This window comes from Talpa occidentalis, unplaced genomic scaffold (genome assembly GCF_014898055.3).
Source record: "Talpa occidentalis isolate TD23 unplaced genomic scaffold, MPIMG_talOcc4v2.1 talOcc4.18, whole genome shotgun sequence".
NCBI classification, from domain to species: Eukaryota; Metazoa; Chordata; class Mammalia; order Eulipotyphla; family Talpidae; genus Talpa; species Talpa occidentalis.
The window spans coordinates 13,837,682-13,909,770 of NW_023601851.1; the positions used below are offsets into that span (position 1 = coordinate 13,837,682).

General features: G+C 45.2%; 1 protein-coding gene and 1 long non-coding RNA gene across 3 annotated transcripts; one reads left to right on the top strand and one right to left on the bottom strand.

The window, feature by feature from the left end:
* Positions 1-25,824: 25,824 nt before the first annotated feature.
* On the top strand, positions 25,825-27,693 carry LOC129146205 (5'-AMP-activated protein kinase catalytic subunit alpha-1-like). The gene is made up of 3 exons (XM_054697770.1): positions 25,825-25,860; positions 26,104-26,220; positions 27,082-27,693. Exons 1-3 carry the CDS (start codon positions 25,825-25,827, stop codon positions 27,664-27,666), a joined length of 738 nt encoding a protein of 245 aa, XP_054553745.1. The 3' UTR covers positions 27,667-27,693.
* Positions 27,694-28,183: 490 nt separating this feature from the next.
* On the bottom strand, positions 28,184-44,228 carry LOC119250718 (uncharacterized). 2 transcript variants are annotated; one of them, XR_005126403.2, is made up of 4 exons: positions 44,025-44,228; positions 36,461-36,646; positions 29,006-29,278; positions 28,184-28,679 (listed from the first exon to the last, which is right to left on the bottom strand). It is a non-coding gene; the product is annotated as an uncharacterized LOC119250718 (long non-coding RNA). The 2 variants fall into 2 exon arrangements; XR_005126402.2 differs by having other exon boundaries at positions 29,006-29,292.
* Positions 44,229-72,089: the final 27,861 nt, after the last annotated feature.

Here is a 72,089-nt window from a genome sequence, read left to right on the forward strand (position 1 = left end):
CTATCTAACAAAGATTTATTGATATATAATGTTTTGGGAAAGAATCAAGGTGGAGGCCCTGTTGCAAGGGTGAAAGAATTCACCAGAGACAGATGAGAACAGACAGGTGAATTTATTGAAATACACTACTAAATGAAGCAGAGGGTGAAACAGGAGGGGTGTACTGTTCAGAGTTTGGTCCCAAGTCTCTATTTATACTCTAGACACCATTGACTGGTTAGGGTGACTAGTCTTGGTTGTGTCCTGACTGATGATCTGAATCAGCAAAGAGGGTCATCAGTTCTGGGCTTCACCAGCTTAAGGTCCATGTTTCCATGGCAGTTCCATCCACTCCCTTTGTCATTCCAGCCTCCCATACTTGCCTGCTGGGTAAGGAGTGGGGGCTTGGTTTTCAAATTCTTAATGATACTTTGACAGGCCAGAGGTGCAGGGGTGAAAAATTTCACCAGAGGCAGACTGGAGAACAGAAAAGGCACATTTGTTCAAATACACTGCTAAGAGAAGCAGCTGGGGAGACAGGAAAGATCTGCAAGTGAAGACAGATTTGGGGCTCCCTTTTATAACTGGTTTTGTCAGCTTTGCTTTGGGGAGTAAGTTTTGGGCTGGTTAGTGCAGGGGTGTCTGATCCTGGGGGGTTAATCTTTGACCCAGAATGTGTCCTGGTCTTGCCTCCACATTCCTGGTCAAAGGGATCCATCTTACGTTTTGGGACCCAGAGCAGCCTTATCAGTTCTCTCTTTGTTCAAGCCTCCCAAACCTTCCTGCTGGGCAATGGGTGGGGTTTAATTTTAACCTTATTTAAGGCTACCCCACCAGATACCATTTGGTTTCTGTTTTCCTACCACAGTGGATACTTTCCTATATGTGATTTACATTCCCTCTTCCTGGTCTTCACCTGTATGCATCCATTAAATTCGGAAGTATCTTGTGACAGAAACAATTCAAAGCATGCACTTTATGACTTAACACTCTTATATCAAAAAGTGTCAAATAAATTACCAAAAAGAGAAGCCCAAATCCCCAAAGGCTAAACACGAAAGCAATTCTACACTTTCTTAAGAGAGAATTTCTGACAATTAAATTGTAAGTTATGGTGAAATCAAAAGCAGCAAAAGGGGTGAATAGGGTTGCTTTATGTTTTATTGCTAATTCCCTGTCAAAGCCATATGCTTACTTACCAAATATTAAAACATGTGCCCATCAAATTGTTAGGGGGAAAGGAAGTCCTGAGCTAATTCCATACAGGCTTTGTGTACTCCACCCCCACGCCAGACCAAAGCCATCAGGACAGTGGGAAAGACAAATCGCATCACCACCAAAAGAGGGTTGCTGGGACCTGAGGGTGGAGTTAATCAGCCAGATTTGCTATAAAACCAGACACATGGGTCTTGGGGGCCCCTTCTTGGCTTCACGGCTCTTGGCTCTCGGCCAGATCTCAGAGTATCATTGGGTTTCCAGGTCGGCAGAACTTGTGAACCCACTGAGGACTTGAGATGTTTATTTAAGAAAAACACAAAAACTTGATTGTTACTGACTTCTTTTCCAGTTATTGTTGCAGGATGTCCAAAGATTCACTTTTCTGGATTTTTTTTTTTAAGATTTCTTTATTTATTTATACAAGCACTGGGTACAGTCAGAAGCGCGGGAGGGTGAGAGAATTCACCAGAGCCAGAGTGGGGAAAAGAACAGGCAGTCTGAAAAAATACACTGCTGAGCGGAGCAGCGGGTGTGGCAGGAGAGGTCTGTTGTGCCATTTGGGACACTTGCCAGTGGCCAGGCATTGAACCGGTGCTGTAGAGGCTGCGGGCAGCCCCACAGTCCAGCGCTCAACCGCTGTGCCACCAGGGGAGGCCTGGATTCACTTTTCTGATGAAACCCGAAGATGACTAACATGCTCAAACCAATCTTCCTTTCAAAGTTTCGGAGATGTGAAATAACATCTAGAATCACGCATATGCTGGCAGCCATTTTTTTTTTTTTTTTTTTTTTTTACACAGAAAGGCTTTCAATCTTGATTTTGGTATTGTCGTTTAACTTTTTGCATTTTTTTTAACTTCAAAGTTTATTTTCTGCTTGTTTTTGTTACTTTGGCATATGAGTGAAACTGCAGTTGTATAAGATACCCCACACATGATAAATCGTTACTGAAGAGCTCTTTGTGTCTGTATGTTGTATGTCTGTATGTCCTTTCCTTGTGTCCTTGTCTTGGCCTCTAGTGGTTGACAAATTGGTATGCATAGTGCCTATAGACATTGAAAAAAATGTCTCCAGTTATGAGGAAATGCTAAAGGTTATGGTTTGATTGTCAACATTGTAATACTTAACTAAGCCGGTGCCTTCATAGAGACTGAATATTGTTATTTCTGCTGTTTTCTGATATTTATGGCAAAGCTTCCCAGAAATCTAAATTCAAGTACAAATTTGGTAGCCTGTCATTTGGCCGATGCAAGGAAATTTTGTGGAACCTCAGAAGAGCTCCTGAGACACTCCACATTTCCTCCCTTTCCTCTTGGGAATGGTATTAGATGAATTTGTCCTATTTGGCTTACCTAGTAGAGAAAACTAGAAGGGAAGCATTGTCACTTGGGAAAACGGGTAACATCTTGACCTGATTATGTATGTAAATTGTTAATGGTGATTGTCGCCTTGTAATATTGTATAATTCAGTTGTTTATCGACAGAAATGTTTTCTGGAGAAAATAGGGATAAAAGGCCTCAATGGATTCCTATTGATGGAATTGTTGAGAGTAAAAATTGCCTACAAAGGACTGAATAGATCTGGAGATTCACCTGAGTTTTACTAAGTTTTGACATAATACTGGTGATTTTTATTTATTTATTTTTTTTTTTGCCTTTCATTCTGAATCCACAAAAATTTTCTTGTTTTGACTGACCAGGACGTGCAGCGATGTTGAATTTTTTTCTTTTTTCAGCAGAGCTAACTTGTGTTCACATTTTCTTTTCCCTTCATACCAACACAGCATAAAAATAGTGGTAGTAATTTTTTTTTTTACTACTTATCTCAGAGACTGTTTTTGCATAACTTCTGTAGGGATTTTGTCTGCTTAAACTAAAAAAAAAAAATGGACATGAGTTTCATTGTGTGGCTTTGAGTGGTGTTCTTCCAGGAAGTTGAAGCAGAGCTGAACCAAAAAGAGGAGAACCTGTTGCTTTGTTCGTAGTGTTCCAGAGACCTCCAAAGAAGGTGAGGAAGGTTGCCTCCATTGGCGGGACTGGACAACCTGACAAATGAAAAAGTCCTGGTACCCTCAAGAAGAGGAAAGCCCAGGTGGAGTCTGATGAACCCAACTTTGTTCCTGAAGCCTACATGGACCAAATGTCAAGAGTTCACTCTGATCCTATACGGACTATTCCAAAAGCCAGCTAAAATTGCTGTTTAGTTATTTTGCCCTACGATTTTATGCAAAAATAGGTAATATGGCTTACAAGTAGATTTAGTTTGCAAACTTTTGCTATGCCGTCAAAAGAATTTGGGCTCAAGGTTGAGAGAACAAACTTTTGCTATGCCGTCAAAAGAATTTGGGCTCAAGGTTGAGAGAACATGGTTTTTACATAAATTGAACCAATTTTAAGATTTTTTTCTTGTGATTTTGAAGTATTTGCTGTCTTGTTTTGGCTAATGCCTCCAGATTTTTTTGTTTTTGTTTTTTTTTTTTGTTTTTTTTTTGGCTTGCACTGATGAACTCTTTTTCCAGGAATGGAGGACATTTGCTTTCCACAATGAACAATACCTGGAAAGACTGGTTTTCTTTCACACTGGAAACCTGAAAAATTTTCATCTGAGACTGTATCCCAGCATCCATATATTTGATCCTCATCACCATGGAAATGGTGGCACAAAGTTATAGGGGGGAATTGCTAGGTAGAAAAGATGTCCTGAGCTAATTCCATACAGGCTTTGTGGACTCCACCCCCACTCCAGTCAAAGCCATGAAGACACTGGGAACTACAAATCCCACCATCACCCAAGGGAGGGTTGATGGGACCTGAGGGTGGAGTTAAGCATCCAGGTTTGGTATAAAACCAGACACATGGGCCGTGACGGTGGGTGGTCAGGTACCTTGTCTTCATGGCTCTTGGCTCAGGGTCAGGTCTCAGTGTGCCATTGGGATTCAGGTCAGCAAACACAGGTAGGACACATTTAAGACTTTATCTCCCTCTTTTCTCCCGAGTTGTACATTTCCTCATTTCCCCTTCCCTTGTAAATAAACATTTTATTAACCTTTGTGTGTGCCTGCAGTGGAGTATTAATAAGTCCCTTTTAAGCATGTGGGTGAGGACCCACAGTCAGGTAACCCGTTTTATTTCGGGGCTGCCCTGTAACACTTTCACTTCTCAGATTACAGGGCATTGATCTGAGAAAATGGGGGGCATCACACCCTGAAGGGCCTGTTTCCCCATCTCATCTCCAGCTGGCCTCGTTATAATCAGTCACACACAGACAGTCACAGCAAACAACCATCAGAACAGCCCGTCACAGCTGGTGCTCCTGGTATCCATTATGTTCAGCGTCCAGTACTGGTTATCAGCCCCCAGCCTCACCCAGACACTACACTGCCACTGTCAGTTTGCATGAATTCATCAGGAACAGAAATTTTTATGCAGAGTTTTAATCTTGCTTTGCCAGACCTTCATACAGGAACCCTCAGACTGAGAGCTCCTAACAGCCAGAAACCCCAAATATTATGGGAGACTCAAGAGGAATTTTCCCAATGATACAGGTACTGCAGGCCAATTCTGGTGGTGAGAACTTGGCGTGGTCCTGAGCCTGACTCCTGGCTGTTAGACTCTATCGGGACTACACCTGAGGGGGTAGGGGGGAAACATGAATGTGACTGTCACTTTCTGTCTGACTTGATCCTATCACACTGTACTCCTGTGATGCAGTGTTCTTACTTTAAAGTAGATGAATTATTTTTGAGTCAGTGTATTTCTACTTCAAAATTTAATGTTAAGACCATTGTTGTGGTGGTGTTCATTTTCAGGTTCCCTGAGTTTTCCAAATTGTATCTTGATTCCTCTACCTGATTTTCTACTTGACATTCTTTTAGATAACACTTAAGTTCACTCTTTTTCTACTTCACAAACCATGTTAACTTTTTATATGATGTAAAACTTTATATAAAGTAAAACACTGAAATATTTACGAATTTTTATTCTCCAGAAGCTTCTGTGCTATAAAACCTGAGGCCTCATGACTGTTTACCCACTCTGAGAACATGAGCTGGGGGGATGCTCCTCGCTCAAGCATTTTCTCTAGAGCAGGTCACTGTGTCTCCAAATGCTCCTGAGGGATCATAACATACTCCATCCAGAAAATACTTCTTTGAAAAAAAATGTATGTTAATGACCAGACTGATTCCATACAGATTTCAAAATAAAATCTGTGTCGGAAAATCTCTCAAGTTAATAATCTTTCCAATGAAAGACCTTGATCTTCTGTTTCTCCTCCTGGGACTTCATCACTCTCTGCTCACATCCTGTGCATACTTTCTGTCTTTCCTTTGAAGAAAACTCAACTCTATTGAGAAGAGGATCTGACTTCAGGAGTGGGGAAACATGGGGCCATGTTAATTAACAATTGCCACTTAAAGGAAACGCTCATTGTCACATCTCTGTTTTCTTATTTCAGGCTGTATCTCTGTCCCTCTGTGTGTGCACGTCTCCCCTCACACTCCGTGGAACACCCACATGAATACCCACTTGTTTCCACTCCTTATCCCTCTCCTATCCCCAGTTTCAACTGGTAACAGTGAATTTATTCACTAGTGCAAATAGGTTTTGCTGTATTTTGTAATGTCAGTTTTCTGTATTTTCTTTTTTTAAAAGATTGATTTATGCATACAAGAACTGGGGCACAGGCCAGAGTTGTGGGGGGTGAGATAATTTATCAGAGACAGAGTGGAGAACAGAACAGGTACACTGAGTGAAATACACAGATGAGGGGAACAGCAGACGAGGCAGGAGAGGTCTGCTGTTCCACGTGGGATAGCTCCCTGGCTAGGGATCGAACTTGTGCTGCAGTGGCTGTGGCTAGCTTCATAGGTTGCATCTTAACCCCTTGGGCTACCAGGGAGGCCTGGTTTTCTGTATTTTGTATCCCACAGATGAGTGAGACCATCTGCTATCTGTCTTTCACTATCTGTTTTTTTTTTTTTTTTCACTTAACAAGATAACTTTAAGGTCTACTCACCTTGTCCCAAACATATGATTTGATTCTTTTAATCGCTGTGTACAATTCCACTGACTATGGACCCACAATTACTTTATTCACTCCTCTGTTGAAAGCCCTTGGTCTGGTTCTGCAATGGTGCACAGTGCTGTTGTGACACCAGTGCACATGAGTATCTCTGTATTGTAGAGTTTTCACATTGTGGGATAAAAACTTAGCAAAGGGATTGCTAGTTCCTATGGGATTCCCATTTTTATTTACTTAGGACATCTCCAAACCATATTCCTAGAGGCTTTACCTACTTACATTCCCACCAACAGAGGTGAGAGTTCCTTTCTCCCCACATCCACACAACATCAGTTGTGTTCAGTCTTTTTGATTGGCCCATTCTCATAGGGGTGTGTGACAAGTCATTGCAGTTTTAGTTTGTGTTTTTGTTCCCCAGATAATTTGAGCTACTGAACAATATTATTTGGATTAAAGATTTGGATGTGACAAAGCCATAAATACTTGAGGAACTGTGCCACCCTATTGCACATCCACCCCACAGATGAACTTGGGGACACATCTCCAAGGCCCCAAGGACAAGAGAAATGAGCATGCAGGAACAAATGCGCCCCACCACACTAGAGAGCTCATAAACCACTATAAAAACAGGCCCCTGCACTGGGAGAAAATATGCACATAGCATGCATCTAACATGGGGCTGTTTTCCATTCATACAAGGTATGTCACAACCCAACAACAAAAAACAGACACCCCAATCAAGAAGTGAGTAAGAAACCAACATAGACATTTCCAAGGAGGACAACCAGTTTCCCGGCAGAGTCGTCGGCAGATGTTATTGGGCTTCTAAACCATGCCTGCTCCTGAACTTTGCCTACATGTCATGACACTGGCTGACATCGAATGTGTTTTGTTAAATACTGAGAGGTTAGCACATCTTCAATGGAATAGTTGTAGTCTAGTTCATAATTTTATAATTACATAATATAAACTAATAATGATGGATTAGTTCTGTCATACTGTTTCCTTGTGATTTTTGAGTGATACAAATTATGGTGTTTTAATTCATCACATCTAATATATATTTTACACCATTTTCATTTTATCTTCACAGATTGTACATGTACACCTGAGTCTGTTCCCTGATACAGCATGAAAGCTCTGTAAATATCTACTGAAGTCTCTAAAATTATCTTTGCATGTGTGAGAGATGACAACGAACCTACCTGGTTTTGGATGTTTGAAAAACAATTGGCACAGTTGGCAGGATATGACTCCGAGAGCAGACATACCAAGTGGCATCTACAAATGGAGTGAAAGACAACATCAGAGTTGATGGAGACAGGTGGTGGCCAAAGTCCAAGAAGATCTAAAGATGCTGAAGGAGTGCAGAATGTGGACAAGGTCTGGGAGATGGAGAACAAGCCCTGGGAAACATCTCGACCTTGTGGGGAGGAGAAGAAAACCCTGCAAGGCCCAGCCCACCATACCCCTGAAGCAGAAGACTTGTCAGGAAAAAAAAGGGGACCCCATCCATCACCTGGAGCTTGCCCAGTGACAAAGATGACACTGACTGACTTGCAGAAACAATCCTGCCAGAAGGCAGAGAACTTTGGGACCTGGGGGTGGACAGAATCATTTGCCCACCACAAGAGATGAAGAGCAAAGGATGGGCCTGTCATCATTGGTGGCTTAAAGCAAACTTATCTGCTGCCCGGCACCCCCAGGGCCACAGGGTGGCTGTGCCAGGCACTAGGGAGAGGTGAAAAAATCCTGAAGGGGTGGATTGGAAGGTATATGAGGTAAAGGTCAGGCTTGTTACCCCCTCCTGCCATTAACCTCTGTGGCTGGCACCCAAAGTCTTGTACATGTACATGTACATGTGAGTGTGGACACCTGGGCCCAGAGAATTTTGGGTATGTGTGTATGTAAACCAAGGGATGAGGTGGTATAAGGGCAGCGTCACTCTGAATTCCAAAGCATTTCACACAGTGAAGGCAACCCACAAAAGGCCTCTTACCATGTATTTGAAGACACAATGGTCATGACATCAAACCCCAGGAATCTCAAACCATGAAGAATTATCCACAAGAACCACTCCAACTGCAATGGCCCCTCTCCTTGTGAAGACAAAGGACACACTCACCAGCAGTAGTGATGCAGGTTCAAAGGAGACTTGTAAATGCTGAGAACGGACCATTAAAAAATAAACCAAAGCACACACATGGTAAATTTGTGATGACATGAACCATTTCTACTTCAGAAGATTGTTTTCTTCCCATCTATGGTTCAGTTCTTTTGAATTTCTTTTTGTCTTCCTTCCCGCTTTCCTTTCTCCTTTAGTTCCATCCTACTTTATTTCCCTTCTTCCTTCCCCAACCTCTTCACAACCGCCTCTGCTGGTTTCCCCATGAGGGAGCACAGGGGATGATGGTGACTTTGCATTTCCCTGTGGACATGGCTCTGATAACAGGGCCACACCTGGGTCCCCATGGCCACTCACTGGAGGCTGATGGAGCCTGAGGAGGGGGAACCACAGTCCTGCTTGTGGAGTCTCTTGTGACCCCCTGGCTGTGCTAATGACTCAGGAGGCTCATTACTGGGGACACCATTAAGAAGTCCACGGGGACAATGGACACCTGTTCCTCTCAGGGTGAGGTCCCTGAGGAAGGGGATCTGGGGATGGTGTCCGGGCCTGTGGGGCAGTAGGAAAAGGAGATAGTGAACCCTGCGGCCTGTCTGCTGGAGTCTGTGAGCCAGAGGCCTGGACCCCAGACACCAGAGGCCAGCACAGCAGAGGGCTGCGGGTGACCGAGACATCAAGTCAGGTTTGCTTTTCCTCCTGCCTCTGTGAGGGCAAGAATTTTGTGGGAAGCAAACTTCCGGGACAGCGGACACATCACGCCAGACTGAGGTGTCTGTCAAATAATTTTAAAAAGAAAGTTTTTTTTAAATCTTAAATTTTTAATTTACTGACATTTCATTTAACCCATACATCAAAGTGTTGGCATTTCAACATGAAATATTTATGTTATTGTGTGTGTTTCCAATGGTGACTTTGTTTCTTTATTGAGGTAATACTGTTTTACAACACAGTATCACTTCAAAATGCATATTGTTTTTCAGGAGAACAGTAGCTAGAATATTCATCTTATTAATGGAAACTAATAAATTATAAAGGTGGATATAGTTCAGTTTCAGAATGCCATGTTGTTTTGGGATAATCTTAATTGAAGGTGTTCCACAAATTATTATATTTCATGCATTTATTATTTTATAATATTCTGACCCAGGGTATATAGGGCAATTATTGTTTCATAACTAATTTTTTAACATTTAGCACTCTGAGTTGAAAGTATATAATGTTAGACCTCCCTGGTGGTGCAGCGGTTGAGCGCTGGGTTGCGAAGCTGCCCGCGACCTCTGCGGTGCCGGTTCAATCCCCGGCTGCTCCCCGGCCACCAGAGGAAGGGTCCCACATGGCGTACAGACCTCTCCTGCCGCCCGCTGCTCCCCTCAGCAGTGTACTTCGATCCTTCTGCCCGCTCTGCTCCCTGCTCTGGCTCTGGTGAATTCTCTCACCCTCCCGCGCTTCTGACTGTACCCAGTGCATGTATAAACAAAACAAACAAACAAATAAATAAATAAATAACATGCCTCTAAAAAAAAAAAAAGAAAGTATATAATGTTACATGAAATCACATTTAATAGAAGTATTTAGAGGGCAGTGGGGAAAATCTGAAAGGAAATTTAAAATACTGCTAATTGTTTAAAAAGGGAAGGTACACATCCTCATCCCTAAAATATTATGACAATGAGGGGAGTCAGACAGAAATTCATGACTTTTTCTTGTTATCTGTTTTATTTTTTATTTTTTTTATTTCACACTAACATTTTACAATACATATTCTTTTTTATTTTTAAACAATATTTGCTTTCCCCCACCCCCTCAGGTTGAGTCCCCATAGAATTTCCTTTCCCAAGGCACCGTGCACCATCACCTCAGACACCTGTGCTCCTCCCTCCCTCTCTCTGATCCCTCTCCCTCCTCCTCCCCTGCAGGATGTCTCTGATTTATAATTGTCTGATTTTGATTTGTTGTGTTTTTTTTTAAGAATTATTTATTTATTTATACAAGCACTGGGTACAGTCAGAAGCGCAGGAGGGTGAGAAAATTCACCAGAGCCAGAGCAGAGAGCAGAGCAGGCAGAAGGACCAAGGTATACTGCTCAGGGGAGCAGCAGGTGGCAGGAGAGGCCTGCGTCATGTGGGACCCTCGCTGGCAGCTGGGGATCCAACAGGTGCTGCAGAGGCTGTGGGCAGCTTCACAGCCCAGCGCTCAACCTCCGCACCAACGGGGAGGCCCACTTTGTTGTGTTTTGTACTGTTGTGTTTTGTACTTTGTTGTGTTTTGTACTGTACTGTTATTATTTTTTACACTGATGTCTTACTGTGTTGGATTACAATTATTTTCATATGTTGAACCATACTTGTGGCACTGCACTGAATCCCACTTCATCGTGGTGTACTCTCCCTTTGATGCATTGCTGGATTCTGTTGGCAGGATTCTGTTGAGGAATTTTGCATCAGTGTTCATTAGGGAGACTGGCCTGTAATATTCTTTTTTTTTTTTTTTTTTTTGTGCTGTCTTTCTTTCGTTTTGGTATTAGTACAATGTCGGCTTCATTGAACATATTTAGTAGTATTCCTTCTTTTTCAATTTTTTGAAATAGTTTGTGTAGTATAGGCACTAATTCACTGCTGAACGTTTGGTAGAATTCATTTGTGAAGTGTTCAACAAGGAGGACACAAGGACCGCTCACTCCCACACAGGAAGAGTTCCAAATCATCAAATGTTTGAACTACCAATTAGAGATGAGTTGCACAGACACACTCAAACTCTCTGCCAGCCCAAGGACATTTTTTCTGGCAAATCCACAGGTTTTGCGAATAGTTTGGCATGGCACCACTGCAAGACAACATTGTGTGATCTTCCCTCTCCACCCCTACCCACTTTTGGGCATTGCAATTTTACTTTGATTTTTAGTTTTGACTTCTGTGGAACTTCTGTAACTTTTTTTTCCTTTTTTCCCCATTTTGTCCCTTTTTCATTTGCAGGTCAAAGCAGCCAGAGAACAAACCCTCCAACTATTGCAAAATGTACTAAATTTCAGTTTACACAAGAGTATACACCTGGCTTAACGAAAACTAAGAGATATCAACTGTGTATGTCTGTATGTTTTGGCTTTTCCATTGATAGTGGGTGATTAAAAAGATATAATTTGAAATATAAGAATTTATTCTGGAAACTGTTTGCATGTAGAGTTATAGAATTAGGAAGAACACTTTTTTATTTTACCTGGATTTATAAATTTCACAAGTAGGGTTTCTCATCAGTGAAAGTTTGGTGGAAGGAAAATGGTTACTTTTGGAATGATATAATATAGGAACATGGAAAAGGTCATTTTGTCACCACTGTGCTGCTGAGTTTATCCAGAGATTGGTATTTCAAATTGTCACTACTGAGTAATTAAATGCCATCCCCCTTAGTATTTAGGTCAAAGGTCCCCAGAAATCTAATTCAGGAAATAATGGTTGTCTTTTATTTCATTGATCAGAGGAAATTATATGGAACATCCATGGAGCTGCTAAGCCACCCCACAAAATTTCTCCTTTTCTTTATGGGAAAGATATTAAACACACTTGCCTACTGAACATTTATCTGATGAAGTTGAACTTGGTGGGAAGTATTTTCACTTGAGGGAAATAGTTAACTTTAATATGTAAATGAACATTAATATTGGGTTCTAAAATTTTTGTGAGACTTCTTCGGTATATACTATATTCTGGTATAATATTGCTTGTCAATTCTGATTATTATAGTTTTGGAATGCTGTAGGTTATAATATTCAACAAATTTCTTTGTCAATGATATTATCAGATTTTTTAAAAAAAATCTATTTATTTATGCATACAAGAATCGGAATATAGGCCAGAGGTGTGGTGGGTGAGAGGATTCACCAGAGACAGAGTGGGGAACAGAACAGGCGGATTGACAGAAACACTCTGCTGAGGGGAACAGCGGGCCAGAGAGAAGAGGTCTGCTGTACCATGTGGGTTGTTCCCTGGCCGGGGATAAAACTCATGCTGCAGAGGCTGCTGATAACTTTATTGGTTGCCTCTTAACCCCTTGTGCCACCAGGGAGGGAGGCCCTAGTATCAGATTTTTTATTTTAGTTATCTCAGAGTTCTGGCACTTGTAGAAATTGTTTCTGGAGAAATGAACAAGAGAGACATCTTGACAATTGTTAAGACCCATGGTAATAGATGGAATTTGAGATGGAGAGATTTCTACATATGCATGAGTGGATTAACAATCTTGATAACTTTTGCTTGGAATGAAACTTGTTTTGTTTTGTTTTGAATCATGGAAGTTTTTTTTTTTTTTTTCCTCTGAGCTGAGCAGTATCTCTAGCAAAGTTATATTGTCAATTTGTGAAAAGAACTAAATTCTGTTGACATTTTCTCTCTGCTTCACACCATCATAATATGGAAAATAGTAAAATGTATGATAGTACTCATCAGAATGTGTCTGTCTTTGCATAATTTCAATAGGGGATTTCATTGCCTTCTCCTTAAATAAAGAATTAAGTGTCACAAGACACTGTAATTGAAATATTATAGTCCAGACCAGTTTGCTTTTAGTAGTTGGATTGAGAAGAGCCAAGAAGAGAAAGCCTGCCATGTGCTTGTAGGATTTCAGAGACAGTTGGAAGGTTGCCTGCACTGGTGACCCCAGATAAAACCCTTCAGAAAAGAAATCACAGGCAGAGTCTGAGGAGAGTGAGGCCGGGCTCCTGAAGCATGTACTGGCCAAATGTCGAGAGCCTAATTGACGATACTTTAAGTAAAGTTTCATTAAAGACAACAAAAAAATTCTGCTTGGTTGATTTGCCCTATGAGTTTATGCAAACACAAATAAAAAGGATTGGAATTAAAATTAATTAATTACTTGTGATGAAAATGGAGAAAAAGCAATTTCCTCTCTTAACCTTTTTTTAAACAATTTTTGGCTTTGATTAATTGACTGTTTTCTAGGAATGAAGGACTTTGCCACACTGGATATATTTGGAAAATGCCTAGCAACTGTCTTGTTTTTGTCACCGTAGTAGAGACTGTTTTCTGCTTCCACATCCTAGCAGCTACACATTTGAACTCAATCACCACAGCTTTTGGTGGCAAAAGTTGGACTTGGAAGTTGTAAGTGGGCTATGATCTAACCCTTTGCCCTGTCCCTGACTTCTCAAAGTCAGGGTAGACTTTAAAGATAGAAGTAGTGAGCCAGAGGGGGTCCTTCAGCTTCTGCAGGGTCTCCCTCTTATGCTGCTACTTGAATTTTGTTGGCCTTCTCACGAGTGTCTCCTGCTGTGCTGAGATCCAGAAGCCCCACTTCTGTGGCTCCCTCCTGCCTATCTTTTTCTGGCATCAGCACCATCCTGCTTCCTTGAGAGTCAGTGGCAGCCTCCATCTTCACCTCATGGTGGATTCATCCTGGGCAGTGCACTGTAAAATTGTCCTGTTTCCTTCTCTCCTAGCCCAATCTGCCCTGCACAAATGCTTGCTTCTCTTTCCTGCCAGAACATTGCCTGATTTGCTGTCATGTAAGCTCTGCTCTATGGCCTTGCCCATTCCACTTTGGACCCTATTTTTTTTGGCTGAATGTTTACACACAAGGGGATGGTTGATTCTGGAGTGATTGTGAGTCTGCATTTTTAAATCTGTCTCTATTCTTCTTCTCCCCCTCTCTTCCCTTTGTTACTTTCAGTGATTAAAAATCTTTGAGTGTGTCAGATTTTGATGAGTTTGCTTTCCTGTGCACAGGTTGGTACAAACTCTTACAATGGGCAATATAGGATTTTCCCCTTAACAACTTAGGGTCCTTGGGCACCTCCCAGTTTTGCTTGGTGTTACGTACATTTCTAAAATGCCTTCACTGGGCCTCCCTGGTGGCACAGCTGTTGAACACTGAGTTGCACAGCTGCCCACAGCCTCTGCAGCAGGGTTGAATGCCTGGCTGCCATACTAGGGTCCCACATGGTGCATAGACCTCTCCTGACCTCCCGCTGCTCTCCTCAGCAGTGTACTTCTTCACTCTGCCTGTTCTGCTCTCCCCTCTGGCTCTGGTGAATTCTCTTACCCTCCCATGCTTCTGACTCTACCCAGTGCTTGTATAAACAAACAAACAAACAAACAAACAAATAAATAAATGAATAAATAAATAAATAAATGTTTAAAAATAAAAAAAATAAAAAATAAATAAAATGCCCTCACTGTTTGATGAAAGACAAAATGTGTGACAGCTATTTCCTACCAATTTTGGCTGCTCCATACTCCTGGTTCCCAGCATCCCTCTAAACACACACATTTTTTTTAAAGTTACTTCAAATATTAAAAAAAATGTCATTTATTTTTATATCATTTTTCATTTTTAAATAATATTTGCTTCCCACTCCCCCAGGTGTAGTCTCCATAAAATATCCTTCACCTATACAACCATGCACCATCACTTCAGTGCCCCATGAGCACACACTTTTTCCAACATCAGATATTTCAGTATTTTTTTCAAAACCTAAGTTTTCTAATATAGTCAGATTTATTTTTATTTTTTTTAGATTTATTTCTTTATTTATACAAGCACTGGGTACAGTCAGAAGTGTGGGAGGGTGAGGGAATTCACCAGAGCCAGACCGGGGAACATAATAGGCAGACTGATGAAATACACTTCTGAGGGGAGCAGCACGCGTGGCAGGAGAGGTCTGTTGTGCAATGTGGGACCCTCTCTGGGGCCCGGGTTCAAACTGGCACTACAGAGGGTGTGGGCAGCTTCACAGCTCAGCTCTTAACTGCTGCACCACCAGTGGAGGCCCTTAATATAGTCAGTTTTTAAAAAAGACTCAAGTGACTGTTTCCTTTTAAATAATAATAGTTTTTATTTTAATAATGATTCTAATGTGGAATTAAAGACTGTCTTTATGTTACAGAGATAAGCAATCATGGTATGTAAGAATCAGAAAGCACTGTTTTCTAATGAGGGAAAATGGAGAAGGAGGCAAAGAAGTAATAAGGAGCTCACTTGGGAGATGGGTTTCAGAGGATGTGGTGAGGAAGCAGGTGACAGGTATGGAGACATAAATGCAAAAGTGGGGGAAAGCATGTGATGACTTGCTCAGTAACAGGTTAAAGATTTGCGTTCCTAACAGCAGAAATAAATGAAATAGCATTTTTAAAAAAGACAATCAAAAAGATCAATGAAACCAAAAGCTGGTTCTCTGGAAAAATAAACAAAATAGACAAAACTTTATCTGGTATCATGGAAAAAGAAGGGAGAAAACTCAAATAAATAAGACCATAAGAAAGAGGATAAATTACAACAGACACAGCAGAAAGCCAGAGCCAAATTAGAGATTACAAGAACATTTATATGCAAACAATTTCAACAATCAAGATGAAATGGGCATAGTCTTAGAACTATACAATCACCCAAAGTTGAACAAAGAAGACACAGACTATTTAGACCAATTACAAGCAGCAAAATTGAAAAATTAATTAAAAGCCCCTTGAAGTGCCAAAACCCAGGACCAGAATGCTTTCGGAAGTGAGGTCTACCAAGAGTTCAAGATAAACTAATGCCTGTCCTACACACACTCTTTGAAAACATCAAGAAAGAAAGAACACCACCAGAAACATTTTACAAAACCAACATTATACTAACACCAAAACCAAAAGTAATCAAAAAACGCCAAAAATGAAATCTACATACTAATCTCCCTAATGAACACTAATGTAAAATCCTCAATAATATCTTAGCAAAATGAATCCATCAAAAGGAATGAAAGAAAATATTTGCACTACATACAACTAATAAGGGACTGATATCAGAGATCAACAAAAGTGTAACACTACTCACCAAAAATAAAGCAAATAATCCAGTCAAAAAAATGGGCAGAAGAGCTAAAAAGACACTTCTCCAGAGAAGAAATGCAGATCGCCAAAAGGAATAGGAAAAAAAAAAATCATCATCACTTATAATCAGGAAAATGGTTATCAAAACCACAATGAGATACTACCTCACTTCACTGAAAATGGCTTATATTAAAAAAAAAAAAATAACTGGAAACAATAAATGCTAACAAGGGTGTGGTGAAAAAGGAAACCTCTTACACTGCTGGTGGGAATGTAAACTGGTCCAGCCAGAAAGGAAAGCTGTGTGGAATTTCTTCAAAACACTAAATATGGATCTGCCATATGACCCAGGAATTCCATTCCTAGGAATCTACCCAAAGGACACAAAAACACTAATCCAAAAGGAGACCTGCACTCCTGTTTATTGCAACACTATTTACAATAGCTAAGATATGGAAACAAACTAAGGCCACAAAATAGACAAATGGATCAGAAAGTGGTGGGTATATACACAACGAAATACTACTCGACAATCAAAAAAGGTAAGCTCATGCCATTTCTGGCAACATGGATGGAGCTGGATAGGATTATGCTCAGTGAAATAAGTCAGAAGGAATAAGATAAATGTTGGATCGTTTCACTTATATGTGGACTACAGAGAAACCAAAAAGCTCAAGAAATAGATAAAACTTACAAGCTGACATTAGTTCTGAGACATGCAGCGATTTGGGGGGGTGGTAAAATGCTCAAAACAGTGGAGAGAAAAGCATCAGGTTATGATGGTGATGGATAACAGAGTCTCTGCTGGTGGGGGAATTACAGGCACTACACCTGAGAGGAAAAATCAAATACCTTACAAAAATGTACAAGAACGTTCTAATGAAATTTAGAAACTGAAATTAAAAAATAAATGTATATCTCTCATAAGTCTTGGCTGAGGGAGCCAGAGCTGCAGGGGTGCTGAGTTGAGGGGGGAAGGTGTTGTGTGTCATTGTCCCCAGCTTAATTTCTGTTTTGTGGGGGTTGCCCAATGAATGGAGTTGGCTTTATTACCCTTGGTTATTCTGGGTCTCATTCCCACGTTCATGCCCTCAGGGTCGCCTTTCAAATGGAAGAATGAATAAGAAGTCTCAGGGGATGGGGGAGTGAGTAAACGGCTCGAGGTCACCCAATGAACCTTGGAGGGCAGGGTGGGGATGCAGTCCTAACCTCAATCTGGTGTATGCTCTGCCTGATGGGATTGTTGGCACTGGGGGATATAAGGTGGCCGACACCAGGCATGTTCCAGGAGCAAGGCAGTCCATCTTCTAAAGATGGTGTGGAGGAGCGGAAGGCCATGCAGGATCTGGGGGTTCATTGGATAGAAGGCAACTGTGGTCAGATCAGAACCAATCAGGTAGCCCAGCCTGCAGACATCTGAATTCTCAGACTGTAAACACTATCAGTGACACCTCCTGTAGTTAGGTGTCTAGTCCTGGAAAGGCCTTGCTGGAAATCAGCATGCAAACTCTATATCAGGTGTTACATCTGTAGCATGTGTAGGAAGACCCCTCCCTAACTTCCAGCTCCCTCAGCCCAGCAGCCAGGTGCAATGGGGCATGACCAGCTCCACTGCAGAAGGGGCCCCTTGCACCAGAGTGGTTTTGGGTACATGTCAGTGAGGTTGAACCTAGCCAGTGCCATTTAAAGGCAGCACAGCTTGCCTGTCTTTCCCTTCTGCAGAGCCCACTGCTGGCACAAGACCACACAACCTCAGGGCAGATGGGGTTTCACACGCTGGTGGGGGTTCTGTTTTAAAGAACATGTGACATTGTAAAAGGAAAAGTCAGATTTTATCTCACAGGAGCCAATCAAATGTTGAAATGGTGTCAGTTTTGAAGATGCACCAATCCAGTTTGAAAGGGGGATAACACTGAAGGAAGTATAAGCTGGGACAGTAGCTGGTTTCATGTGTTGATAGGGAGACTCCATTTGGACACTCATTCACTGAGACCTTCATTCACCAAAACCTTCATTCATTGCAGACCTTTGCATCTGATCTCTCCTTTTTAAACACTGCTTGACATTTGCTTCTGCCTCTAACTCTGCTCCCACATTGCCTGTTGACTGGTGTCCCTGCCCTATGTGTAGCATCTCTGGAAGAGCTGTAATTGGTGCCTGGTCCTCTGACACCACTTGTGAAAAGAGCTTCTCCTGTTGGCCTATGTTTGGCATCTTTAAAGAGTGTAACACCAATGCCTGAGCTTCCACATCCCCGCCTGCTCACTGGCACTGCAGGCATGTGCCCAATCACCTCTAATCAGCATCTTCTGATCTTCCAGCACCACTGCTCACTGCCGCCCTTTCCTCCAGTATGCCTGATACAACCTCTTGGTGCAGTTGCATCTGACACTGTCCACTCCAGCCTTCAGATTTCTGCCTCAGCACCTCCTACTAAAACAATGTGGCTGCTTGCATTGGGAGTGGCAAATAGTGAAAAGCTTGTGGTCTCTGCTGCTTTCAGAGCAGGCTGCACACACTGGGATAGTGGAGTGGGAAATCACTGTTGCCACTCAGTCTCCAGGCAACTTTGCTTAGGCAGCAGACTGCAGGAAAACCTCTAGGGCCCCACTGACTTTAGGGACTTTTCAGTCACTGTTGCAGTGTGACTACCTCCAGGTGCCACCGTGAGTCAGTTCCTGGTTCAACACTTATTGGTGTGCACTACCTCCAGGCTCTCATTGACAGGACAGGGCCATCCTGCATAAGCAGCTTTTGGTTTGGACTACTGGACGCTGTGGGCACTCTTTGGGTAAGACAGCCAGCCATCCGTGACCTTAGAAACTTTCCTTTTCCCCATTTCCCACTCATTGCAACCTGAGCCTGACTTGTGCCTTGCAGTTGTGAGCACATAGATGAGGACCCACAGACTGTCATCCCCTCAGATTTGCATGGTTTCACATGGACACACAGTCTTGACTGTGCTGTGACCAGAGCTGCTTAGCCACACTGACTTGGAGGACCGAGGAAAGCTACAATCCCATTCTTGACTCAGTATGGCTATAAGCAATGTTATTGTTTACACTTCTAAGTTATGGGGTGATTTCTTTCACTCAGTAGATGTATATATCAAATACCAGCTGTGTTTACTGAAAATCACATCCTGTTTGAAGCAACCCGACAGTGTATGCTTTAACTCAGTAGCACTGCCAAGGGCCAGATGTCTCTTCCACGGGGCTCCCAGTGACTCCTCTAAGGCACTGCTCACCAGGGCTTCAATTTCAGGTTGAACCAAGTCTCTTCCAAGGCTGAATTAGGTCTTCAGGTCTTCTGAGCCCATAAAACTCCCAAGGTATTCCTGAGTCCTCTTAGTGGAGAGGTCCATCCCCCATTGTCACTAAAGAACTCAAGCCATCTTGGTGGCTAATAAATTATTATTGGTATTTGATTCACAGAAGCCTTATCAGGTTTGTGTCTGAGGGGCAAAATCTAAAACACAGAAAGTAAAAATTGTAGTCAGGATGCCTACCCCTGGGTAACACCCTGATGCTCAGCAGGGACTTGGAAATAACAGAGTCAGGAGGGCCTGTTCCACAGTGTGAGCTGAGAAATTACGGCAATGGTTCTTGATGCACCCCAAGCAGAGAACATTGGGAAAGGTTTCATGATACAAACAGCTAAACTAACTCCTGACTCAAGGTTATTTGCAGAGAAAAAAATGGACATTCCAGACAGGAGTAGCACATTCTGGAAAAAGCTAAAGGAATATGGAGTTTAGTACAACTGAATAAGTAGTTACAGAGAAGGTAAGATTGCTAAGAGAGAATAGAGTCAGACTGAAAAACGCTGGATGTCATGCTAAGACATGGGGACTGCTTCTAAAGACAATAAGAGGGGCCTCTCCTGTGGCACAACAGTTGAGCGCTGGGTTGTGTAGCTGCCCGCAGCCTCTGCAGCACTGGTTCGATTCTTGGCCTAATTCTTTTCTAGGCATCTCTACCAACTTGGAAGGCACTCTGGGAAACTATCATTAATTTACAGCAAGCAAAATTTCAATCGAGATAAAATCATCTTCACAATTGCAGGAAAGGGGCCTTCCCTCACAGCACAAAGAATTAAATCTCAGCATTATGAAGCTTTTTGCAGCACAGAGTTAGATCCCTGCCCAGGGAGGTGCCCACATGGCATGACAGACCTCTCCTGTCTCGCCCGCTGCTCCCCTCAGCAGTGTATTTCAGTCAATCTGCCTGTTCTGCTCCTGACTCTGTCCCTGGTGAATCCTCTCACCCTTCCCCCACCCAGCACCTCTGCCTGTACCCCAGTTCTTCTCTGCATAAATACATAAAATAAAGCTTTAAGAAAATTGTAAGAAAGTTTTGTGAGATTTTTACACTACCTGTCCTGCCCCCCAATTTAGTGTAGTGGTGCTTTTGATCTTGAGTAGTGGCAGCCCAGATCCCACTGTATCCACTTGAACTGGAGAGGAAAGACAAGCTATTATTTGCAAATTATTTTCTGATATCATGTCTGGGTGATGCCTGAGAAGTGACTTGCTCATTTCTATCCTGAATACCTTAGAACCCTGGAAGGAAAGTGGCAGGCACTGGTCTGAAATGGCACAGGGGAGTATAATTAAAGATGTCTGTGGCAAGAAATTCAGGAGGAGACAATAGACCATGGAAGGCCCTGAGGAGCAGCTGTGGTGAGGTGCTTTGGGAAATTAGAACATTCAAAAGCGACTGCACATCTGTGGGAATCTGGAGAGTCCTGCACACCAAGGGAAGATGCATGCACAGAGATGTGGGAAGATTGAAGCCTGGAGCTAATGCACAGACTCAGAGCCAGTCTAGCTCATTGACTGAAGAACCTGCACTGGAACAGAGCCTTCTGAAAAGATGAGGAGAGACAGTTATTTTCTCTTGTTCTGTTTTTGCATCTTATGGATTTGTTTGTCTATTTCAGCTCTTGGCATTCGAGGAAATCTCCGTCAACACATCAAATGAACATTCAGAGAATGCAGTGATCACGCACAATTTTCCAAGGAAGTTTTATGGAAAAGAATCAAACAAAAGATCTTCAGTATGATCTTCAATACCTCCCCACCCCAAGCATAAGGCAAAACACAGGCAAAGGCTGAAATCTAATTCCTAAGCTGCTACATTAAGAACACTATGTGCAGGGCCTCCCCGGTGGCACAAGGGGTTAAGACGTGCAACCTATGAAGCAATCTGCAGCTTGTGCAGCACGAGTTCGATCCCCGGCCAGCCAGGGAGCTACACACATAGTGCTACAGACATCTCTTGACTCGCCCGCAGCTCCCCTCTGTAGTGTACTTTGGTCAACCTGCCTGTTCTGTTACTCGCTCTGTCCCTGGTGAATCCTCTCACCACCCACACCTCGGGCTTGTATCCCAGCTCTTGTATGCATAAATAAATAAATCTTAAAAAATAAGAGAACACTATGTGCATAATTTTGACAAAAAAATATCCACAAGGTACACATATCAAAAAGCAAGAAGCAACAAGTGTTGGTGGGGAAATGGAGTCAAAAGAACACTTTTCCATTGTTGGTGTTGGTAGTCTGGTGCCACTCCTATGGAAAACAGTATGGCTTTTTCTCAAAAGACTAAAAGTGGATCTGCCAAATGACCCAGCAATCCTACTCCTAAGTTTCTACTGCCGAAATATAAAAACACTAATTTGAAAGGAAACTTGCTCTCCCAAGTTTGTTGCTCCACTATTTACAATAGCCAAGATGTGGGGAAAACTTAAGTACCCAATCAGATAAATGGATCAAGAAGATGTGATGCGTATACACAATGGAATACTACTCAGCAATGAAAAAAAACTCATGCCATTTACAGCAACATGGATGGAACTAAAAGGCATTATGCGGAGTGAAATAAGTCACTAGGAAAAAGACAATACCAGATAGTGTCCCTTGTACGTGGATTACAGAGAAACCAAATAAATGTTCATGTAACATCAAACTTTTAAACTAATCCTTGACCCCTGGTCACAGAACTGAGTTCCCCAAGGGGAAAAAGAATAGGGAGGGGTGAGAAAGACACAGAAGAAAGCACAATGGCTATGGGGGCAGACTGCGGGTGCTTTTGCAGTGGGTGCGCTTGGTGACTGCACATAGGGCACAGAGACCTTACAAAATACTAACACTGGTGGAAGCCCATCTTACTCAATTACATTTTAAAAGATTAATTTTTTATTGACTCCTTGAACAAAAATAACATATGGGATAGGGGAGAAAGGATTTTGAGTGGGAATTGCAGAAGGGACCTACACCCAGAAGTAACATAAATCCCAAATAAATAAACAGTACACCTCAAGCAACTTGAGAAATAAAACAAAGAATAACTAAAATAAATAAAAGAAGGGAAATTATTTAAATTGGAGCAGCAATAAATGAAACACAAGTCAAAAAGCCAAACAAAGATCCATGAAATAAGAGTTACTTCTTCAATAAAAAACATTGATAAATCTTTAGCTAGGCTAACAATGGAAGTAAAAGAAAATTTATGAATAGAATTTGAAAAAAAATGGAAATTACTACAGCTAGCAGAGAAATACAAAGGTCATGAGAGCACTATGACTGACTATGCTAGCAAATTCAATAATCTTTTTTTTTTCTTTTTTAATATTTATTTATTTATGCTTACAAGAACTGGGGTACAGGCCGGAGGCACAGGAGGGTGAGAGGATTCACCAGAGACAGAGCGGGGAGTAGAACAAGAAGACTAACAAAATACACCAATGAGAGGAGCAGCGGGTGAGACAGGAGGGTAGCTCTGAGGTCGGCGGGGATCATACAGGTACTGCAGAGGCTGCGGATAGCTTCACAGCGCAGGGCTCAACTGCCTGCGCCACCAGAGAGGCCCTGTATAGGTCTTTCACCTCTTTTATAAGGTTCATTCCCAAGTATTTGATTTTTTGTTTCAATTATATAAGGGATGGTTTTCTTGATTTCTTGTTCTGCAGACTGATTGTGTATAGGAAGGCTACTGATTTTTGTGTGTTGATTTTGAATCCTGCTACTTTACTGAACTGGTTGATTATTTTGATTAGTTTTTCTGTGGAGTTTTTAGGGTTCTCGGTATATATTATTGTATTGTCTGCAAAAAGTGATAGTTTTACTTCTTCTTTCCCCAACTGCATTCCTTGTATGTTTAGACATAGGTATTGACACTGATTTGGACTGTGAGGCACTTCAAAAATTAAGCCAATAGGTTAAAATACAGCAAAAAAAAAAAAAAAAAAACTCAATGTGGCTGATGATGTAAACATTTATGATATCACATGTGACATTTGTCATTTGAAGTACTTTGAAATGTTGCTTAAAACAAAGTTTCCCTAGTCAAACTGTTTGAATATATTTCCTGATGGAGAGTGAGACAATGTTCCCATGTAAAAAGGCAAGGGGACAGTCAAAATGTACTGTTCTTCAGAATGTTCTTGTTTTAGGACTGTTTTGGGTCAGTCAACAGCATTCTTCCCATAAGCAAAACTGTGTCAGGAACTCAAGACACAGGAAGGAATTCCATTCTACCATGAAATTCTGAAAACATGTTAGTAAGATTTAGGTGCAGATGACACTGTGAAGGGAGGAGAGGATGTGGTTCAGGAAGAAGTGTGCAGCACCTGCCTGCAAGGTGGTCAGAAGTGACATGTGGGTTGAAGGAAAGCAAGGTCAGAGAGCTGGTAGGCGCACCTGGTGATTCTGCAAGAACAAGAGTAAATGCCCCAGGTGGCAACAGGATGTGGCAGAAAGAAGGACACCCAAATATCCCAAAATAGATGACAGGATCAAGAAGATGTGGTGCATATACACAATGGAATATGACTCAGCAATCAAAAAAGATAGACTCATGCAATTTGCAGCAACATGGATGGAGCTGGAAGGGGTCACGCTTGGGCAAATTAAGCCAGAATGAAAAAGAAAAATACCAGATGGTCTCATTCATGGCAGGAATTTAGAAAACCTAAAAAAAGGAACAAGGAAAATACTAATTATAATAAAGTAAAAATCACAATCAACAGCAACTACAATCCAGAGACACACTACTGTGTGGGGGAGGAGGAAGTAGGATCAAACAAGGGGGTTGGGAATTGTACGGGAACTATAACCAAGGAGAAAATGCATACATTGAAAAAATGAAAAATGATGTAAAAATACATAAAATTAAAAACAAAAAAGAAGGGCAGCTCACCCAGCAGGGCTAGACAGGGAGGGGAGGTGGGTGGGGGCAGGGCTGAGGCCAGCGGGGCAGTGAAGCCTGTGCAAAGGGGTTTGGGGAAGTGTCACGCCTAGCAGGGCCACGGGAAGGCGTGAGGCCAGCGAGCTGATGATCTGATTGATGCTCTCGCTCGTCCCTGGGTGCGGGGAAGGTTGAATGAAGGGGAGGAACCAGTGCAGGCGCTGCAGCCCTGGCCCGTGACGCGCAGCATCCCAGGCTGGTGGGGGCATCGTGGGTTCTCAGAGGCGAGAGGGATGCGGAACCTCCGTGGGGTTGCAGCCCCTGAGGCTGAGGCGGCCGTGGACACAGGCGGCTGCAGAGCGTGGACTCCCCCGAGGCGGCCGTGGAGGTTGGGGAGAAATACGGGAACGGGCCCGCGAGTCCGCCCCCGACAAGGAAGAGGCTGTGACCTCTCTGCGAGGTAGCCAGGAGCAGCCGTGGTCGCAGGAGGAGCAGCACGGACTCTCCCGGCCACTGCTGGGTCAGGTCCCCGGGGGCGGGCCCACGGGAACCTGCCCTGGGCGTCCTGTCCCCGAGAGGATGACACCCTCCGCCCTCAGGGCCTGGGACACGCAGCGCTGGGGCCACCGTGCCCGACCCCCTGAGCCCAGGCTCTGAACCTCGGGGCTCTGGCCGTGCCCCAGGCTGCTCAGGGGAGACCTGGTCCTCAGCGGATGCTGTGCGTGAGTGATCAGGGTTGGCCTGGAGCGGGGAACCTGCAGCCTGAGCAGCAGCGGACCCCACTGCTCATGTGAACCCACCACTTCCAGAAGCCAGGCCTTACCCTGCGGGGCGCAGGGCCACAGCGTGTGGACCTGGCCTTTGCCAACCTCTGCTCCCCAACCCCGATTTCGAGCAAGAAGCAGAATTTTTTTTAAATATTCTTTTTTTTAAAAATATATTTATACAAGAACTGGGGTACAGGCCAGAGGGGTGAGAGGGTGAGAGGATTCACCAGAGACAGAGCGGGGTGCAGAACACGGAAACTGACAAAATACACTGCTGAGGGGCACAGCGGGCGAGACAGGAGAGGTCTGCTCGCCTCCCTGGTGGGCCGGGAATCGAGCCAGCGCTGCAGAGGTGCGGACAGCTCCACAGTGCTGCGCTCAACCCGCTGCACCAACGCGAGCTCCAGACACAGATATTTTCAAGCCAGAAATCTCCGGGGGAGCTGACCAGCCCCAGCTGCCCCCAGCCCCAGCTGAGTCAGGTCAGGGGGTATCCCCACAGCGCTGCGGGGTGGTGGGGGTGTGGACACCACCTCCAGGGCCCGCTTTACAGCCTCTGCCGCCCTGGGAGCCGCCCCGGCCTCCGGCCTGCGAGGACTCCAGGGGCACACGCAGCTCGTGGGCCAAACGGGGGAACCATGTCCCAGAGAGTTTTCAGTGTTGGGGTGTGAAGAGCGGACTCTGTCGCGTCTCATGCTCCCAACATGATGTCGTTTATTGTGCCCGTGGATGTGTCGTGTCATGTGAGACGCATCAGGGTTTGCGGGGGACTGTGCAGAGACCCTAAAAGCTGAAACCTGGGACAGGTCGCTCGCGACAGAGGAAACCGCCTCGCCAGCGCCCCGCGGGCTTCTGGAACTGGGTGGATTCCGGTCTCCAGGGAGTCTGTCCACACACCTCTTGGCGGGTGCTGTCCCGTGAAGGCTGAATGGCCCCCAGGGTGCCCTCTGCCGGGGGCGTGGCCTCTGCTCTGACGCCACAACGAGCTCTGTGACGTCACCCGCGGAGCCTACTTAAGCCCCCGCGCGGCCCACAGCGGTGTAGGTAGAGCGAGGAGTGTTGGGATTGAGACGGTGGTCTCGGAGGGAGAGAGAGGCGCGTTGGTGGGTTGGATTGCTTTTGCTTTGTTTATTTCTTATTCCGTTACTTATTTTAGCTATTTATTTTAGTTATTTTATTTATTTTTAATTATTTCTTTTTTATTTCCTTTATTGTTTTATTATTTGCTTATTTTTTCTTTTTTATTACTTTAATTTTTGTTTTTATTTTTTTTTATTTCCCCCATTTTCCCTCGTGTTATTTTTGTGTGTATTGTTTTTCCCCTTTGTTGTTTGTCTTTTTTTTTAATTTAGTTGTTAGTTTGTAATTGTTTGTTGGGTTGTGGTTTGTTTCTTTTGTCTGTGTTCTTGTTAACTTTAGTGGTTAGTTTGTTATTGTTTTTTTTATTATTTTTAAATATTTATCTTTGTTAATTTTTTGGTTGTGTATTTTCATTTCTGGGTGCAGAGTTAGTATTAGTATCCTAGTTAGGTTAGCATAGCTAGTATTTCTTGTAGAGTTAAGTTAGCGTCCTTAGTGTTTCAGTAGAGTAGTCAGCACAGGGAGCATTTAGTTAATTTCGGGAATCCTTTTCATGTACTACTAGCTCTAGGCTAATAGTGCACTTGTTAATCGGGTAGCGGAGCTAGTGCCGAGGGCTCTAGACAGCCAGGGCCTGCGAGTGTAGGAGCGGGTCCGCCCTCACTGCCCCGATGCACCTATCTGCCAAGGGAATGGCCCTGAGAAAGTATGTGATGCTCCGCAAGCTGCGGGAGGGCGCCCACGCCAAGGTCAAACTGGTGTAGCACCTGCCTACGGGCACAGAGGTGGCCATAAAGGTCATCCCCAAGTCTGGCACTCCTCAGAGATTCCTGGCCCACGAGGTGGCCTGCATGAAAGTCCTTCAGCACCCAAATGTTCTCCAGCTCTTCCAGGTGGTGAACAACAAGGGCGAGGTGCTGCTGGTCCTGGAGCGTGCAAAGGGGGGCAACCTGGAGGACTACCTGTTGAAGTGCGGGTGTCTGGGGGAGATGGAGTCTTGCCACTTCTTCCAGCAGATTCTCGCCACGCTCAGCCACGGCCATGCCCAGGGCGTGGCACACCGGGACCTGAAGCCAGAGAAGCTTCTCCTGGACCAGCATCAAAACATAAAACTGGCAGACTTTGGGCTCAGCGCCCAGTTCTCCGGGGCAGCGCTGCTCAACACCCCCTGTGGCAGCCCAGAGTTCATGGTGCCAGAGATCCTCCATCACCAGGAGTACAGTGGCCCCTCAGTGGATGTCTGGAGCCTGGGGGTGGTCCTCTATGAGATGGTGACCGGGGAGCTGCCCTTCAAGGGCACCAGCCTCGGGGAGCTACGGGGCAGGGTGCTGAGTGGTGTCTACCATGAACCGCACTGCCTCTCCCAGCAGTGCCAGGACCTGCTAAGGATGATGATGACGCTTGACCCCCAGAGCCGCAGCAACCTGGACAGCATCATCCAGCTCACCTGGGTGGGGCTGACGAACTGACTCCCGCCCTGCCGTGAGCCGTCCCCGGTCCAGCACAAGGCCGCGACGGAAGCCATGGCCCGCCTGGGGTTCCGGAAAGAGGTCATCGACAGGGCGCTTTTGGAGGGCAGGCATGACCCTGTGATGGGGACCTACCTCATGCTGCTCTCCAGGCAGTGGGCTGACGAGGAGGAGCCTGACACCGCCATCTCCCCCAACCTCCTCAGTCCAGATGGGGCCCACTGCACCCCAATATTGGAGGACCACCGGCAGCCTGAGGTATCGGGGCATGAGACCTTGAAGGTGGAACTGTCCCCGAAGCAGGATGCCCAGAAGCCTACCACCACCTCTGGGCCAGGCATCCCGCAGGAGCACTCTGGTGTGCAGAGCTGTCTCCAGCTCAGGTTCCCTGCTGCTGGATGCCTGGAAGCCCAGCATGGCCTCCAGGTCAGGGCCCGTGCTGCCAGGCCCACTGTAGAAGGAAGCCCTGCGGCCCAGCACCACCTTGCTAGGCCCCCAGCTGGAGGGGGGCCAGGAAAGCATTAGGAAGACCACCAGCCCAGTCCCCCAGCTCTCTAGCACCACCCGAATAACACCAAGAAAGTGCCTCCTGTTCAGCCCAGCCCCTGCAGAGACAGTGGGCCATGAACACCATTCCCATTCTACCCTTCATTCCAGCGGAGTCTACAAGGCCAGAGCTCTAGGACTCCTTAATAGGATTTAAAAATGTTGCCTTTTCTGTGCACCCTTTGGAGGAAAACACAAGAGAAGATTTCTCCCTGCTGGTGATTAGATGATCAACAGCACCTCCCTAGAATTCACTTCCCTGCTCCAAGGCTGCCACTCAGTGGCCATAGTGAAAGGAGCACACCAGCGGAGGCAGAGGCCCTGGAGAGTGGTCAGGGGCTGTGCCCAGCCAGAGGGGCCAGGAGCAGCATGAGAACATAGGGGTGGAGCTCTGATGTCCGCAAGCACAGCAGTCCCAGGAGCAAAGCAGGTGAAGGGCCGAGAGGGCAACAGAACTGGTGAAGCACCTGGAGGAGAGCAGAGCGGGGGAAGGGGAATAGAGGAGGGCTTGTGGCAGCTGAGCAGATGTAGGGCCCGGGATGGGAGTAGAGCTGTGTGGGCTGAGCCTCAGAGACCCCAGGGCCAGAGGCTGGGACCCCATAGCCTTGCTTCCCCATCTTAGGATCTATCCCATGAGGGCCCTGCTGGTGGCCCCTGGGCACCTGGTAGGAGCAGGCGATGCAGGAGCACTTCAGGCTGACTGGCGCTGTCAGGGACTGACATCCACGGTAGGAAGTCCCCCTCTACTGAGCCCCTTTTCACAACGGACATTCTAAGTTGGAAAATTGCTCACCCGCCAGCAAGTGGTGCCTCGGTAGGGCCTCCTGGTTTCCATCTGCACTTTATTGCTTCTGAGTCCATGCAGCACTCCCCGGGGGGTGTCACTAAGGAAAGAGCCTCCTCCGTGCTTGGGCTTCACTGGCTCTGCTCTTCCCATGCAGGTCCAATAGGGTGCGAGGAGCGGCCGCTGTGGCTACACTGGTTCCCACTGCAGGGGCACCTCCAGGTGACCCGCTCTGCCTGCTGGGCCCTGGTGTGTGGAGGCATCTGGATGCACTTTCTCCGCCTGGAGGAGACAGTCTGAAATTGATTATTTAGTTAAAATGTCTATCCCAGGACACATTAAAATTGTAGATGAAACCGACCACGTTTGCTTCCCATTTATGACTGCACCCACACTTCCAACTCATCGGACACCAGAGACCTAAATTTCCTTTAACATTCTTGTATCAGCAGTGAAAAATTTAGAAAATATTGGAAAGCATTTAGAAAATTTTAGAAAAGTCAGAGGGGTCACGTGGTGATAAGACAGTGAGACAGGAGTGTGAAGCAGAGCTAGCTCTGAGTATGGAATTAGGTATTTGCACTATTTTCTTTAGGTGTATGTGCATATCTTGCATTGTGTGCAAGTGTGTGCATGTGAGTCTACATGAGTGTGACTTGTGTGTGCTTCTATAGGTATGAAGTATTTATGTACCTTCTACCATCAGAAAAACTCCCAGCTACAGAGAATTGGTATGATGTCTTCAAAAATGTGGCCTCCCAAAATGTTGGCCTCCCTCTCAACCCAGAGGGTTGAGCCCAGCGCTGAGGGAAGGGCTGAGTCTCCAAATTCCCCAATGTGGCTTGTGTCCCCGAGTCCACATCTGTAGGGTATTTAATTCTCCTCCAGTATAACTGTAGATGCAGATCAGTTAAATTTTCCCGGTTTATTGCCATTGGTCCCTGCTCCTGGTGTGTGCCCTGGTCACCCATTTCTCTTTCAGTGGCATCAATGTTGTCCTGCACAGTGTTGTGAGTGTGGTGGTGGTGACCCCAGTGTCTTCACTCTGTCTCCATATTGCCTCTCAGGCGTAACCCAATTCATTTTTGAGATCATAATTACTTTGTAAACCAAAACAACTAAATACAATAAAAAGACAATAAAACTGAAAAACTAGGGAATTTAAAAAAATCACATCCAGTGACTTGTATTGAAATTATTGAAAAATTATATACATCATGGCTAAGTGTGGTTCATTCCTGTAATACAAGACCAGTTCAACACTTACATATCAAGTAATATAACATATTACTATATCAACAGACATAAAAACACTCAATATATTTCAACACACATTCGAAATTTAAAAAAATAAATAAATAAAAAATCCAGGATTTAAAGGGCTTTTCCTTAAACTAATAAAATGTATAAAAGAAAACATGTAACTAACATTACACTTAAAGATGAGCCACCAAATAGATTTCCTCTTCAGATGGAGAAAAAGGCCATTTTGTCCTCTGCCACTACACCAATTCAGAACTGTGGGGCTGTCCTAACTATTATGCTAAGTAAAGTAAAGAAAAGCTATAAAGGGAATACATATTGATATGAAACAATCTATTTTGTATTCCAGGTAGAAAACCACTAGAAAGCTTAAAAAAATCTCAGAAATAATTAGCAGCTATAGGAAGGTTGTAGTGTATGTGGTCAATATACAAAATTTTACTAGTTTCCCCATAGCAACACAAACAACTGAGATTTAAAATTAAAGAAACATTATCTTTTATAAAAATACTACCCCAAATGAAATACCTAAGCAGGGCCTCCCCTGGTGGCGCAGTGGTTGAGTGCTGTGCTGTGAAGCTGCCCGCAGCATCTGTAGCACTGGTTCGAACCCTGGCCACCAACAAGATTCCCACATAGCACACAGACCGTTCCCGCTGACCGCTGCTCCCCTCAGCAGTTTACTTCGTCAGTCTGACTGTTCTGTTCCCGGCTCTGTTTCTGGTGAATTCTCACACCCTCCCATGATTCTGACTGTACCCAGTGCTTGTATAAATAAATAAACAAACAAACAAATAAATAAATAAATAAATATTTAGAAACAAATAAATAAAAACTGAAAAAAAAGAAAGAAAAAATAAATACCTAAGCATAAATCTAACAAACTTTGCAGGAGACCTATACACAGAAAGCCAACAAAACTAATAAAATGGACCTAGATACAGACCTAAACCTTATTAAAAATGAACAAACACAAATTGCATCATAAACATGAAAGTAAAATGTAATACTATAAAACTTCTCGAATAAGACATAATAATACAAATAGATGTGACTTTGGATTTGCTAATAATGTTTTAGATAAAACACTAGAAGCATCACCTATGAAATAATAAACAGGCCTTTGCACTTTATTAAAAGTTTATTAAAATGAGGTTAAGACAAGTAACTTATTGGGAAAATACTATGAAGATAGCTGCATTTAACAACATGCATTTGTCAAAACCCATAGAACTCACAGCACTAAGAATAACCCTTGGTCTACCTAAATTTTAAAGAATCATTTTGCAAATTCAGGTATCTCAGAATGTGACACAGATGATGACAATAGAATGTAACTGTATTACACTGTATGACACATGCTTAAAGAAAGAGATTTTTTAAAAGGTGCTGTAGACTCAAAAAGAAGGAAATAATTCTATGGTTTGTTCTGCTATAAATGTGCTTTCCATACTGGCAAGGTTGCCTGGGCAATAAAGTCAGCAAGACAATAACTTTGTTTGCTTTGAAGAGTTCCTCTGGTGAGAAGCAAAGAAAATGTCCAGAAAGTCCACAGTCCTATCGTGTTTATAAGTTGCTAGACGAAGGAACATGAGCTAATGACCTGAGGGACGGGCATGTCTATGAGGGCACTTGTCAAAATAAGAGATTCCAGTAATATTTGGTCCTTGCATCTTCCCCCACACAGGTAACTCTGACTGACTCGACTTTGTAAAATCAAATATGGAATTGCTATTGTTTTTTAAATTGGGGGTTGGAGTCATATACCTGTCAGAACATTCCTACAGGTCCAACAATCTGCGCAATATGATCCATCCCTGGAAGGCATTGAGTTGATTGGTTAAACTGTTAACCCAGCCTACTAGTTGTACAAGGACTCTGCTGTCCCCTGCCCTCAAGGTGCTGGTGTCCTAGGTAAGAAGACACATCATCAAGGATTGACTCTAAACTTTGTCTTTGACAAACTTTGTTTGGTTTCATGATATTCCACAGAAAAGTAACATCATCCAGTATTTATCTTTGCCTTTCTGGCTTATTTTGCTTGGCATAATAGCTTCCGGTTCCATTAATGTTGCCATAAATGGTGTGAACTCATCTTTCTTGATTGCAGAGTAGTATTCCATTGTGTGTATATGCATATATACCACATTATCTCTTCCATATGGCCACTGAGAATTCTTTCATTTGATTCCTCTATTCCTTTAAAAAAAAACTCCACTTGGGAGAGGAAGTCCACTCATCTCTACTAAGCAAACAAGTATAGGTTTTTGCACCTGAGGTGGGAAATTCTATACTCCAAAAACACTAACAAAAATGTAAACCAATGGTGCTTCTATAATAAAAATGAAAAAGATGACACATCATCAACATCACTAAGCTGGCTGTGTGTTGGACAGCTTGACAATTAACACTATGGAGAAGAAATAAGCAAGGAAGAAGAAAGGATGTATTGTCTTAAATCAAGACTTCAGGGAAAGCCTCTCTGAAAGCAAGGAAAGACAAGCAGGCGGACCAGCAGGGGCAAGCCTTGGGTGGTAGTATACTTGCAGTCTTTGAAGGGCAAAAGTATGGCCTGAAGAGCAATGTTGTCTCAAATCTACATGCCCTGGTGTGGCTCTTTTGGGATGTGCAAGGTGCCCTACGTGCTTAAAATGCATTCAGCTTTAAATGAGGACTGCACCAGAGATGGTGATTATATAACACTACCCAGTCCAGCAGCCATTAAGTCAGGGCTAATTAGCACACTTCCTTTTCCAGCTGTGCCCTCAAAATTCCATTAACATCAAGTGCTGGCACCCACTGTCACCTACAGATTCAAGGTAATAGATCTCATCTCTTCTACAATATGATGTGTTTCCTGAAGGAATTGAATCATTTCCCAGGATTGCCTTGGGCAAAGTGGGACACAGAAATGGGGTCTGAATTAGAATGGGGGTGAGGAATGGGAAGCTGGGCTGCAGGTGAAACATCCAGAAGAAGGCTTTGATAGGCAACTTTATACTTCCAAGGAGAGCCTGTGCCAGGTGGACTCAGGACACCAACACTCAGAAGATAATGAATGTCCCTCCACCAAAACATCTGTGCTCTCTAGGTCTAGACCCACCCATTGAGACTCTCACCTTTTTGTGTCTGCATTATGTTCTGTTACTGACACCACATGGTCACCCTGCTTACAGTTTTATTATACTAAGAAATCACAGCCTTCCATTGCATAACACTGATTTTATTGAAGAACAAATCTGCCCTGTTTGTTTACATTCTGGACACTGATAAAATTGAATAATGATTTCAGGTGGTATCTTGAGTGTCAAATTTATAATTTATCCCCGCTTGATATGCTCCAAAAATGAAAGAAGTGGAAGACTGTGGACAGTATGAAATGACAGCTTAATTGTTAGGAAAGTAAAACCCAGAGCCAGAGAGTTAAAGGTTTTCCTACTGATGTTAAAATTGTTTTCAGAGAGGACAGACATGCAGCATTTGATGCCGAGGAAGACAAGTTTGCTTTGGTGCATAGGGCAGAGAAATAGCCTTTATATGTACATTTAGAACAATTTAAAAAGTGCCAGTTATTTCTGTAAAGGGCTAATACAAGTAGTATAGGCTTGAGTGGGGTAGTGCAAATCCAGGAATCAAGGGTCCCTGTAAATTCATCTATCACTCACTCCTGATGCTTTTATATGAGGTTCACCAAAGAGAGCACTTTGGATTTCAAACTATCTCTGCCTTGTACACTGGGGTCTGTTTTTCTCTCTTGCACGATACAGGTGTTAGATTGATACTGATCAGTATAGATGGGATGAGTGAATGGGACATAATGCACTTAACAAAGATGTATGATTCTTTCTGCAAGCCCAGCACAGCAGGTGCTCAGTACAGGAGATAAAACCTGGAAGACATGGCCTTGCCTTGTACATATTAGAGTCCAGGGAGGGTAAAGAGAAATCTGCCCCTTAGATGCATACAGCAAGCATAAATATCACCAAGAGGACAGAAATTGTCTACCAGGACAGGTTCTGACCTCAAGTCAGTATTGTTTGTGGTCTTAGAGGTTTTGTTTTTTTAAAAAAAAATATTTATTTATTTATGCATACAAGAGCTGGGGTACAGGCCAGCGATGTAGGGATTCTGGACGGTGAGTGGATCCACAAAAGACAGAGTGAGAAACAGAACAGGTGGATTGACTGAAATACACCACTGAGGGAAGCAGTTCTGTGTGAGACAGGAGAGGTCTGTTGCACCATGTGGGTATCTCCCTGGCGGGGATTGAACCTGGGCTGCAGTGGCTGCAGACAGCTTCATAGGTTGCATCTAACCCCTTGTGCTACCAGGGAGGTCCCCTTACAGGGTTTTTAAAATTGAATTTAAATGCCCAAAGAAGCAATCTCTTCATTTATTTTATTTTTTTTAAGATTTTTTTTTTCATTTATACAAGAGCTGGGGTACAGGGCAGATGCACAGGAGGCTGAGAGGATTCACCAGAGACAGAGCGGGGAACAGAACAGGCAGACTGACAAAATTCAATGCTGAGGGGAGAATCAGGGAGACAGGTGAGGTCAGCTGAGACATGAGGGACCCTTGCCAGCAAGCCAGGAGTGAACCCGCACAGCAGAGGTTGAAAACAGTTTCACAGTGCAGGACTCAACTGACTGTGCCACCAGGGAGGTCCTCCTCAAAATTAATTAATTTATTTTCTAAAATATTTATTTATTTATTTATTTATTTATTCATTCATTCATTCATTCATTCATTCATTCAAGCACTGGGCACAGTCAGAAGTGCGGGGAGGGTGAGAGAATTCACCAGAGCCAGAGTGGGGAGCAGAACAGGCAGTAGGACTAAAGTACACTGCTGAGGGGAGCAGCGGACTGCAGGAGAAGTTTGTGTGCCATGTGGGAACCTCCTCCGGTGGCCAGGGAGCAGCTGGGGATTGAACAGGCAGGCTGCGGACAGCTTCGAAAAATAGCACTCAACCAATGAGCCACCAGGGAGGCCCTCTTCCTTTAATTTAAATATCAACTAGTACACTTATATTCATAGACCAAAAATTCCCCTTCTTAAAGTGTACAATTCAGTGGGTTTTAGAAACTCATAGTTGTAGAACTGTTACCACAACTTAATGTTAGGACATAGTCATGAACTTTTGAAGTCATGAAACTTAACCCATTAGCAAATCCTCCCTGTGTTCCTCCCTCTCTAGTACAGGAAAATTGCCCATCTGTTTTCCATATGTGTGGATTTATTTGTCTACTACAGACAATTCATGTAAATGCAGTCACACAATAGGTATTATTTGTGACTGGCTGCTTTTACTTATTCTATGTTCAAGGTTCATGCATGCTGTACAATGTATGGACCAGTACTTAATTCCTTTTCCTTGCTAGATAATATTCCATGGCATAAGTTAGCATGTATTTGTTCTGCATCCCACTTGCAGCACAGATCTTCCAAAACCCTGACAATTTCCTAAGTGATCAGTATGACCTTAAGGCATAAAATGTGTAAGAGAATAGAGGCAATGTGCTCACAGATCTCAACCCTTGATCACTTCGATTTTAATCTACCCTTCAAGTTTTCTAGAAGGTACACAGCTCTCTCTTAGGATGAACACATCATCAGTGCACTCACATCCCCGATCCTTGGCAGGGGGAAAGGAACCAGTAACATGACGATTACAGTAAATCATTCCATTGTGGTCATACAAGAACTTTTCATAAGGATGAAAATGCGGCCTTCCTGCTAGTCAGGCAGGCATGGGCAGAGTTGCTTCATGTAGAGAGAGAGTCAAGCTCACCTCAAGTATTTAAGTGAAGGGGTTTGTGTTTCTGGCCTGAACCTAGACTCCTGCTCATCTGTTAATACCAATAAACACATTTTGCCATTTGTTTTAGTTTAATTTCTAAAATTTTAAGTTTATTCTGTTTCACCCAGAAGCTTCATATTGATTTGATTTGGTTTTAAAAAAAAAGTGAAATAAGACACTCTTTCAAAGCAAGAGTTGTGAAAGTTGTGCACGTACATGCCAGTAGAAAGGAAAAAGGAAAAAAGGCAAAATGGTGAGTGGAGCTACTACATTTCATAACACAAAATTTGAAATGACGGGAAGATCCTTGCTCTGATTTGTTCATTGCCTTTACCAAAACACAAACCAGATAAATAGGACAGAATAGAATGAAATTCCTGTTTTCCCAATGAACTCACCCCACGTTGAAAGCCATTCCGGTGTCCTGTCAGAAAGCACCCTGTCATTTTCTGTCTCCCCCTAGAGCTCAGTTCCTGAGGGCAGCGGAGGGTCCACAGTCAACAACAACGACAGTGGCAGCAGAACAGAGAGATCCACTATGCTGAAGTGTAGCCGTGGGTTGACTTCCAGGCAGGCTTGCCACCCTACAAGGCCAGAACACTATCAATAATTTGGGTTCTAAGACACCAATAAGGAAATGAGGAAGGGAAAAAAAAAAAAAAAAACTCTGCAAATGAGCAGAGCCATGTCAAGGGACCATAAGCACACCAACAATATCTAAAGTCCCTTTTTAAAAAGGAATTGTATCTTTACCTGAAAATATTTAACTCTAAACAAACTGAAGTCAGCTGACATCAAAAGAACATCACAAAGACACTGGCAATGCCTCAGGGAATGTCTGTCCATGCCCTGTATTGTATTTGACATGGAGATTTTCAACAATGGCAATGAATGTTCTAGTCTAAAGCTCAAACCATCTGCGCAAAATTGAAGTGAAGTGGAACTGCGTACAGATGCCATAAAATGGACATCCTCACCCACATCTCCACCCAAGGACAATTGAGCCTTCCTCATGGATCTTAGAGTGTTGAGACCATCACCATCTGTGGAGGAAACGTGGGCTACTTGTCTCCACTTCACTTGGAACGTCCACACCGCCTTGATGCAGCAGGACTCTGTGCAGGTGTCGCCACTGTGAGTGAGTGTCGTCATTCCCTTTCAGGGCTCCCCCAAGACTTGGAGGGAAGTCGCTGTCTGGGCTGTGGATCTGGAGCGGGGGAGGGGATGAACCTGGTCCTGCAGAACCCAGTGAGACAGCACCCACTGAGCTTTCATCTGGGCAGAAGGTGAGCCCAGGGGGAGGGTGAGGAGCATCTCCCTGTGGGTAGCTGAAGGCAGAGCGGGGGTGGAGGACGGGGGACGGTCGCGAGGACGCAGGGGAGGGAGGGCTGGATGTGGAAAACCACCAGGCTCTGGCAGGTTGCATTTTGGGCACAGAGGTCCGGATTCATTCCTGAGCACCCCACTGGGTCAGAACCCATACTGTGAGGGGATCCCCAGGAGACCCATGGGCATGGGATGGTCTGATCACTGCTGTGCTATGAGTGCTCGGAGCAGAGGATACAATGGAAGAAGGTAAAAATGCAACGTGGTCCACCCAGTAGCCTCAACCTGCAGCTGTGTCCACCACACCCCGGGTCCCACTGGAGCTGGTCACTGCCTTGGATGGAAGCTGCACAGACTTTGTGAGCACCTTTGTCCTCCCTGTGGCTGGAAGCCCCGCCCTGGGGATGCGACAACTGCACCCTCCCCTCTGTCCATGAGGGATTAGTGCCCGCCTGGCAGGGTCATTCCTGGCATCGAGGACCCTGACAGTTGAGAGAGAGCTGGGAAGGGCTGCACCAACACTTTCCCCCCCGGGCTGCACTTCCACCTGCATTGAGTAAGGACAGAGAGGAACTGACTGGCAAGAGCGCCAAGAAGACAATCTCTGGCAAAATAGAAGGTTCTAGTCTCAGGTAGGCCCGGGGTGGGGGATATAGGTTTTTCCTCCTTTACCTGAGCCTCAGTTTTCAGTATCCCCTCGACTCAAGAGGTACACACGACCCCTTCACCTGTTGTTGCCAAGCACCCACTGTCAGCTAGATGCCAAGGACACGAGCTGAGCTTAGCCTACAGCTCAGACCACCCTCAGGAGGAATCAGGGCACAGGGAACTTCAACAGATGCTGCAAGAGTTGTGACAAGGAGCTTGAGATGACAGAGTTTTCCCTAGAAGGGGCACCTGACACAGGAGGTTGTCAGAGTGGGGCTGCAGGCCTTAGACAGCAGGAGCGATGGCAAGACTCTCGCAAGCTTGTCTGGCAGCTTGGACTTTAACCTGAGTGTGGACAGGGGAGCCACTGAAGAGCTTTTTGAGGCTGTAAATAAATGACATGACACAACAGGTTGTCTTTTGTGAGGGAGCGAGGACCGAGGGAAGGATTGTAGACAGCCCTCGGGAAACATCTGGTTCCTCTCTTTTCTCTCCCCAGGAGGCAAAGAAAGGATGAAGTGAACCAGCCTGCCCAGTTCAGCAGCAACATGCCCTTGCTTGCCAGGTACAAATTCAGACCCCAGGCCCAGCTTCATAAAGGACAGTCCACGGATGAGTGGGTCTGGCCCTGCCTTGTCCAGTGGCTGGTGACCAGCCCGCAATCAAGGATCGTGGATTTCACAGACACAGGTGACCAGAGATGTGGATCTAACTTCATTATCAATTTCCTGTTTTCCAGTTGCATGTTTTGAATTTCCTGAATTAATTCCTCTCTTTGATTCCTTTATAAAGCACACTGGCACTATCCTGCAATTATGTCACTTGAGTGCAACATTTTCTCTGGTGGCACATAAAGCAGACGAGAAAAGAACGAACTTACTTACAGTTCCATCAGCAGAAAAGTGGAAGAATATCCTAATATTATATGATCAGAAACTTGTCATCTATTATATAAAATGCCTTTGCCATTCAATCTGAAACATTCTTTCTTCATCTCTAGAGAACAGACCTACTTTGTCTGCTTTAGAATTTATTTTTTTTACATAAAACTTATTTTATTATATGAGTACGCATATGTTCATACATACACTTTATTTTGAATAAGCATTATTCTGGTATATATCTTCTTTTTTTCACATTCATGTAATGTTTTATTTTTTAAAGATTATTTATTTATTTATTTTTTTAAATAATAAATTTTATTTTTATATTCCCCATACAATCACAACCCCCACATTCTGACCCCATTCCCTCCCCTCCCGCCTCCCCACCCCCAAAAAAGTGTCTCTGGTTCATAGTTTTTTGTTGATTTTGATTTTCACTTTCTTATAGTTATTCATTTTCCTGGTCCCTTATTTAAGTTTTCTAGATTCCTGCTATGAGTGAGACCATCCGGTATTTTTCTTTTTCTTTCTGGCTGATTTCACTGAGCATGTTTTAGAATTTATAGAAAATAACAACTTTTTAGAAATTATAGAAAATAACATCTACTTTTTTATTAACACTCTGTTTTGTGAATATTCCACAATTGGGAAAACATAACAAACCTAGGTGGGACTTCCCATTTGTATGCAATTTAGAGATTCAATGCAATTCCAATACAAATTACAGTGGTCTTCTTCAATGAAATGGAACCAAAATTGTTCAAATTAACATGGGATCACAAAAACCTCTAGTAGCAATAGTTCTGACTAAAAGGGGTATAGAAAGGAGGTATTACACTCCCAGACATAAAACAATATTACAAAGCTATTGAAATGAAAAATTTTTTGGAACAGAAAAAGACATAGAGAACAATGAGGAACTAACCTATGACACAGGAGCAAAGAATATACATTGGAAAAACATTGCCACTTCCATAAATGGTGCTGGGGAAACTAGATTGCAACATGAAAAAGAATGGAACTAGACCACTACCTCACACTATACACAAACCAACTCAAGTGGATGAAAGACTTACATGTAAAACCTGGCACCATGGAATACACAGAAGGGAACACAGTCCAACACTCCATGACACAATCCTCAGGAACGTCTTTGAGGATTCTTCTCCAGAATCAAAGAAAACAAAGGAGAATGTAAACAGTTGGGGCTCCATAAACATAAAAATCTTCAGAACAGCAAGAGACAATGATCAAAACAAAGAGACACCCCGCTGAATGGGAGAAAATATTTACAAACCATATGGCAGATGAGGGACTGATATCAAAGATCGACAATGAGCTTACACAACTCAAAAAAAAAAAATCCAGTACAAAAAATGAGCAGAAGTAAAAGGACTCTTCTACAAAGAAGAAATGCAAATGGCCAACAGGCACAGAAAAAAGGTTTAGCATCACTAGTATCAAGGAAATGCAAATCAAAACCACAGAGATGCCACCTCACTCCAATAAGAATGCTCCACATTAAAAAAAAAAAAAACACCACCAACAACAACAACCTGGAAACAACAAATGCTGGAGGAGCAGTGGAGAAAAGGGAGCCTTCTACCCTGCTGGTGGGAAGGCAAACTGGTATAGCCACTATGGATGGCTGTGTGGAGGTTCCTCAGAACACTGAAAATGTGTCTACACATGATCCAGTGAGTCCACTCCCAGGAATCTACCAAAGGGACAAAAAAAAAAAAACACAGGAAACATGAACTCCTTTGTTTACTGCAGCACTATTTTCAATAGCCATCACATAGAAACAACTCAAATGGCACAAGACAGATGAATGGGTCAAAATGGTGTGGTGTAGATACACAAGACAATATTACTCAACAATGAAGAGACAAATTCATGCCACTGTTGGTGATATGGATGGAGCTGGAAGGGATTATGCTGGCCACAATAAATCAGGAGAATAAATATCAGATGTGAAATACAGAGAAACTGAACAAAATGTAAAGAAAAAGACAACCCTAGCAGGCTGACCAAGAGCTGAGGCATCCAGCAGGGAGCGGGAGGGAGGGGGCTCAACAGAGGGGAGGGAAGAGCATAAGGGATTGAGGTGATGGTCACAGCTGCTATGGTTGTGGGAGCAATATGGAGACCACCCCTGGTGGAGAAATCAGTAACTAGACAAAAATGAACAAGGATGTAAGGAAGGAAGGCAAAAGGTGATGGTCTTTAAGGACAGGGGAGACCCTATAACAACATAAATAAATGCTCTGAAAGGGGTGTGTCATCCTGAACAATACTGCAGGCACTGCAGAGGGATCCCCTCCTCACCAGATCTAGAATAGATCTCCAGGAACTTTCTCTGGTAGGTGCAGCAATTATGCCTGCTGTGTTAGAGAAACAGTTAGAGAAAAGGCTTTTTTTAAAAGATTGATTTATTTTATGCAAGAGCTGGGGTGCAGGCCAGAGGCACTGCAGGGTGAGGAGATTCACCAGAGACCGAGTGGGGTGCAGAACAGGCAGACGGACATAAATACACTGTTGTGGGGGAGTAGCAGCGAGATAGGAGAGGTCTGCCTTGCCATGTGGGAATCTCCCTGGCCGGCTGGAATTGAACCCACAATTCAGAGGCTGTGGACAAATTCACAGCATTGCGCTCAACCTGCTGTGCCATCAGGGAGGCCCGAAAGGGCTATTTTTTTAAGATTTATTTATTTATACAAGCACTGGGTACAGTCAGAAGTGCGGGAGGGTGAGAGAATTCACCAGAGCCAGAGCAGGGGACAGAACAGGCAGACTGATGAAGGACACTGCTGAGGGGAGCAGCGGGCATGGCAGGAGAGGTCTGCGAGCCCTGTGGGACCCTTGCCTGTGGCCAGGGATGGAACCGGTGCTGCAGAGGCTGCGGGCAGCTTCGCAGCCCAGTGCAAAACTGCTGCACCACCAGGAGGCCCACCGAAAGGGCTGTTTTTAATTGCAGTCTCTTATGACTAGCAATCATGATTGGAATGAGAGCCATTCTAAAACTTTTAAGTAATTCATGATCAATATTAATGACAGCATCCTCACATCTAAAATGATACTTGAAAGTTTTGTTCTGTCTCCTTTTAGCCCAAGCTCCTTCCTTATGGAGGAGGACGCCCAGCACCCACAGACCTTTTCTGAGGATGGACACAAATTGCTTCCCTCCCCCGGCCTCCAAGAGGGTTACAATTTGCCTTCATTTTAAAATCTCTGGTTCAGGACAAAATACAAAAATTCGGGAGTCCAAAAATATCTGGCCCTTGTGTTTATTTTTTGATCTCAGAGAAGTTACTGATCCCTTTTGGACCACAGGGTCCACAACTACAGTGTAGGAATAATATCTCTATAGCGTCATTAACAGAGATCGTGCAACGAAAGCACTGAACTTGTTACACAGGTTCAGATAATCTCCATCAGATGCTCAATAAAGGCTGATTCCTTTCTGCTTTCTAGAGAAATTCAACTTCTCTCCAAAGCAAGCGTAACAGAGGAAGTGGCAACACATTTAAAAGTAAAGTGCAGCGTCCCCCCCAGCCCCCGCCAGTGGGCTAGGGGTGAAATCCCAGTGCTGTCACCATGACGGCTAGAGTTCAATCCTCCGCTGGGAGTTGACCCACTAGGTGCAGCAGACCTCTCCTGTCACCCGCTGCTCCCCTCAGCAGTGTATCTCAGAAGATCCTCCTGTTGTGCTCCCTACTCTGCCTCTGGTGAATCATCTCAACCTCCCTCACATCTAGCCTGCACCCCAGTATTTCTATGAAATTTTTTTTAGAAGCGTTAAAATAGGGCCACCCCTAGTGGCACAGCAGTTGAGCACTAGGCTGTGAAGCTGCCCGCAGCCTCTGCAGAGCCAGTTTGATCCCCGGCCACTGGTGAGGGACCCACATGGTGCAAAAGAACTCTCCTGCCACGGCCGCTGCACCCCTCAGCAGTGTACTTCGTCAGTCTGCATGTTCTGTTTCCCGCTCTGGCTCTGGTGAATTATCTCACCCTCTCACGCTTCTGACTCTACCCCAGTGCCTGCATAAATAAATATATATATATCTTTAAAAAATCTTTAAAAAGGACACATAAAGGGGATTATCTCCAAAATATCCAGTTCTCATGAGTCACTGTGGTTTACTCAATCCCTGAAATAGGAGGGATCCTTTTATCACCATCTATAGAGAAAAGATCCCTAGAACTTAGAAAAGAACCCTTCAGTGTTGAAGATGCTCCCCATTGAGAAAGTTTCCTTCCCTGTTAGTGACAGCGCCCAGCAGACCCTGCTGAAAAGTTCTTGGGTGTGACCTTTAGTGACGCAGAGAGAGCCACTGCTTTCACTGCATGGAGTCGGTTAACAATAACCCATTTTAAAAAACCAAACACTGTAGCCAGTGTGTTGCAGGCTGTGTGGCTCCTGGTCACTCAAGAGTCAGAGAAGCCTGGATTCTCTTCAAGGGAGAGTGTAAAGTCTCCTCCTGAGGCAGTGTCCAGGGGTCCAAGGTCCCTCTGCCAGGCTCTGAATGATTGCACAACAGGGAAGTGGCGCTGCAGCCCTCACATGCAGGCCCAAGACCATCAGAGGCAGCATCTAAGACCCCTTGTGAGAAATGCAGAGCACCAGGTGCCAGCAAACCTCTTGGTCAGAACCTGTGCCCCCAGGAGACTGGGACACGACTCTGCCCTGCTGCATGATGGACCTGAGGTGGGGAGGCAGTGTCAGCCCCAGAGAAGTCTACAACATGTGAACTTATATGTAAAGTTATATGTAAAAGTTTACAACATGTAAACTTATAATTCCCCAATTTATATCTAAGTTCACAGAAATAAAACACATAAATCAGTGTAACACAGCGGGGAGCCCGGCAAACCCACCCCAGGGTTTTCCAGTGCAGCAGGGAGGCGCTGGGAGCAAACACGGGGGACGCACTTTCCGTCAGGGGTGCTGGCCACCCACAGGGTCACATTCAGGAACGACCTGACCCCCATGATCCTCCAGGACCCAAATGACCCACACAGAGCTCTCCACCCCCAGACAGCCCCACCCCGGTTCCCTTGACTGTCCCCCCTGCATCAGCCACCTGCAGCGACTTGTCCTCACCTCCCTCTTGCTCCGGGTGGTTCCTGAAGAAACTGGGCTCCCGCAGGCAAGAGCTTCACCCTGAGTCTGGAGCAGCGAGTGCCAAGGAGAACCCAGCAGCGGGAGAAACCCTGGTGCTCACGGGGCGCCCCCGCCCTCCTGCTGCGCTGAAGCTCAGAAAACCCAACTAAAAGGAGGCGAACACCCCGCATCTCCGACGACGCCGTTAACGTAGAATTTCCACGCGACTCCACAGCAAGTCGTGCCTCCGTGACTGAAAACACGCGAGGATTGTTCACCCTCCACCGCAAAGGCACGAACCCGCTGCCCCCCACAGGGAGGGGGGGGTGTCCCGCCCCCCATTATTCCCTGCCTCTCCCCGCCCCGCCCCCAGCTGGCGCGCTGCCCCCCGGGGCTGCTCCCTCCTTGGCCTGTGGGCTGCTCAACAATGCAGGCACTCCTGGCCCTGCTTCTCTGCCACTTCTGCTCTGTGTCAGCGCCCAGGGACCTGACCGCAACACGCAGTGGGCGGGGCGAGGCCGAGGATGGACAGGCTCGCGGGGGAACCAGGGGCATGGACACAGCGCGCCCTGCCTGGTGGCTGGGGGGGGCGGTGCCGCCCAGGCGGGATAATGGGGGGCTGAGGCTCCAGGCCTGGGACAGGGGGCCAAGGGGGAATGGAGCATGGGCTGAGGGGTGGGTCAGCCCCCGCAAAGGAGAGACATACCACGGAGAGTCATGGAGGGGGGAGGCCTGTGCAGAGGGGGTGCAGGAAGAGGGAGTGTGTGACATCACAGCCTTCAAGATGGGGAGACAGAATGACGTGGAGGCAAGAACCCGCTGAAATAGGGGTTCTCACTCATTCAGAAAAAAAATAAATGTATCGCCCTTCTCTGGGGAACTTTGACCTCAGCTATTAGAATTTGGAATATTATATATATGCATCTGCATTAAAAAATAGTAAAGTTTTTTGAGAAATGACCTCAGGAAATTCTGTGAACACAAATAAAAATGTATATCCGTAAAAATGCTAACCAGCACTTTCTTGTACTAACAAATATGGAAACAATCTTCATCAGAACTCCAGGAAAGAGTCAAATATGTGACAATAAATATAGCAATTAGGGACCCTCATTCTGAATAGTTATCAATGGAAAACACTTATATTATAACATTAAATGGAAGAGAATCAATATAAAATTGCAAATATAGTGTTATTCCAGCATGGATATAAAATTTTATGAAATAATATACTGTGCATGCAGAACAGAAGGGAGAAGTTACTTTGCATTCACTGGAATACTATACAACAATGAAAATACAGAGAATCTAGTCAAATCCAATATGTGGGTCACCTTGCCTGCATGTTGTTGAGTGAAAGAGTCAAGATATAAAATGAACATAGCATGACTGATTTAAATTTTAGATACCAGACAAAATTGAAATCATGTGTTAATCATGTGAAGCGACACACTTAGGTGATGAATTGTCGTGAGAGGCAGGGGTTATACTTGTAATGGCAGCCAAACATTTTTGCTTACTCGGAGAAGAAGATTATGATAGTGTGGCCTGATGTTTCTTCTCCCAGTTAATGGAGTCATTTGGTCATTCTGAAATTTAACGTTTATATAATAACCAGGACCCTTGCACACAGGTGTTTCAACAGTGAGTCTTCCCTTAACCCAGGAAGGCCAGCTCACATCTTCTAATTACTCTCGTTTCCTCAACTTTCCCAATGACTCTCAGCCATCAGTGACATCTTGTTTAATGTGCTATTTACCCAGATGCACACAACAGATACAGCACCAACAGCAAACCTAGAATATGTGTCCCCTTCTTCACTGACATCAACCACCTGCCCCGGTTCCATGGAAATCTTGTGATCACCCCATAGGAATAGGGGATATTACCACATGTGACACAAATCACCCACAAATAAGGATGACACAGAAACACTCAAAGTGACAGATGACCTGTTACTAACTTACTTGAATCAGGTTATGTTCAAGTGTGTGATGGCTATAGAACATTTCTGGTGATTTCTTTTTCCCTAAAAACACTCTAAAATATGATTTAACAAAAGAGAGAGCTAGCAGGATTTTGGAGTTTATTTTGTTATAAAAATTATATTTTATTTATCCTTTGTGCTAAGATATATTTTATAATATTTTTAAAAGATTTATTTTATTTATTTATGCTAAAAGAACTGGGATGTAAGCTAGCTTTACAGGGAGTGAGAGAAATTCACCAGAGACAGAGTGGGAAGCAGTACAGGCAGATCCACTGAAATACACTGCTGAGGGCAGCTGCCCTTCCCCCATGAGCCATGTGGGTCAGCTCCCTGGCCATGGTCAAACTCCTTCTGCAGTGGCTGTGGATAGCTTTATAGTGCTGAGACTTAACCCCGGTGTCACCAGGGCAGACCCTATAGTTTGTAATCTTCAGAAATTTGAAGATACATTAATGACTCTCTTTTCTTTTTCTGAAATTACAGAAAGGAATAAACAAGGATATATATGGGGGATAATTGTGTATACACACAGGGTTGATTGATTCCAATATCCACTTGCAGACACTGTCTCCTACCAATTGGCAAAGAGCTTACATTTTTATTTTTTTAATTCTTATTTATTTGTGCATGCAAGAACTGGGGTACAGGCCAGTGGTGGAGGACTGAGAGGATTCAGCAGAGAGAGCAGGGAGCATAATAGGTGACTGACAGAAATACACTGCTGAGGAGAGCAGTGGGGAAGAGGAGAGGTCTGCTCTGCTGTGTGGGTTACCTCCCTCGCCGGGGATCAAATTCCTGATATAGTAGCTATGGATTACATCATAGTGCTGACACTTAACCCCTTGCACCACCAGGGAGGCCTGACCCTACATTTTTAAAATTGAATTGGAAACCAAAAAGTAATTTTTTTCCAGATCTAGCCTGATGACTTTGTCACACCTCCCAGGGTGTCAGTCCTCAGCCCTGATCAGTGATAAGTGTGGAATTCCTGATGTTGCTGGGAGTCTCCACGTGTGCAAAGGAACTAGGGATGAGGGTCACTTGGTCTGCATTGGGACAAAGGGACAGCAGGGCCTGATCCGCAAAACAATGCGGACCTCAGCTGAGGTGTCTTCCAGTGGTTAAAATGGTGAGAGGTGCCTTATTTGTTTCTTCTGAAAGTGCCTTGGTGACAGTATTAAGTGAGTTGGGGACCTATACCTGCCAACCCATGTCTAAGAAGCAGCTCTTGTCACTGTTTCCCTGCAGGACCCCAGGAGCAGGTGACAGTGGGGGACAGACTGACACTTTCCTAACACAAAATCCAGGCAGTGTGCGCTCTTTGTCCACACTGGCTGGCTCAGGCGTGAGTTCCTTGTGACTCTCCTCTTCTGCAGTCTCACCCTCACATCCAGGGTAAGCTCAGCCACTTTGGCCGTGGGCAACCTAGGACAACCCTGACTCTCTGGACACTGGCAGGTGGCTGGGAGGGCTGGATTGTCCCAGGGAGAGCAGTGGGCCTGGACTGGGGCTCCTACTTACCTTACTTGGTCCTCACTTTGTGCAAATAGTTTTGTGATTCTGAACATTGTGTCTGTGTAAGGAATTCAAGCAAGTATCCGGAATCAGATCTTGGTTATTAGAAATTTGGTATTTTTCTTATTTTTATGTGTTTAGTCAGACAGCCAATTCAGTATCCACCTGTCACTGTGAAAATGGGATGGAAAGTAGGCTGAAGAGAGTGTTCTCCAATGGAAGGAGTCCTTTTCTTCCTCTGAGTTGGCTGGCCTCTTCTGATCACACTCGGGATCACACTTCTGGGATCAGGCTCAGTTGGTTTTGTCAAAATTACTTTGGAATTTCTCATCAGCTATAAAGGAGGCTTGCCAGTTGGTTGGAAAATTTCTAAACTTCTTATTGATCATTAACAATCACAGATTTCTTCAAAAAATCCAAGTGTTATTTAAAATAATCAATTTAGTCATCAAAAACTAAATAATAGGTTTCTGTAAATGATATTCCTTGTCAAATCTTTTTCTTAAAAGATTTATTTATTTATGCATACAAGAACTGGGGTACACACCAGAAGTGCGGGGTGGTGAGAGGATTCACCAGAGACAGAGCGGGGAACAGAACAGACAGATCTATTGAAATACATGGCTGAGGGGAGCAGCGGGTGAGTCAGGAGAAGTCTGCTGTGCCATGTGGGCAGCTCCCTGGACAGGGATCAAACTCATGCTGCAGGGGCTGTGGACAGCTTCTTAGGTTATGTCAAAGCCCCTTCCACCAACAGGGAGGCCCTCTTTGAAAAATTTCTGATAAAAGTCTAAGAATAGACAAACTGCAAAGCAGAAATATTAATCTATCTCTTTTTTTTAAAGATTTACTTATTTATGCATACAAGGACTAGGAGACAGACCAGAGGCGCAGAGGGTGTGAGGATTCACCAGAGACAGAGTGGGGAACAGTATAAGCAGACTGACTGAAATGCACTACCAAGGGGAGCAGCAGGTAAGTCAGGAGCAGTCCACTGCACCGTGTGGGTAACTCCTTGGCTGGCTGGGGAGCGAACCTGTGTTGCGGAGGCTGAAGACTGCTTCATAGTGTTGTACTTTACTCCTTGCACCATCAGGGAGGCCCAATCTATTTCTTTTCCTTCCATTTTCATGGCCCAGGTAGAAGGCGTCTTTTGTCTTTCCTAGGAGCAGGCCTCATCTGTGAGGTCAAATAGAAACCAGGACTTTATATAACAATTTGAGTTTTCACTGCTTGACTTAAAAAAAATTCTTCCAATTATGGGCTCTAGAGGTTTTAAAATTATTAAAATGGGACACTCACTGGAACACGTAACAACTTCAATTTCCACCTCAAATTAGAAACCCTCTTGATTACCAAAGGGGGTAAAAAAAAATCTTAAATGGCTATATCGACTTAACCTGAAAAAGTTAAGTTGTTTTAGGAATTAGTCTAGCTTTGTCTTGAAAAGTTATATAGTTCTGGTGAAACTGACCACCCATCCAAAATCTCTTCTAGGAATTTAAGGAAAAAGTGGCCTTAAAAAAACTCATAGGGAATATTCTGCCCCACTTTCTTTAGATCCTAAGGGCATTCTTACAAATAAAACTTGATAAATGTTTTCTTATCTGAAAGAATTAGTTAAAAATTATTATTTAATGGCCTCACCTGGTGGTGCTGTGCTTGAACTCTGGGCTGCGAGGCTGCCTGCATCTTCTGCAGCACCAGATCGTTCCCAGCCACCGGCGATGGTCCCACCCAAAAAAAAAAATAAAAATAAAAGTAAATTAATAATTGTCGTCAGTGTTGTCACAAATACTTGTAAAATAACTATTTCTAAATATTAGTGCAAATGGCCCAAATTCTAAATGAGAGATCTATGTGTCTGTTTTTACCTTTGTGTCTTTTGTCTCCAGAGGGTTGCTGGGTTAAAATGGTGCCATTATATATTCTAAGATTGATTTATTTATGCATAAAAGAGCTGGCATACAGTCCAGAGATGCTAGGAGTGAGAGGATTCACCAGAGACAGAGCAGGGAGCAGAAAGGTTGATTGACTGAAATACACTGCTGAGGGGAGCAGCAGATGAGACAGGAGAGGTCTGCCTCGCCATGTGGGTTTCTCCCTGGCCGGCTGGGGATCAAATTCGTAATGCAGAGGCTGTAGATTGCTTCACACTGAGGTGCTTAACCCCTTGCACCACCAGGGAGTCCACCACAAAAACAAGTTCAAAATGCAATGGTTTAAATAAAGCACGGGTGAGCACCTTCATTGATGTTTCCTCCCCTTGTCCTAGAAATAATAATAATAATAATTAATTAACCAAAAAAACCTCTGGCATATGAATTTGTTTCATTTGTAACTCTGCATTTTGAACTTCCTATCTTAAGAAAAACTAAAGCTACTTCTGGTTTCTCTATCTTCAATCTGGTCTACCATTATTTAAATTGTGGTATATTTCTCCTATAAAACTAAGGATCTAATAAGTTCAATACAATGAAAATGTGACTACTTAATGAGCTTTTGGTTTATATTTTGCTTCTTAATGTACGAAATCTAAACTTCGTTGTTTATAATTTCACCTGAAAAAAAAAAAAAAGTGTTAATGTATGAGTTTCCCAGTAGAAAGGATTAACAGCATAACAGCTCTTACAGTGTCCTGAGGTGAAAAATGTGAGCCTGAGGTGTTCATTAGCCAAAGTTAAGTTGGACAAGGCCTGGGTGTGGACAAAAAGTTCGGGGAGTGACCGATGGAGTTTTTCTGTCCAGGCGCCTGACTTGTGGCAGGGCAGCGCCCCCTGGCGGCCACGGAGGGGGCCTCGGGAGGGGCCGGGGCCGGGCTGGGGGAGCGCGGGCAGGTGCCTCAGCCACTAAGGTCGCTGCTCAGAGAACCCGGGGACGCCACATCTGCAGCCCTGGGCCCCAAAACGCCTCAGACCATCGCGGACACAGAGGGCAGGACCCGAGGCCGGGTCTGCGCGGGGGTCTCAGGCCCGTCCCCCGGGGGGCCACTGCGGTGGGAACGAGAGTCCGCGAGCAGCGGGAGCGGGCGCGACCCGGTCCTGACGCCCTGGGGATGCCGGTGTCGTCCGAGGAATATTCTCTCTCCGCCTAGAGTGCAGGAGGCAGACTTGTCAGAGGCAAGAGATCCGGGTGCTCTCTGGGGGTCGCCAGGAGAGACCTGTCCCTGGCCCTGTCTGCCTCTCTGCAGGCAGCTGCCCTGTGCTTGGACAGTGTCCACATCTCCAGGGTCCATCCACAATGTCATGTGTGGTCTTTTATTCCCGTCCGCGTTTTCACTGTCATTTTTTAAAAATAGCAAATACACGTCTGTGTGTAAACTCTATCCGCTCTTCATGAAATACAGCCCCTCCCCCCATTCTGGAGAGGCCGTGGCCTGAGAAGTCAGAGTGAATGACCTTCACTGTGGAGCACTCCCTGGGACACCCCGCGGGGCATCGGACCGGATTCGTGTTGGGAGGGCCAGCAATCAGGTGAGAGTAGCTTTAGATTTCCTGTGGGGGAGCCTCTGCTCTGTGCAGCAGGTGGGGGTACACACTGGACAGCAAGCAGGAGCGCCGGGAGACCCAGGATTGTGAAAACTAACAAGAAAGAGCAGCTGGGACACTGCTCACTAAGCACTAACTGAAGAATCAGAGATTCAGTCACAGAACTTGTGAAAACAGGTGCCTTCGATGCAAATAAACTATGTTTTCTCCAGAGTAGATTTACACATTAACGTACCATGGACTGGGAGACACCCCAGCTTGGGTGTGTGTCCTCTGTTGGGATCAGGCCCTGCTGTCCCTTTGTCCCGTTGAGGCCCAAGTGACCCTCGTCCCCAGTTCTCGTGCACAGGTGGAGGCTCCCAGCAACAACAGGAATTCCCCACTTACCACTAATCAGGACTGAGGACTGACACCCTTGAAGGTGTGACATAACCATCAGGCTAGATCTGGAAAAAAATTACTTTTTGGTTTCCCATTCATTTTAAATAATATAGGCTCAGGCTGCCTGATGGTACAAGGGGTTAAGCATCAGCACTATGACATAATCTGTAACTACTACATCAGGAATTCGATCCCTGGCCCGGGAGGTGACCCACATGTTAAAGCATCTCTTCCCCACTGCTCCCCTCAGCAGTGTATTTCTGTCAGTCGACTATTCTGCTCCCTGCTCTCTCTGCTGAATCCTGTCAGGCCTCCACCTCTGGCCTGCACCCCAGTTCTTGCATGCACAAATAAATAAGAATTAAAAAAATAATAAAGTAAGCTCTTTGCCTATTGGTAGGAGACAGTGGCTCTGCAAGTGGATATTGAAATCAATCAACCCTATGTGTATATACAATTATTCCCCATATATATCCTTGTTTATTCCTTTCTGTAATTTCAGAAAAAGAAATGAGAGTCATTAATGTATCTTCAAATTTCTGAAAATTACAAACTATAGGGTCCCTTCTGGTGATGCAGGGATTATGCCTCAGTACTATAAAGCTACCTTTGGCCACTGCAGGACGAATTTAACCCTGTCCAGGGAGCTGACACACATGGCTAATGGGGGAGGGGCAGCTGCCCTCAGCAGTGTATTTCAGTGGACCTGCCTGTACTGCTCCCCACTCTGGCTCTGGTGAATTTTTCTCACTCCCTGTAATGCTGGCCTACATCCCAGTTCTTGCAGCATAAATAAATAATATAAATATTTTTTAAAAGATTATAAATTATAGCTTAGCACAAAGGATAAATAAAATATAATTTTACAACAAAATTAACTCCAAAATCCAGCTAGCTCTCTCTTTTGTTAAATCATATTTTAGAGTGTGTTTAGGGAAAAAGAAATCACCAGAAAGGATCTATAATCATCACACACTTGAACATAACTTGATTCCAGTAAGGTAGTAACAGGCCATCCGTCACTTTCAGTGTTTCTGTGGCATCCCTATTTGTGGGTGTCTGTGTCACATGTGGTAATATCCTCTATTCCTATAGGATGATCACAAGATTTCCATGGAACTGGGGCAGGTGGTTGATATCAGTGAAGAAGAGGACACATTTTCTAGGTTTGCTCTGGATTCTGTATCTATTGCATGCAACTGGGTAAATAGCACATTAAACAGGATGTCACTGATGGCCGAGAGTCACTCGGAAGGTTGAGGTAATGAGAGTAATTAGAAGAGGTGAACTGCCCTTCCTGGGTTAAGGGAAGACTCACTTGAAACACCTGTGTGCAAGGGTCCTGGATAGTATAAACATGAAATTTCAGAATTACCACATGACTCCATTAACTGGGTAAAGAAACACAAGGCCACACTATCATAATCTTCTTCGCTGAGTAAGCACAAATATGTGGCTGTCATTACAAGTATAACCTCTGACTTTCAGGACAATTCAACACCTACCTGTGTCACTTAGGTGTGATTAATCATGTGACACAAATGATTAACACATTATTTCAATTTTTTCTGTTATCTAAAATTTAAATCAGTCATAACATGTTCATTTTATGTCTTGACCCTTTCACTCAACAACATGCAGGCAAAGTGACCCACATATTGGATTTAGCTAGAGTCTCTGTATTTTCACTGTTTCATAGTATTCCACCAAATGCAAAGTAACTTCTCCCTTCTGTTCTACATGTATGGTATATTATTTCCATGCTGGAATAACAGTATATTTGCAATTGTATATCATTTCTCTTTCATTTAATGTTGTAACATAAGTGTTTTGCTAGTCATTGATAACTATTCAGAATGATTGTACCTAATTGCTACATTTACTGTCACATATTTGACTGTTTCCTGTAGTTCTGATGGAGATTGTTTCCTGTATTTGTTAGTACAAGAAAGTGCTGGTTAGCATCTTTACGGATATACATTTTTATTTGTGTCCACAGCATTTCCTGAGGTCATTTCTCAAAAACTGCATTACTATTTCTTTTAATGCATATATATAATATTCCAAATTCTAATAGCTGAAACAAAGTTCCCCACAGAAGGGCGATACAATTTTTTTCTGAATGAGCGAGAACCCCTATTTCAGCAGGTTCTTGCCTCCACGTCATTCTGTCTCCCCATCTTGAAGGCTATGACGTCACACACTCCCGCTTCCTGCCCCATCTCTGCGCGGTCCTCCCCTGTCCAAGACACTCTGCGATTGCGTCTCTCCTGGGCCAGGCTGACCCGCCCCTCGGCCACGGCTCCATGCTCCTGCGCCCCTGGCCAGGCCAGGGTCCTCTGCCCACCATTATCCCGCCTGGGCGGCACCGCCCCACCCCAGCCACCAGGCAACGCGCGCCGCAGTCTCTGTGCCTGGTACCACCGCGAGCTTGTCCATCCTCGGCCTCGCCCCGCCCCCTGCGTGTTGACATCATGTTCCTGCGCACTGACGCAACAGCGGAAGTGGCGGAGACGCGGGGCCGGGAGCGCCCACCCTGGGGAGCAGGCCCGGGGGCCAGGGAGGGAGCAGCCCCTGGGGCAGCGCACAGGCGGGGAGCGGTTGGTGGCGGGGCGGGGAGAGGCAGGGAATAATGGGGGTGGCGGGACGCCCTGTCTCTCCCTGTGCGGGGCAGCGGGTTCGGGCCTGTGTGGTCGCGGGTGAACAATCCTCGCGTGTTTTCAGTCACGGGGCGCGACTTGCTGTGGAGTCGCGTGGAAATTCTACGTTAACGGCGTCGTCGGAGACGCGGGGTGTTGCCTCCGTTTAGTTGGATTTTCTGAGCTTCAGCGCAGCAGGACTGGCGGGGGCGCCCCGTGAGCACCCGGGTTCTCCCGCTGGCCCCTGCCCTGGGCCTGCACTGCAGCCCTGGCCCTGTGCCCCTCCCGCCTCCCCCGCTGCAGGGGTCTCCTTGGCACTCGCTACTCCAGACTCGGGGTGAAGCTCTTGCCTGCGGGAGCCCAGTTTCTTCAGGAACCACCCGGAGCAAGAGGGAGGTGAGGACAAGTCGCTGCTGGTGGCTGATGCAGAGGGGGCCAGTCAGGGGACCCAGGGCGGGGCAGCTGGGGGTGGAGAGCTCTGCGCGGGTCATTTTGGGTCCTGGAGGAACATGGGGGTCAGGTCGTTTCTGAGTGTGACCCCGTGAGTGGCCAGCGCCCTTGACAGAAAGCGCGTCCCCCGTGTTTGCTCCCAGCACCTCCTTCCTGCACTGATCACCCCTGGGGTGGGTTTGCCGGGCACACCGCTGTGTGCCACTTATTTGTGTGCTTAATTTCTGTGAACTTAGAATATAATTTGGGGAATTCTAAGTTTACAGTTTGTAATTTTCTCTGGGGCTGACACCCCCTCCCTGCCCAGGTCCAGCAGGCAGGAGGGCAGAGTCGTGTCCCAGTGTCCTGGGGGCACAAGTTCAGACCCAGGGTGTTGCTGGCGCTGGGGGCTCTGTATTTCTCACAAGGGGTCTGAGATGCTGCCCCTGCTGGTCTTGGGCCTGCATGTGAGGGCTGCAGCGTCGCTTCCCTGTTGTGCAGCTGACGTGGTCATTCAGAGCCTGGAAGAGGGACCTTGGACCCCTGGACACTGCCTCAGGAGGTGACTTTACACTCTCCCTTGAAGAGAATCCAGGCTTTCCTGAGTCTTGAGTGACCAGGAGCCACACAGCCTGCCACAAGCTGGCTACAAGTGTTTGGTTTTCTAAAATGAGTTATTATTAACCAATCCATGCAGTGAAAGCAGTGGCCCTCTCTGTGTCACTAAAGGACACACCTCAAGAAACCATTCAGCAGGGTCAGCTGGGCGCTGTCACAAAAAGGGACAAACATTTTCTCAATGGGGATTTTTATTGTCTTTTTATTGTATTTATTTGTTTTGGTTTACAAAGTAATTATGGTCTCCAAAAATGAATTGGGTTACACATGAGAGGCAATACAGAGGCAGAGTGAAGACACTGGTCTCACCGCCACCATATACTCACAACACTGTGCAGGACAACATTGATGCCACTGAAAGAGAAATAGGTGACCAGGGCACACACCAGGAGCAGGGACCAATGCCAAGAAACCGGGAAAACTTTAACTGACCTTCATCTACAGTTATACTGGAGGAGAATTAAACCCCCTACAGATGTGGACTCGGGGACACAAGCCACATTGGGGCCTTTGGAGACTCAGCACTTCCCTCAGCACTGGGCTTAACCCACTGGGCCATCCGGGAGGCCAAATATTTGAAGACATTGTACCAAATCTACAGCTAGTAGTGTTTTTCTGATGGTAGAAGATACATAAATACTTCATAGCTATAGAAGCACACACAAGCCACACTCATGTAGACTCACATGCACACACTTGCACACAGTTCAAGACATGCACATACACCTAAAGAAAACAGTGCAAATCCCTAATTCTATACACACAGCTAGCTCTGCTTCACACTCCTGTCACACTGTCTTACCACCACATGACCCCTCTGACTTTTCTAAAATTTTCTAAATGCTTTCCAAAATTTTCTAAATTTTCTAAACTTTTCACTGCTTATTACAAGAATGTTAAAGGAAATTTAGGTCTCTGGCGTCCGATGTGTTGGAAGTTTGGGTGCAGTCATAAATGGGAAGCAAACACGGTCGGTTTCATACACCATTTTAATGAGTCCTGGGGTAGACATTTTAACTAAATAATCCATTTCAGACTGTCTCCTCCAGGCGGAGAAAGAGCATCCAGATGCCTCCATGCCCCAGGGCCCTGCAGATAGAGTGGGGCACATGGAAGTGCCCCTGCAGTGGGAAACAGTGTGTCCAAGGTGGCCGCCTCCTCGAGCCCTATTGGACCTGCATGGGAAGAGCAGAGCCAGTGAAGCCCAAGCACAGAGGAGGCTCTTTCCTTAGTGACACCCACCGGGGAGTGCTGCTCAGACTCAGATGCGACAAGTGCAGATGGAAACCAGGAAGCCCTACTGAGGCATCACTCGCTGGCGGGTGAGCAATTCTCCAACTTGGAATCTCTGTTGTGAAAAGGGGCTCAGTAGAGGGGGACTTCCTACCGTGGATGTCAGTCCCTGACAGTGCCAGTAAGCCCGAAGAGCTCCTGCATCATCTGTGCCATCCGGGTGCCCAGGGGCCACCAGCAGGGCCCTCACGGGATAGAGCCTAAGATGGGGAAGCAAGGCCCTGGGGTCCCAGCCTGTGGCCCTGGGGCCTCTGGAGGCTCAGCCCGCAAAGCTCCACTCCCATCCTGGGCCCTGCACCTCCAGGTGTCCCAAGCCCTCCTCTGCCCCCCTTCCCCTGCTCTGCTCTCCTCCAGGTGCTTCACAAGTCCCATTGCCCTACCGGCCCTTCACCTGCTCTGCTCCTGGGACTGCTGTGCTTGCGGACATCTGTGCTCCACGCCTATGGTCTCGTGCTGCTCCTGGCCCCTCTGGCTGGGCCCAGCCCCTGACCCCTCACCAGGGCTTCGGCCTCCGCTGGTATGCTCATTTCACTATGGCCACTGAGTGGCTGCCCTGGAGCGGGGAAGTGAATTCTAGGGAGGTGCTGGTGATCATCTAATCCCCAGCAGGGTGAATGCTGCTCTTGTGTTTTCCTCTGAAGGATGCACAGAAAAGGCAACATTTTAAAATCCTATTAAGGATTCTTCTAGCTCTGGCCTTGTAGCCTCCAAGGGTGGACTGGGAATGGTTTTCATGGTCCAGTGTCTCTGCAGGGGCCACCAGTGGGCTGAACAAAGGCGCCTTCTTGGGGTTATTTGGGTGGTGCTGGAGAGCTGGGGGGCTGGGCTAGATGTCTTCCTAATGCTTTCCGGGACCCCCCTCAAGGTGGGGGGCCTGGCAAAGTGGTGCTGGGCCGCAGAGCTTCCTCCCTGCAGGAGGCCTGGCAGCAATGTGGTGTTGGGCCCCCATGCGTCCCGCAGCACGGGCCCTGCCTGGAGGCCATGCTGGGTTTCCAGGCATCTGGCGGCAGGGGCCCTGAGCTGGAAACCGAGCTCTGAATGCTGGCGTCCTCCTGCGGGATGCCTTGCCCGGAGGTGGTGTTGGGCTTCTAGGCGTCCTGCTTCGGGGTCAGTCCCACCCGCAATTTCTCAGGCCCCGAGACCTCAGGCTGCCAGTGGTCCTCCGGTATCGGGGCACAGTGGGCCCCATTGGGACTGAGAAGCTTGGGGGAGATGGTGGGGTCCGGCCCCTCCTCGTCCGCCCGCTGCCTGGAAAGCAGCTTGAGGTAGGTCCCCATCACAGGGTCATACCTGCCCTCCAAAAGCACCCTGTCAATGACATCTTTCCGGTACCCCAGGTGGACCATGGCTTCCATTGCAGCCTTGTGCTGGCCCGGGGATGGCTCCCGGCAGGGGAGTCCATTTGTCAGCCCCACCCAGGGGTGCTGGATGACACTGTCCATGTAGCTGCCGCTGTGGGGTCGAGCTCATCATCTTCCTCAGCAGGTCCTGGCACTGCTGAGAGAGGTAGTGCGGCACATGATAGACACCACTCAGCTCCCTGGCCTACAGCTCCCCGAGGCTGGTGCCCTTGAAGGGCAGCTTCCCGGTGAGCATGTAGTAGAGGACCACCCCCAGGCTTCAGACGTCTGCCTTGGGGCCACTGTACTCCTTGTGATGGAGAATCTCGGGGGCCACAAACTGCGGGCTGCCACAGGGGGTCTTGAGCAGTGTTGCCTCAGAGAACTGGGCACTGAGCACAAAGTCTGCCAGTTTTATATTTTGGTGCTGGTCCAGGAGCAGGTTCTCCGGCTTCAGGTCCCAATGCGCAATGCCCCTGGCATGGCAGTGGCTGAGCACTGCCAGGATCTGCTGGAAGAGGTGGTGCACCTCCATTGCCCCCAGGCGCCCGCGCTTCAACAGGTAGTCCTACAGGTCGCCCTCCTGCACGCGCTCCAGGACCAGCAGCACCTCATCCTCAGTGTACACCACCTGGAAGAGCTGGAGAACGTTCGGGTGCTAAAGGATTTTCATGCAGGCCACCTCGTGGGCCAGGAACCTCTGAGGCGTGCCAGACATGGGGATGACCTTTATGGCCACCTCCATGCCCATTGACAGGTGCTGCGCCAGCCTGACCTTGGCGTGGGCACCTGCCCCCAGCTTGCGGAGCATCATGTACTTTCTCAGGGCCATTCCCTTGGCAGACAGGTGCATCGGGGCAGTGAGGGCGAACCCACTTCTAAGCTCGCAGGCCCTGGCTGTCTAGAGCCCTCGGCACTAGCTCCTCTCCCGGATTAACATGTGCACTATTAGCCTAGAGCTAGTAGTACATGAAAAGGATCCCCAAAACTAACTAAATGCTCCCCGCGCTGACTACTCTACCGAAACAATAAGGACACCTACTTATCTCTACCAAAAACACTAACTATGCTAACCTAACTAGAATACTAATACTAACTAACTATGCACTCAAAAATGAAAACACACAACCAAAAAATTAACAAAGATAAATATTTAAAAATATAATAAAAGAAACAATAACAAAGTAACCACTAAAGTTAACAAGAACACAGACAAAAGGAACAAACCACAAGTGAAAAAACAATTACAAACTAACAACTAAAATGAAAAAAAAAAAACAAAGGGAAAAAAACAACACAAAAAAAAATAACACGAGGGAAAATGGGGAAAATAAAAAAAAAAACAGGGCCTCCCCGGTGGCGCAGCGGTTGAGCGCTGGGTTGCGAAGCTGCCAGCGACCTCTGCAGCGCAGCGGTTCGATCCCCGGCTGCTCCCGGCCACCGGAGGAGGGTCCCACATGGCGCGCAGACCTCTCCTGCCGCCCGCTGCTCCCCTCAGCAGTGTACTTCGGTCCTTCTGCCTGCTCTGCTCCCCGCTCTGGCTCTGGTGAATTCTCTCGCCCTCCCGCGCTTCTGACTGTACCCAGTGCACGTATAAACAAAACAAACAAACAAATAAATAAATAAATAAAAACATGCCTCTATAAATAAAAAAAAAGTGTTAAAAAAAAACAAAATATAAAATATAAAATAAAAAAGATAAAATAAGAAATAATAAAACAATAAAGGGAAATAAAAACAGAAATAAAAATAAAATAAATAAAAATAAAATAAATAGCTAAAATGAATAACTGAATAAGAAATAAACAAAGCAAAAGCAATCCAATCCACCATCATGCCTCTCTCTCACTCCGAGTCCACCATCATGATCCCAACACTACTCGCTCCACCTACACCGCCGTGGGCCATGAGAGGGGTTAAGTAGGCTCCGCAGAGCTCATTGTGGGGTCAGAGCAGAGGCCACGCCCCCGGCAGAGGGCACCCTGGGGGCTTTTCAGCCTTCACAGGACAGCAACCACCAAGAGGTGTGTGGACAGACGCCCTGGAGACTGGAATCCACCCCGTTCCAGAAGCCTGCGGGGCACTGGCGAGGCCGTGTCCTCTGTCGCGAGCACCTGTCCCAGGTTTCAGCTTTTGGGGTCTCTCCGCACAGTCCCCCTCAAACCCTGATGCATCTCACATGACAGGACACATCCAGAGGCAAAATAAACGACACCATGTTGGGAGCATGGGACGCGGCAGAGTCTGCTCTTCACACCCCGACACTGAAAACTCTCTGGGACATGGTCCCCCCGTTGGGCCCACAAGCCGCGTATGGCCCTCGGTGTCCTCGCAGGCTGGAGGCCGGGGTGGCTCCCAGGGCGGCAGAGGCTGTAAAGCGGGCCCTGGAGGTGGTGTCCGCCCCAGCACCCCCCCGCAATGCTGTGGGGACACCCCCTGACCTGTCTCAGCCGGGGCTGGGGGCAGCTGGGGCTGGTCAGCTACCCCCTCCGAGATTTCTGGCTTGGAAATATCTGCGTCTGGGGCTCCCGTTGTCACAGCAGGTTGAGCGCAGCGCTGTGGAGCTGTCCGCACCTCTGCAGCGCTGGTTCGATTCCCAGCCCGCCAGGGAGGCGAGCAGACCTCTCCTTTCCCGCCCGCTGCGCCCCTCAACAGTGTACTTTGTCAGTCTGCCTGTTATGCTCCCCGCTCTGTCTCTGGTGAATCCTCTCACCCTCACACCTATGGCCTGTACCCCGGTTCTTGTACAAATATATCTTAAAAAAAAAAAAAAGAGTATTTAAAAAAAAATTCTGCTTCTTGCTTGGGGTCAGGGTGCAGAGGTTGGCAAAGGCCAGGTCCATACGCTGTGGCCCTGTGCCCCGCCGGGAACGGCCTGGCTTCTAGAAGTGGTAGGTTCGAATGAGCAGTGGGGTCCGCTGCTGCTCAGGCTGCAGGTTCCCCCCGCCAGGCCAACCCTGATCACTCACGCACAGCATCCTCTGAGGACCAGGTCTCCCCTGAGCAGTCTGGGGCACTGCCAGAGCCCCGAGGCTCAGAGCCTGGGCTCGGGGGTCGGGCCCGGTGGCCCCAGCGCTGCGTGTCCCAGGCCCGGAGGGTGGAGGGTGTCATCCTCTGGGGGGACAGGACGCCCAGGGCAGGTTCCCGTGGGCCCGCCCCCCGGGGACCTGACCCAGCAGTGGCCGGGAGAGTCCGTGCTGCTCCTCCTGCGACCACGGCTGCTCCTGGCTGCCGCGCAGAGAGGTCGCGGCCTCTCCCGTGTCGAGGGCGGACTCGCAGGCCCGTTCCCGTCTTTCTCCCCAAACTCCACAGCCGCCTCAGGGGAGTCCGCGCTCTGCGGCCGCCTGTGTCCACGCCTGCCTCAGCCTCAGGGGCTGCAACCCCACGGAGGCTCCGCATCCCTCTCCTCTGAGAACCCACGATGCCCCCACCAGCCTGGGATGCTGCGCGTCACGGGCCAGGGCTGCAGCGCCTGCACTGGTTCCTCCCCTTCATTCAACCTTCCCCGCACCCAGGGACGAGCGAGAGCATCAATCAGATCATCAGCTCGCTGGCCTCACGCCTTCCCGTGGCCCTGCTAGGCGTGACACTTCCCCAAACCCCTTTGCACAGGCTTCACTGCCCCGCTGGCCTCAGCCCTGCCCCCACCCACCTCCCCTCCCTGTCTAGCCCTGCTGGGTGAGCTGCCCTTCTTTTTTGTTTTTAATTTTATGTATTTTTACATCATTTTTCATTTTTTCAATGTATGCATTTTCTCCTTGGTTATAGTTCCCGTACAATTCCCAACCCCCTTGTTTGATCCTACTTCCTCCTCCCCCACACAGTAGTGTGTCTCTGGATTGTAGTTGCTGTTGATTGTGATTTTTACTTTATTATAATTAGTATTTTCCTTGTTCCTTTTTTTAGGTTTTCTAAATTCCTGCCATGAATGAGACCATCTGGTATTTTTCTTTTTCATTCTGGCTTAATTTGCCCAAGCGTGACCCCTTCCAGCTCCATCCATGTTGCTGCAAATTGCATGAGTCTATCTTTTTTGATTGCTGAGTCATATTCCATTGTGTATATGCACCACATCTTCTTGATCCTGTCATCTATTTTGGGATATTTGGGTGTCCTTCTTTCTGCCACATCCTGTTGCCACCTGGGGCATTTACTCTTGTTCTTGCAGAATCACCAGGTGCGCCTACCAGCTCTCTGACCTTGCTTTCCTTCAACCCACATGTCACTTCTGACCACCTTGCAGGCAGGTGCTGCACACTTCTTCCTGAACCACATCCTCTCCTCCCTTCACAGTGTCATCTGCACCTAAATCTTACTAACATGTTTTCAGAATTTCATGGTAGAATGGAATTCCTTCCTGTGTCTTGAGTTCCTGACACAGTTTTGCTTATGGGAAGAATGCTGTTGACTGACCCAAAACAGTCCTAAAACAAGAACATTCTGAAGAACAGTACATTTTGACTGTCCCCTTGCCTTTTTACATGGGAACATTGTCTCACTCTCCATCAGGAAATATATTCAAACAGTTTGACTAGGGAAACTTTGTTTTAAGCAACATTTCAAAGTACTTCAAATGACAAATGTCACGTGCAATGTCATAAATGTTTACATCATCAGCCACATTGAGTTTTTTTTTTTTTTTTTGCTGTATTTTAACCTGTTGGCTTAATTTTAGAAGTGCCTCACAGTCCAAATCAGTGTCAATACCTATGTCTAAACATACAAGGAATGCAGATGGGGAAAGAAGAAGCAAAACTATCACTATTTGCAGACAATACGATGATATACATCGAGAACCCTAAAAACTCCCCAGAAAAACTACTCAAAATAATCAACCAGTTCAGTAAAGTAGCAGGATTCAAAACCAACACACAAAAATCAGTAGCCTTCCTATGCACAATCAGTCTGCAGAAGAAGGAATCAAGAAAACCATCCCTTATATAATTGAAACAAAAAAATCAAATACTTGGGAATGAACCTAATAAAAGAGGTGAAAGACCTATACAGGGCCTCTCTGGTGGCACAGGCAGTTGAGCGCAGTGCTGTGAAGCTGTCCACAGCATCTGCAGTGCCTGTATGATCCCCGTCCACCTCGGAGCTACCCCCAATGTGCGGCAGACCTCTCCTGTCTCGCCCACTGCTCCCCTCAGTGGTGTATTTCGTCAGTCTGCTTGTTCTGCTCCCCGCTTTGTCTCTGGTGAATCCTCTCACCCTCCTTTGCCTCCGGATTGTACCCCAGTTCTTGTAAGCATAAATAAATAAATCTTAAAAAAAAGAAAAAAAAAAGATTATTGAATTTGCTAGCATAGTCAGTCATAGTGCTCTCATGTCCTTTGTATTTCTCTGCTAGCTGTAGTAATTTCCATTTTTTTCTAATCTATTCATAAATTTTCTCTTGTTTCCATGTTAACCTAGCTAAAGATTTATCAATGTTGTTTATTGAAGAAGTCACTCTTAGTTCACGGATCTTTGTTTTGGCTTTTTGACTTGTGTTTCATTTATTTCTGCTCCAATTTAAATGATTTTCCTTCTTTTATTTATTTTAGTTATTCTTTGTTTTATTTCTCAAGTTGCTTGAGGTATATTGTTTAATTATTTTTTTGGGATTTATATTACTTCTGGGTGTAGGCCCCTTCTGCAATTCCCACTCAAAATCCTTTCTCCCTTTTCCCATATGTTATTTTTGTTCAAGGAGTCAATAAAAAAATAATCTTTTAAAATGTAATTGATTAAGATGGGTTTCCACCAGTGTTAGTATTTTGTAAGATCTCTGTGCCCTCTGTGCAGTTACCAAGCGTGCCCACTGCAAAAGCACCCACAGTCCGCCCCCATAGCCATTGTGCTTTCCCCTGCGTCTTTCTCACCCCTCCCTGTTCTTCTTCCCCTTGGGGGCCTCAGTTCTGTGACCAGGGGTCGAGGATTAGTTTTAAAGTTTGATGTTACATGACCCTTTATTTGGTTTCTATATTGTCCACATACAAGTGACACTACCTGGTATTGTCTTTTTCCTAGTGACTTACTTCACTCCACATAATGCCTTTTAGTTCCATCCATGTTGCTGTAAATGGCATGTGTTTATCTTTTTTCTTTGCTGAGTAGTATTCCATTGTGTATACACATCACACATCTTCTTGATCCATTTGTCTCATTGGGCACTTAATTTGTCCCCACATCTTGGCTATTGTAAATAGTGCAGCAATAAACATGGGAGAGCAAGTCTCCTTTCAAATTAGTGTTTTGGTATTTTGGCGGTAGAAACCTAGGAGTAGGATTGCTGGGTCACGTGGCAGATCCACTTTTAGTCTTTTGAGAAAACTCCATACTGTTTTCCATAGGAGTGACACCAGACTACCAACACCAACAGTGGAAATGTGTTCTTTTGAATCCATATACCCACCAACACGTGTTGCTTCTTGCTTTTTGATATGTGTACCTTGTGGATATTTTTTTTCAAAATTATGCAGATAGTGTTCTCTTATTTATTTTTTTTAAGATTTATTTATTTATTTATACAAGCACTGGGTACAGTCAGAAGCGTGGGAGGGTGAGAGAATTCACCAGAGCCAGAGCGAGGAGAAGAACAGGCAGAAGGACCAAAGTACACTGCTGAGGGGAGCAGCGGGCGGCAGGAGAGGTCTGCGTGCCATGTGGGACCCTCCTCCGGTGGCCTGGGAGCAGCCAGGGATTGAACCGGTGCTGCAGAGGCTGTGGGCAACTTTGAAACCCAGCGCTCAACCGCTGCACCACCGGGGAAGCCCTGTTCTCTTATTTTTTAAGATTTATTTATTTATGCATACAAATCTGGGGTACAAGCCCGAAGTGTTGGTGGTGAGAGGATTCACCAGGGACAGAGTCAGGAGCAGAACAGGCAGATTGACAGAAATACACTGCTGAGGGGAGCAGCGGGCGAGACAGGAGAGGTCTGTTGTGCCATGTGGCCCACTACCTGGCCAGGGAGCTAACTCGGTGCTGCAATCAGCTTCATAATGCTGAGATTTAATCCTTTGTGCTGTGAGGGAAGGCCTCTTTCCTGCAATTGTGAAGATGATTTTATCTTGATTGAACTTTTGTTTGCTGTAAATTCTTGATAGTTTCCCAGAATGCCTTCCAAGTTGGTAGAGATGCCAACAAACAAATTAGGTCAAGAATCTAACCAGCGCTGCCAAGGCTGCGGGCAGCTTCACAACCCAGCACTCAACCTTTGTGCCACAGGGGAGGCCCTTCTAATTGTCTTTAGAAGCAGTGCCCGCGTCTTAGCATGACAATCAAGGGTTTTTCAGTCTGACTCTATTCTCTCTTAGCAATCTTACCTTCTCTGTAACTACTTACTCAGTTGTACTTAACTACATATTCCTTCAGCTTTTTCCAGAATGTGCTACTTCTGTCTGGAATGTCCATTTTTTTCTCTACAATTAACCTTGTGTCAGGAGTTAGTTTAGATGTTTGTATCAGGAAGCCTTTCCCAATGTTCTCTGCTGGGGGTGCATCAAGAACCATTGCCCTGATTTCTCAGCTCACACTGTGGAGCAGGCCCTCCCGATCCCATTATTTCCAAGGCCCTGCTGAGCATCAGGGTGTTACGCAGGTGTAGGCATTCTGACTAGAATTTTTACTTTCTGTGTTTTAGATTTTGCCCCTCAGACACAAACCTGATAAGACTACTGTGAATCAAATACCAATAATAATTTATTAGCCACCAGATGGCTTGAATTCTTTAGTGCCAATGGGGGATGGACCTCTCCACTAAGAGGACTCAGGAATCCATGGGAGCTTTCTGGGCTCAGAGGACCTGAAGTCCTAATTCAGCCTTGGAAGAAACTTGGTTCAACCTAAAATTGAAGCCCTAGTGAGCAGTGCCTTAGAGGAGTCACCAGGAGCCCTGTGGAAGACACATCTGCCCCTTGGAAGTGCCTCTGAGTTAAAATATACACTGTCGGGGTGCTTCAAACAGGATGTGATTTTCAGTTAACACAGCTGGTATTTGATATATACATCTACTGAGTGAAACAAATCACCCCCTAACTTAGAAGCATAAACAATAACATTGATTATTGCCATAATGAGTCAAGAATGGGAGTGTAGCTTTCCTCAGTCCTCCAAGTCAGTGTGGCTAAGCAGCTCTGGTCAAAGCACAGTCAAGACTGTGTGTCCATGTGAAACCATGTAAAGCTGAGGGGATGACACAGTCTGTGGGTCTTCATCTATGTGCTCACAACTGCAAGACACAAGTCAGGCTCAGGGTGCAATGAGGGGGAATTGGGGAAAAGGAAATTTTTAAGGCCACGGATGGCTGGCTGTCCTACCCCAAAGAGTGCCCACAGCATCCAGTAGTCCAAACCAAAAGCTGCTTATGCAGGATGGCCCCGTCCTGTCAATGAGAGCCTGGAGGTGGTGCACACCAATAAGTGATGAACCAGGACCCAACTCACGGTGGCAGCTGGAGGTAGTCACAGTGCAACAGGGATGCAAGGTCCCTAAGTCAGAGGGGCCCTAGAGGCTTTCCTGCAGCCTGCTGCCTAAGCAAAGGTGCCTGGAGACTGAATGGCAGCAGTGATTTCCCACCCCACTGTCCCAGTATGTGCAGCCTGCTCTGAAAGCGGCAGAGACCACAAGCTTTTCACTATTTGCCACTCCCAGTGCAAGCAGCCACATTCTATTAATAGGAGGTGCTAAGGCAGAAATCTGAAGGCTGGACTGGACAGTGTCAGATGCAACTGCACCAAGAGGTTGTGTCAGGCATACTGGAGGAAGGGGCAGCAGTGAGCAGTGGTGCTGCAAGATCAGAAGATGCTGAATAGAGGTGGTTGTGCACATGCTTGCAGTGCTAGTCAGCAGGTGGGGATGTGGAAGATCAGGCATCAGTGTTACACTCTTTAAAGATGCCAAACATAGGCCGACAGGAGACAGCTCTTTTCACAAGTGGTGTCAGAGGACCAGGCACCAATTTACAGCTCTTCCAGAGATGCTACGCATATGCCAGGGACACCAGTCAACAGGGAATGTGGGAGCAGAGTTAGAGACTGAAACAAATGTCAAGCAGTGTTTCCAAGGAGAGATCAGATGCAAAGGTTTCCAAAGAATGAAGGTTTTGATGAAGGTCTCAGTAAATGAGTGTCCAAATGGAGTTTCCCAATCAACGCATGAAAGCAGCTACTGTCCCAGCTTATACTTCCTTCAGTGTTATCCCCCTTTCATACTGGATTGGTGCATCTTCAAAACTGACACTATTTCAAGATTTGATTGGCTCCTGTGTGAGATAAAATCTGACTTTTCCTTTTACAATGTCACATGTTCTTTAAAACAGAACCCCCACCAGCATGTGAAACCCTATCTGCCCTGAGGTTGTGTGGTCTTATGCCAGCAGTGGGCTCTGCAGAAGAGCCAGGCAGACCGGTTGTGCTGCCTTTAAATGGTGCAGGCCAGGTTCAAACCTGACTGGCATGTACCCAAAACCACTCTGGTGCAAGGGTTCCCTTCTGCAGTGGAGCTGGTCCTGCCCCATTGCACCTGGCTGCTGGGCTGAGGGAGCTGGAAGTTAGGAGTGGTCTTCCTACATATGCTGCAGATGTAACACCTGATATATAGTTTGCATGCTGATTTCCAGCAAGGCCTTTCCAGGACTAGACACCTAACTACAGGAGGTGTCACTGATAGTGTTTTCAGTCTGAGAATTCAGATGTCTCTGGACTGGGCTACCTGAATGGATCTGATCTGACCATAGGTGCCGTCTATCCAATGTGCCCCCAGATCCTGCATGGCCTTCTGCTCCTCCACACCTTCTTCAGAAGATGGACCGCCTTGCTTCTGGAACTTGCCTGTTGCCGGCCTCCTTATATCCCCCAGTGCCAACAACCCCATCAGACAGAGCATACACCAGATTGAGGGCAGGACTGAATCCCCACCCTGCCCTCCAAGGTTCATTGGGCCACCTCGAGTCATTTACTCCCTCCCCCATGCCCTGAGACTTCTTATTCATTCTTCCATTTGAAAGGCGACCCTGAGGGCATGAACATGGGAATGAGACCCAGAATCTCCAAGGGTACTAAAGCCAATTGCATTCATTGGGCAACACCCCAGAAACCAGAAATTAACCCGAGGACTATGACACTCAACACCTTCTCCCCTCAGCTCAGCCCCCACACAGCAATGGCTCCCTCAGTCAGGACTTTGGGACAGATATATTTTTTTTAATTTCAGTTTCTAAATTTCCTTAGAATGTTCTTGTACATTTTTGTAAGGTATTTGATTTCTCCTCTCAGGTGTAGTGCCCGTAATTCCCCCACCACCAGAGACTCTATTATCCATCACCATCCTAACCTGGTGCTTTTCTCTCCACTGTTTTGAGCCTTTTACCACCCCCCACCACCACCAATGTATGTCTCAGATCTAACATCAGCTTGCAAGTTTTGTCTATTTCTTGAGCTTTTGTTTGGTTTCTCTACAGTCCACTTGTAAGTGAAACAATCCAACATTTATCTTTTTCCTTCTGACTTATTTCACTGAGCATTATCCCATCAGCTCCATCCGTGTTGCCAGAAATGTTGTGAGCTTACCTTTTTATGATTGCCAAGTACTATTCCATTGTGTATATATCCCACCACTTTCTGATCCATTTGTCTATTTTGTGGCCTTAGATTGTTTCCATATCTTAGTTATTGTAAATAGTGCTGCAATAAACAGGAGTGCAGGTCTCCTTTTGGATTAGTGTTTTTGTGTCCTTTGGGTAGATTCCTAGGAATGGAGTTCCTGGGTCATATGGCAGATCCAAAGTTAGTGTTTTGAAGAAATTCCACACAGCTTTCCATTGTGACTGGACCAGTTTACATGCCCACCAGCAGTGTAAGAGGTTTCCTTTTTCACCACACCCTTGTTAGCATTTATTGTTTCCAGGTTTTTTTTTTTTTAATATAAGCCATTTTCAGTAAAGTGAGGTAGTAACTCATTGTGGTTTTGATTTGTATTTTCCTGATTATAAGTGATGGTGATTTTTTTTTTCATATTCCTGTTGGCCATCTGCATTTCTTCTTTGCATAAGTGTCGTTTTAGCTCTTCTGCCCATATTTTGACTGGATTTTTTGCTTTATTTTTGGTGAGAAGTGTTATACCTTTGTTGAACTCTGATATCAGTCCCTTATCAGTTGTGTAGAGTGCAAATATTTTCTTCCATTCAGTAGCATATCTCTTTGTTTGGGTTACAGTCTCTTTTACTGTACAAAAGCTTTTTAGTTTGATGTAGTAACACCTAATGATCTTCTTTATTGTCTTTACTTCTGGAGATGAGTCCTCTAAGCGTTTTTTGAGGTTTATGTCATGGAGTGTTTAGCTTATGTTTTCTTCTATATATTTTATGATTTTAATCTTACATCCAAGTATTTTATATATTTTCAGTTGATTTGTGTATGGTATGAGAGAGTAGGTTAGTTTAATCCTTTTGCATGTGACAGTCCAGTTTCCCCAGCACCATTAATTGAGGAGGGTTCCATGCTGCAGTGTAAGTTCTTTGCTCCTTTGTTGTGGATTTGTTGACCATATATGCTGATTTTATGTCTGGGCTTTTGATTTTATTCGACTGGTCTAAGTTGTCTGTTTTTTTTTTTTTTTTCCAAGTACCATGTTGTTTTTATCATTATGGCTTTGTTTTATAGTTTGGAGTCTGAGGGTGTAATACCTCTGTTCTTCTCCCACAGGAAAGCTGTGGCCATTGTTTTTTTTTTTTTTTTTTTTGTGATTCTATATAATTTTAGCAATATATGTTCCATATCTTTATAGCATGCCATTATTTTGTTATTGGAATTGCATTGAATCTGTAAATTATTTTTGGTAGGATGGCCATTTAGAGAGTGTTATTTCTTCCAGCCCATGAGCAGGGAATAGCTTTACATTTCTCTGTTCTGTTTCTTTTAACAGTGTTTTGAAGTTTTCCTATAATAGTTCTCTCACCTCCTTTGTTAGGTTTATTTCCAGGTATTTGATGGTTTTTTGGTGACATTGTAAATGGGATGATTTTCTTAATTTCTTCCTGTTCAGACTAATTGTTTGCATATAGGAAGGCTAGTGATTTTTTTGTATGCATTTTGTAACCTGCTACTCTATTGAACTGGTTACTTGTTTTCATTAGTTTTTCTGTGGAATTTAGAGTACTTTGTATATTATCATATCATCTGCAAATAATAGTAGTTTTACTTCTTCTTTCTCAATTTGGATTCCTTTTATGTCTTCTGTTGCCTAATTGCTCTAGCTAGGACTTCCACTATTATGTTGAAAGCAGTGGTGAGTGCGGACATCCTTATCTTGTTCCAGATCTTAGTGGGAATTCTTTCAATTATTCACCATAAGAATGATGTTAGATGTGGGTGGCATCTATAATGTCAAAATAACTTCCTCTTCTTAGTTTTTCAAGGGACTTCATCATAAAAGGATGTTGAACTTTATCAAATGCTTTCTTAGCACTTATTGATATGATCATATGTTTTTTTATTTTTCTTTATGCTGATGTGGTCAATTGCATTAATTGATTTTTGGATTTTGAACCATCCCTGTATCCCTGGAATAAATCCCACTTGGTCATGCTGTACAATCCTTTTGATGGATTCATTTTGCTAAGATTTTTTGAGGATTTTACATTAGTGTTCATTAGGGAGATTGGTATGTAGATTTCATTTTTGGTATGTTATTTAGTTTTCTTTTGGTTTTGGTGTTAGTATAAAGTTGGCTTTGTAAAGTGTTTCTGGTGGTATTCTTTCTTTCTTGATATTTTCAAAGAGTGTGTGTAGGGCAGGCATTAGTTCATCTTGAACATCTGTTAGAACTCACTTCCAAAAGCATCTGGTCCTGGGTATTGGCACTTCGAGGGGGATTAAATTACTCTTTCAGTTTTGCTGCTAGTAATTGGTTTAAATAGTCTATGTCTTCTTTGTTCAACTTTGGGTGATTGTATAGTTCTAAGACTATGTCCAATTCATCTTGATTGTTGAAATTGTTTGCATATAAATGTTCTTGTATTCTTTAATTTGCTTCTGGTGTTCTGCTGTGTCTGTTGTAATTTCTCCTCTTTCTTATGATCTTATTTATTTGACTTTTCTCCCGCTTTTTCTCTGTGATCCCAGATAAAGTTTTGTCTATTTTGTTTAGTTTTTCCAGAGAACCAGCTTTTGGTTTCATTGATCTTTTGGGCTGTCTTTTTTTTAATGCCATTTCATTTATTTCTGCTGTCAGGAACTCAACTGTTTAAAATGCTTACTGAGTAAGTCACCCATAGGCTTTCCCCCACTTTCGCATTTATGTCTCCATTCCTGTTGACAGCATCCTCGCCACATCCTAACCACATCCTCTGAAACCCATCTTCTAAGTGAGCTCCTTATTACTTCTTTGCCTCCTTCTCCATTGTCCCTCATTAGAAAACAGTGATTTCTGATTCTTTCATACCATGATAACTTATCTCTGTTACCTAAAGACAGTCTTTAATTCCACATTAGAATTATTATTAAAATAAAAACTACTATTATTTCAAAGGAAACAGTCACTTGAGTCTCTTTTATAAACTGACTATATTAAGAGCCTCCCCTGGTGGTGCAGTAGGTGAGCACTGGGCTGTGAAGTTGCTCACAGCCTCTGTAGTGCCAGTTCGATCCCTGGCCCCCGGAGAGGGTCCCACATGGCACAACAGACCTCTCCTGCCATGCCCAATGCTCCCCTTAGCAGTGTATTTTGTCAGTCTGCCTGTTATGTTCCCTGGTCTGGCTCTGGTAAATTCTCTCACTGACTGTACCCAGTGCTTGTATAAATAAAGAAAGAAATATTTAATAAATTAAAAATAAATCAGACTATATTAAAAATCTTAGGTTTTGAAAAAAATACTGAAATATGTGATGTTGGAAAAAGTGTGTGTTGACAGGGGACTGAGGTTATGTACATGGGTGCATTGGTGAAGGAAATTCTATGGAGACTACACCTGGGGGAGTGGGAAGCAAATATTGTTTAAAATGAATAATGATATAAAAATAAATTATTTAAAAAAACGTTAAAAAAAGTGTGTGTTGAGAGGGATGCTGGGAACCAGGTGTATGAAGCAGCCAAAATCTGTAACAAATAGCTGTCTCACATTTTGTCTTTCATCAAACAGTGAAGGCATTTTAGAAATGTACGTGATACCAGGCAAAACTGGGAGGTGCCCAAGGACCCCAAGTTGTTAAGGGGAAATTCCTATATTGCCCATTGTAAGGGTTTGTACCAACATGCCCATATGAAAGCAAACTCATCAAAATCTGACACACTCAAAGATTTTTAATCACTGAAAGGAAAAAAGGGATGAGAGAGAGGGAGAAGAAGAATAGAGGAGAGACAGATTTCAAAATACAGACTCACAATCAAAC

Bases quoted from the DNA above. Each gene is read 5' to 3' on its own strand.
- LOC129146205 (XM_054697770.1), top strand. From the start codon at position 25,825: ATGTCGTTTATTGTGCCCGTGGATGTGTCGTGTCAT. The intron at 25,861-26,103 runs GTGAGACGCATC...CGCCACAACGAG, and splicing joins CCGTGGATGTGTCGTGTCAT to CTCTGTGACGTCACCCGCGG. The intron at 26,221-27,081 runs GTGGGTTGGATT...AATGTTCTCCAG, and splicing joins AGGGAGAGAGAGGCGCGTTG to CTCTTCCAGGTGGTGAACAA.